The sequence below is a fragment of the Haliaeetus leucocephalus genome, unplaced genomic scaffold (assembly GCF_000737465.1).
Source record: "Haliaeetus leucocephalus isolate CR32 unplaced genomic scaffold, Haliaeetus_leucocephalus-4.0 Scaffold340, whole genome shotgun sequence".
NCBI classification, from domain to species: Eukaryota; Metazoa; Chordata; class Aves; order Accipitriformes; family Accipitridae; genus Haliaeetus; species Haliaeetus leucocephalus.
The window spans coordinates 2,435,604-2,506,684 of NW_010972776.1; the positions used below are offsets into that span (position 1 = coordinate 2,435,604).

General features: G+C 44.1%; 2 protein-coding genes across 2 annotated transcripts; both read left to right on the top strand.

The window, feature by feature from the left end:
* The first annotated feature begins 681 nt into the window (after positions 1-681).
* On the top strand, positions 682-29,038 carry LOC104834869 (sodium/hydrogen exchanger 2-like). Its single transcript, XM_010572533.1, has 12 exons — positions 682-847; positions 1,812-2,275; positions 2,662-2,912; positions 7,759-7,976; positions 11,538-11,734; positions 16,697-16,786; positions 18,698-18,768; positions 19,930-20,094; positions 20,794-20,896; positions 22,221-22,355; positions 26,799-26,865; positions 28,902-29,038. Exons 1-12 carry the CDS (start codon positions 682-684, stop codon positions 29,036-29,038), a joined length of 2,064 nt encoding a protein of 687 aa, XP_010570835.1.
* A 9,115-nt stretch (positions 29,039-38,153) lies between these two features.
* On the top strand, positions 38,154-53,966 carry LOC104834805 (transmembrane protein 182-like). Its single transcript, XM_010572411.1, has 5 exons — positions 38,154-38,306; positions 40,829-40,946; positions 43,014-43,112; positions 45,732-45,869; positions 53,737-53,966. Exons 1-5 carry the CDS (start codon positions 38,154-38,156, stop codon positions 53,964-53,966), a joined length of 738 nt encoding a protein of 245 aa, XP_010570713.1.
* Positions 53,967-71,081: the final 17,115 nt, after the last annotated feature.

The window sequence follows — 71,081 nt, forward strand, 5'->3', positions numbered from 1 at the left end:
GTTGCTGCCATGTGTTCTCGCTGTGGGGAGTGGAGAAATCCAGTGAAGTCCACTGTAAGATGGGTCCATTTCTGGATGGGGCTGTTTTGGGGGGGCTTTTTTTTTTTTTGTGGGACCTCTTCCATCCAAGCCTGGCTGCTCTAGCAGCAGCAAAGATTTTTTTTTTATGTTGTCGGGTTTTTTTTTTTTTCCCCCTCCAAGAAGGATTTCTGAGAGACTGGAAGCCAAAATACGGCAAGGGTTAGGACTAAAATGCAACTTGCCTCTTTCTCAAGCGTGCACAGGTAGGCGGTCAGTCCAAGTGCAGGCGAGGCATTTCTTCGAGGAAGCATCTGCAGGAGGAGCCTCTGCCTGTTCAGGCACGTGGTGCCAAAGGGTGCGATTCTCCAGCAGGGTCTCCCAGCTGGAAACGAATGGACCAGGGAGGAGAGTCAGGGTGAGGCGGAGCAGTCGCTCCTCTCCGCGTTGAGCCCAGCTCCGGCGTCTCCAGCAGCGTTTCCCGACCGGTCGCCCACACCGGCGGGTACCGCCAACGGCCGAATCCCGGCGGCAAACAGCTTCGGAGGGCTGATGGAGGGACAGAGACCAGGCTGCAAAGCTGCGGCTGCCGTCCTAGCTGGGTCCTTGCTCTCCTCCATCCTCCAAGCCGCCGGGGTCAGAGCCCTGCAGGGCTCCCCACCGATGCCGCCGCTGGAGGATGCGATCCCGGAGAACGTCAGCTGGGCTGCCGAGGAATCCCGGGGCAACGAGTCCTCAGAGCATGCGTTTTTCTCTCTGGATTATCAGCACGTCCAAGTCCCCTTCGAAATCACTCTCTGGATCATGCTTGCCTCCTTGGCCAAAATAGGTAAGGCATCTCGAGAGGGTGGGGAAGGACGGGGCTCTCTGTGGGGATGGTATGGGCAGGGGTGGCTTTTTTTCCTCCAGGAACTGTGATCACTCCTGTTAAATTACTGCTATAAAAGTTATTTTACAGCTTTTTTTTTTTTTTTTTCCTTAGAAGGGAGAAGTCTCTGAGATTCATTTAGATCAGAACTTCTTTCAGATGAAAATGGTCTTTTTGTTGTGCTGTTCTGCATATTATATGATGAGATCTCAACTCTATTAACATGCATGAAGAAATGATAACGATCACAGATTTTTTTTTTATTATTATTCCTATTCCAGTTTGGTTTGTTTCAATTACTTTCTTGCTTTTAACAACTCACCTAGAGTACTGGTAGTGGTTGTCAGCATTTCTCTCTAACATTGGGTGTTGCACAAGGCTGCCTTGATTGGTCTTTTTTCAATGTTACCTTAGGCTTTAAGTGTTAATGATTAAATGATATTAAAAGCGGCACCATTTATAATTAATGAGAATGCTTTTTCCGTGATTATTTTTTTGGATGTATGGAATCTGTATTGTGTTTAAAATTAGCAGTTGCTATTTACACTAGTGCCAAAGATGGCATGCTAATTAGATTACATCATAAATAATGCTAAATACCTTTTTATTTATGCAGTTTATTTCATTTTTCTATTTGCGTATTACCTAAAAATATGTCTTTAACCTTACGCTATGATGAACTGCAGTCTAAACCAACAGTAATTTTAGACAGTTTGGGTTTTTTTCAGTAATCTTTCAGATTTTCTAGCTAATTTCTTCTTGGGTGACCTCACTTTAATTGTGTGCACGCACTACTACTCCTCCAAAGCACAGCCTGCTGAAGGTGGGAGCATGGGGATCTTTGCTGGTGCTCTTCAGCCAGTTTGGGCTGATGAGATAATACTTTTGTTTTGTTTTTTTTTTTTTTCTATTCATCCTCTTCCAGGGTTTCATCTGTATAACAAGCTCCCTTCTGTCGTTCCCGAAAGCTGCTTATTGATATTTGTAGGACTCATCATGGGGGGAATCATCTACGGCTTAAATGACAAGTCACCGCCTGTTATGGACAGCGACATCTTTTTCCTCTACCTCCTGCCACCCATTGTCCTTGACGCGGGTTACTTCATGCCCAGCCGTCCCTTTTTTGAGAACATGGGCACTATCCTCCTCTACGCGGTGGTGGGGACGATATGGAACGTGTTTGGGATCGGTTTTTCCCTGTACGGGATCTGCCAGGTGAAAGCCTTTCGCCTGCAGGACGTGTCGTTGCTCCACAACCTCCTGTTCGGCAGCCTGATCGCTGCCGTGGATCCCGTGGCGGTGTTGGCGGTCTTCGAAGAGATCCACGTCAACGAAAAGCTCCACATTTTGGTCTTCGGTGAATCGCTCCTGAATGACGCGGTGACGGTGGTAAGGACTAGCGTGTTTTTTGTTTGTTTGTTTGTTTGTTTTTTTTTTGGCGTATTGAACGTTCAGAGGAAGGATGGGCTGGTGCCAAGAGGTGGGACGTGAGATCTGCAGAGGGAATAGGCGTCAACAGCCTCTTCTAGCAGAGGACTCCTGGTCCACTTCTCTGGCCTGAGGTCCTGAGCAGCTTTCAGGTGAACATCTCCAAGACTGTGTGTCTGGAGACAGAAATGCACGAGTGCCCTGGCAGGAGCCTGACCTCCAGAGAAGGACGCTGACCCCGCGCTGGCAGAAATGCCAGCAGCCTATTTTAGTGTCGTTGCTACATATGGCCGTGTCTGGTGAATATCTTGTTAAAGGCTGGTTTTCTCTTTCATATTTTCACCCAGGTGCTCTACAAGCTATTTCGTTCTTTCTGTGAAATGCCAACCATCAAAAGCGTGGATGTTTTTGCTGGAGTTGGAAAATTCTTTGTGGTTGGGCTAGGAGGAGTATTAGTAGGTCTGACTTTTGGGATGACTGCCGCCTTCACCACGCGATTCACCAAGGATATTCGCGTCATCGAACCGCTCTTTGTCTTCCTGTACAGCTACCTTTCCTACCTCACTGCTGAAATGTTTCACCTTTCGGGGATTGTGGCGTAAGTATGTCCCAGCATCTCATCTGATATTTACTGAAAAGTATCAGAAAAAGTTTTAAAGTAGGTTTGCTTAGTTGGAAGTCTGTGTTCAGCCGCAAACAACGAGTATAAAAGCCTGTGGAAGAGCCGAGAGGTGTAACCCTGTTTCACACATTACACATCGATGGTAATAGCTGCGAGTCACAAGCAATCCAGCTGACTACTGCTGGGCAAGCTTCCGACGGCTGATCCATTTATGTAGGTTATTGAGGAATGTTTACTTGAGCTCCATGGTTTTTGTTTGGAAACCCTGGATGTTCAAGCAGCGAGATGTCTAGTAGATTTGGCAGAGGCAGAAGAGGCTTTCTTGGCATATTTTGTTGTTTTCCATGTGTGGGCTATCAAAACCAACATTTGAAGAGCTCCAAGGAGTATTTAGTGGACTCCTCGGAAAGGTTTGGTCTCAGTTTACAGCACGTCTGTTCTAGCATCTTCCTCTTCCTCTGCCCACCTTACCGACCTGCTGGTTTTGGGTGGTGGCCCCCTGGGCGTGCTGGGACAGACCTTCTGGTGACAGAGCACAGCGCGTGATGGGGTGGCAGTTGGGAATCCCCTGCAGAGCTGAAGCCTGGAAATATTCCTACTGGTTGGGAGCGGAGGGCTCTAGTGGAAACCTCTGCTTTGGAGATTCTGACTTACAGCCAGAAGTTCAGACTCAGCTGACGAGTTTGGCTGGTCTCCTGAGTGAGGGTGTCATCCACCTCCTCTCCACCTCCAGTAACGCTGGAAATCTGCTGACCAATTTCAGCCAGAGGTGTCGGAGATCAAGATTTCAAAGGTACTAAAACCAAAACTGCTTGCAGTTTACTACAGCAATTCTACATAGTCAAAAAAAAAAAAAAAAAAAAAAAAAAAAATCTGTGAATGCAACCCAATCTGCTAAACAGCTCTGCAAATGTTTTTTAGTTAGATCTTTGAAGAACACTTTAGAGTCCTGGCAGGTTTTCTCTGTGAAGCTTTTGTACAACGAGGGCACAGCAACCTGGGGCAGACAGGGACTGCCCGGCTCCGGCAGCCGAGTCCCACGCTGCATCAGACGCCATCTCGCGTATCCCCATGCAGCTTTTCGGATCAGCGAAGTGAAACTATTTGTTTCTTTAAATTCAGTCCTTCACAAATAGTAACTCATAGATAACACAGTTAATTTATTTTTCTTTTTACTGGGTAGGTCTTTCGATAACATGAATAATTTGGGGCCAGATCCTTCAGTTTTAAGAGAGGTAATTGAGCTTCGTGCTTACCTCGTTGTGCATTTTCCTTGCAGAGCAGGTGCTGAGGAAAAAAAATAGATACAATAATCCTAATGGTCAAAGAAACCTCACCTTGGAAAGAAGAGACAGATGAAAAACAGAGTGATCCAGGCCTTTGGGTTTCTGTGGGCTGATATCTCTTGCATTTGGTTCTCCTACCTAAACTAAGTCAGCTGGTGCTGAGGAGCACAACCAACTATTTTATATTTTCCAAAAGACTACAAAGTGTGCTTAGACTGCATTGATAGCTACAGGGTAAACAACTGTAAATCTGATCATAATGAAGATAAACATAAAAAAAATTGTCAGGTACCAGCTAGACACAGGAGTATCTGGGAGATCTATTTTAAAACTAATGATACGTCTTTGGATATAAACCATTCCTATATCTTGCAGATTTTGTTTCCTCGAATGGTTAATAGGAGCAATATTCTAGCATTACTGAAAACAATTCTAGCTCTGGGAATAGGTAAGAGAAAGCCTATTTATAGGAGCGTAAGACAGAACAGTGAAATAAATAGGCTGCATAATCATCATAGAGCAGAAAACATTCAATCCTAATGGTGTCTACTTCTATCAATCACAATCTACTGTACCCATTATGGAACCCATTTTCTATTCTTTTGAATAATGCATTGTTTCTAAAGCAAAACAATTGCAAAGGCAGCTGATTCCTCCACTGCTGGTCTTATAATTGCCAAATTATAAATACCTCTTTTATATATCTTGATTTCAAACAATTCAGTCATTTGTGACCAGGGAATACTGTATTATAAGAAGCAGATCTTGGCAGTTTGTTTCCTTGAAAAATAATTTCATTGCCAAAAAAATCAATTCTACGTAGTAAAAAAAAAAAAAAAAAAAAATCTGTGCATGCAGCCCAATCTGCTAAACAGCTCTGCAAATGTTTTTTAGTTAGATTTTTTTTTTTTTGTCCCCTTTGCCCTAGTGGCAGTGTCTATCTTTGAAGCTGTGACAGGACAGGTCAAGTTTATTCCCTCTCTGTGAATCTGGTGTGAACCCATATCCACTCTCCAATAAGTGTTCCCAAACCATGGTTCTGGAAGTCTCTTGCCCATAAATACTTGTTGGATTTCTTAGTTCCTAGCTGGAACTATTTTACCCACTTTTTATTTATTGAGGCAGATACAGAAGAATTTATTATTTTCTTTTTAGCCCATGGTTCAATCCCTGTTGCTCCTTCTGGCTCAGTGCTTTATGCAAAGTGGGTCAGTCTAAAAAGGATAAATCAAAAAAGACCAGTTTCAGAATATTTTTAAGTATTGGTGCATTTTCTTAGGAGGTGAAAGATGTGAACTCAAACAACATTAGATGAAAAAGGGATTTGAATCTTGGTCTCGTGCTGCTGGATAAAGCAGGATCTCTTTCCCCAGGAAGAGTATCATGACTTTTCCGAGTCTGACCTTTCATATCCTGTGCCTTCACTACAAGTCCTCTCCCTGAAGCCCAGTTTTAATTTCAGACAAACCCAACCGTTTCTTCCTCCTTCAAAAAAAGCATGTTTTTTTTCATGGCAATGAGGAAAAACAAATAACAACTATTTTTAAGTGAAAGAAATAGAAATGTGTGTATTTCTTGGTTTTTTTTTTGTTTGAATGCAAAGCCCAGTAATCAGTAACTCTCAGTGGGTGGAAGTGCATATTCATTTGAAAAAGTATTTTTTTTTTCACTCTAATTTCTTATTTGTTGTTCCAACCAAATATCTGATAAGTATTTTCCCATAATAGTGTTGCCGATTTCCTTAGTGCTTTACATAGAGCAGAAATGAATGTAGGTGTTGTCCATTCCTTTGTGTCTCAGTCCAGCAGTAGATGCCGAGTTGTGGCAGGGAAGATGTGCTAGTGATTCCCTGGTGAGCCGGGAGGAAAGGAGCCTTACTCTGCTTTTGTTAGCAGCGGTGCAGGTTAGGAGCAGCAATGCAGTGGCCGACGGTGTCTTCCTGAAATAAATAAATAGCTGTGGAGGAGAGAATCGAGGTCTTTGGTTTCATACAGGTTGTAAAACCACAACCAGAGCAGAGTCAGCTCTGCCCAGCTGCAAACTGTCCTGTTTGCTGGGGCCGGGGGGCAACCTGGGTTTTTGTCCATTAAAGCCTAAATAATGCAAAGAATCTCCTTTGTGAAATTCTGGGGTTAAATATGATGTTTTCACTGCAAAGCAGTAGTTGCACGGCTGTTTTCTGAATAGCTCTTAGCTGAGAGGATACATTATGGATAATGTGCTGCGGAGGCCACCACCTCTCTTAAACACTTATTTGCATCTATATGGGTCATTTAAGTGTCCTGGTCACGGCTGGTGTTTAAAGTCAGTCTGCCAGACCCCGGTGTACCTCTGCAAGCCAAGGATCTACTTCTCTGTGGGCTTGTCTGTGTGTGATAAAGGTAAAGAGAGTTACCAATATGTCCCCTGTGAAAGGAATTTTTAATGCAATAAAACTCCATGTAGATGGCCTTACCAAATACCAACGGAATCAGATCTCGGAAACGTAAAGCCATTTTGCTCTTGTTGGTACAATATTTAGAACAAAAACTTTTCTGTCCAGGTTAAACTGTAAAAAATGGAGCTTTGACTTTTTGAGCACTCAATTGTTTTGACCTTCTAAGATTGCTGGCCTGAAAATGTATTGATTTGAAAAGCTGATGAATTAGACTAACCACATGTACCCTGTAACTTGAAGAACCAATTATCCATGAAAAATTGCAAGGCAGAAATTTTAGTGTTGCACACTTCTGAAGTGACCTTGGCTATGCAATACCTGAGGAGGTCAGATGTTCCAACCATAGCAACAGCGTTTCTTGGCTCATTGTGCAGCCTCATGAGTGTGCTTGAGCATTTTATTGTCTCTTGGTTGCATGGAGTCAATGGCTTCCAGGCTGTGCCCAAATAATATATAGTGCAAGTCCAGTCAGGCTTAGGAATATACAGTGTGAGGTACGTCGTATGGTTGAGTTTCTCCAACTTAAGATTAGCTTTGGTCCCTTGGGTGAAGTGCAGCATTTGGTCTGCTCTTAAACTACACCAATTCTGAGTCCTACAAGAATCTGCTGTAGTGACCAAATATCAGCCAAACTCACAGAACTCTTATTTACACATTTCTCAGCATGAGAAACAAGTCTCCCATTCCCTCAAATGTCTTTCTCTCATCCAGGCAAAATAGGTAATGTGGGCTCCTAAGCATGAAACTATTCAGCCCAGATGGTTGGAGTGTGGCAAAGTTAAAGAACTGAAAACAGTGTATTGTGATGGGAAGAGCTGAGTGTAGTTAATTATAGGTATTGCTGTGTGGCTATGATAAATGCAATAGAATGTGAGTTGTTTATCTGTTAAAAAGCAGATTCGGATAGTCTGGTCAACATATATGGTATCTTATTGTCCTGATGGTCCTCCTGGTATTATTGGACTGATGTAGGAAGTGAACCACTAGCCAGTGAGATGTCTGAAAACATCTAAGACTTGATGAAGCCTATTTTTTTATAAATGACAATGTCTTGATTTTGTGTGCTTAAGTAGAAAAAATTATTGTTTCATTTTCTCAGCATCATTGCTTGTGCCATGGGCATGAAACGTTACGTGGAGGCCAACATCTCTCTGAAGTCTCACACCACAGTCAAATACTTCATGAAGATGTGGAGCAGTGTTAGCGATACCCTCATCTTCATCTTTCTTGGAGTTTCCACCATTGGAGAAAATCATGAGTGGAACTGGCCATACATTTGCTTCACTGTCATTTTCTGTCTCATTTGGAGAGCACTAGGTATGATGAAATTATAGATTTTTTTTTTTAATATATATTATTATTATTTATGGGAGTGAACAACGTGATTCCATTAAATGAGAGAATGCTCCTGTCCCCACCATCATCCTTTCCTGCTCGCTCTCTATGTGTGGTTATCCCAGATGTGAACACAAGGACTGGTGCTTCCCTCCTCCATCACTTGCTCAATAGCAAGTTTTGCATTTTACTGCAGTTTCCTAGTCTCTGCACTCACCATAGACAGCACTGGTGCTAAATAGAAATTCTCACGACATCTATTTTATTGATACTTCTGCCTTAGTCTTTCCTTTGATTGCCATGATCTCCTCTTCCATTTCAGCATATCCTCACAATAGGAGGGAGACTGTAAGTACATAGCTTGGGATCAGAGCTGTGTAAAAGCATGGGGCCTCTGGCTGCATATTCTGAATTGCAGAGATTTAAGGGATTTAATTCATTCCAAGTTTGTGTGCAGCAGCATCCTTAAATGGGCAACTGGAGGAACCTTCAAAGAGCTGTGCCTGGAGATGCTGTTCTGCTTTACAGAAGAGCAGTAAGCTGGGTAGATAAGAATTGGGACCTAAAATGTGAGGATGCTTCTGCTCCTACTCAAGAACTTCAGCTAAGGACTAAGAATGACAGAATTACACAGAATCAGGGAATTGCTGAGGTTGGCAGGGACCTCTCGAGAACATCTGGTCCAAACCCCTGCTTAAGCAGGGTCATCTAGCAGGACTGTCCATATGGTTTATGATTATCTCCATGCACGGAGACTCTACAACCTCCCTGGGAACCCTACTGCAGTGTTTGACCAACCTCACAGTAAAAAAGTGACCAAGACTTAGTGATAACAAGAAGAGAGCTTTGCATGAAAATACTCTCCTGATAATTGCAGCTAAAGATAATCTTCTTGAGATCAGTCACGATGAAAACCACTGAGTCAAAGAAAGTAAACTCAAATTTGATAGACACTTCAAGAAATTGCTTAAATAGGATAGGCCATGATTAGCAAGACATAGCAGAATAGGTTTTATTAGCTGTTAATACATGCCAAGGTTTGTTTTAATAACTGTGCGCTATAAATGCACTTGGAAACATGCTTATTAGTTGTGCATACGTTCAAATGTTTTATTATGATTAAGTGGTTTTCCCTTAAATTATTTGCTCACATGAAAAGAAGTTCTGAGTGAGTTTATCTTTTTTTAGTTCAAAAATTCTTCATTGCAAGACGTAAGGAACATAATAACATTGCAGAAGCAATCTGAAAATCCTCTGGCTCTCCAAACACAGCTCTTCTGATTGCATTCTCAAATTATGCAGCGCATTATTAGAGAAGGGCTCAGTGCTGCAGCCGGGAAAGAAACCCCTCTTTATATTTCAAATCCCCCTTGAATTAAATAAGAACGCACAAACCAGGGCTGAAAAATCATCTTGCATATCTGATCCTGAATAGGGTGTCCCTTTTCTGCAGCACCTTCCTGGAGAGCCGTAGGTGTGCTGGGAGGATGGAAGTCAGGCAGGGTGCTGCATGAAGCTGGGCTGGGAAACTCCTGCCTTGGAGGTGGTGGTTGGGATTAAATCCTGACCTGCTCAGACCTGTCCGGCAGCTGTGGACGTGCTTGAGGCACTGATCCAGAAATGGGAGGTGCCCATAGAGTTTGCTTGCAGGAATTGGGGAATTTTGGGGTTGACAGCACTGGGGTTAGTATATAAGTTGTACCTTAGTCCTTTATTGGACCCTCGTAGTGCTCTTAAATGAGAAATGATTCTGCTGAAGCCTGGGGACTGGGATTGCTTTGCTATAAGAGGTCATCTAAAAAGCAAAATGCATTAACTGCATGACAACGCTAGTATTCTACTGTTATCCAAGCACTAGGGAGATTTCCTTCTGCTCTTTTTCAAGGTGTATCTCCAGAAGAAAATATATTCTGTTCAAAATGATTAGTTGTATGTCATCTCTTGGAGCAAACTGGTCTTGAATTAGTTTAGGGAATGCTAATAGTAATTTATGAGGAAGGATTAAATTAAGACAAAAGCCAGGATATCAGCTCAAGTAAATTTTCTTCCTTTAAATCATTGGTACTGCCTGAGCTTACAGTAGCTGAAGATGTGATCTGAGGTATGGTTTTGTTGTTTTTTGTTTTTGTTTTTGTTTTTTTAAAGTTACAAAGAACCTTGAAACCAAAGTACTTCTCATCTGCTGATCTGGGCAGCAGCTCCACAGTGCTCAGGGGACGGAGAAGGTGTTGCAAGGTTCAGTTAATTGAGTTCCCTATTCCTGAACATCCACAGCTTTTTGTTTTCTTCCAACTGGTCTGATGTGCAATCAAAGTTCAGATATTTTTAGTTGTATGTGTGTGAAGATGTTTGGTATGTACATTACAAGTGCACTATTTTTGACATTTATTTCTCTTACAAACACCCTTTAGAAAAGCAGTAGTGATGGACATCCAGCTAATTCCTAGCAAAAGTCAATGACAGTCTGTGTCATCAGTTCTCAAAATGGCCATTAATCTTCAGGAAATAAGTTGTTGATCGTATCTGTTGGTATTAAGATCACGGCTTACTGATTTAAGGCCTGACTTTTTGTACCTTTCCGCATCTGCTTATGTATTTGCAAATGACTATAAATTACATCAATTGCTGTGTCACCTTACGTAGTCTTAAATTCACACAGTATAAATCTTTGAGGGCAAGATTTGTGAAGAAACAACTTTAATGCCGGCAGAATGTACATCAAATATTTAGAGTGCCTTGGCTACTGCTTGGAAACTTTTGGACATCGGAGGGTAACTGGTGGCTAAATTATTGCTGATGGTTTGCCTTGAGAGTGTTTATAATCCAAGCAATTCAATCATTTGTTATCATCAATTAGAATAAATCAATTAATATTTCAATTCTCAGAATCTGGCTCTGTATCATTATACCGGTAGATGTAAAATTTCAGCTGGCACGTCACCATAGGATTGCCCTAAAAATTTTAATTAACTACCGTCAAAATAGATGTGCTAATACATCCTATGCTGCCAGTAGTTATTGTTTGTTCAGTATTTAGCTGATGCTTAACACAGAGTCATCAGGTAACAGGTACGGTCTGGGGAGCCGCAGTCATGGGAGTGGGATGACACTAAAACTCCCCTGCAGAGTTCAGAGTCCTTCTGAAGGAAACTCTGGTTTCCCAGCTGGACCGTGATAAGCACAAGGCTGAGTTAAAAACCAAGAGAATTCGATACAAGATGAGCTACCTAAAATTTTGTGGTTGTACAAACCCCCAGAACTGTGGCCAGTCGATGGTGTTTGTCATCCCCCAAATCAGAAATGTGTTGGGGATTAATTTTTATCTGGACAAATCAAATGCAATCCTGTTGGACCAGGCTGTGGAAGAAAAGCCATTCTCCAGTGGCATATTGGGAATATACTACTTCGGGCCCTGGCCGGTTCCTCGTGGTTGGTGTTTACCAGTTTAGTGATGTTTTACCGTAAAATATATCATAAGGTTATGAGTTTTATCTAATTGCTCTTTTTGTTTGATGTGCTCCCATCTTCTTTCCTGCTTTTCAGGGGTTCTCGTGCTGACTTTCTTTGTGAATAGATTTCACGTGAACACCATCACCAGCAAAGACCAATTCATTATAGCGTACGGGGGTCTCCGAGGGGCCATTTGTTTCTCTTTGGTGTTCTTGCTTCCTGACTTTCACAGAAAGAAGCTCTTCATTGCAGCAACAACTGTTGTCATCCTCTTCACCGTGTTCGTACAGGTAAAAACAATCTTGGTGTCACCAGCAGATGTCTGGAAGAAAAATCATGCTTATTATTTACAAGTACCCAGTACTAAACCATTCGATGGATACAAGGATTTACCATTCATTGAAACATTCTCTCCACTGAGTGGTTGGCATATAAAAATTTAAAATTATTATTGAAAGAGGCAGAAGGTGTGAGAATGTGTCACACGTTCGTGAGGTTGACTAGCAGTTGTTGACTTACAACATCTGCTGTAGCATTTCCCCTGATAACTTTGATCTGGTCCATCCATATTTGTGTAGCAGTGGTGAAAATTGTGAAGAATGATGCTGGCATAGGTTTCCTCTCTGAAGTAGTGCTTTTACGTGTTTTATGTGAGAGCAAAGCTGACACAAATCAGCCTCTACAACCAGTTTGCTGATTGAGCAAGGTAAGAAGCAGTTGTTATCGTAGGCCTTGTCATGAAAAGAAATGCTGCCTGAGCCATGCAGTAGTGAAGGTCAGTTTTCCTGATCCCCAAGGTGAGAAGACAGAAGATACTGGAGATACTCCAAACCTTCTGAACATGGGCAGCAAGAATTTTAAAAGAGGTTTATGGTTTGGTCATCTCAGTTTTGGTAGTTCACAAGTGGGACAATTTAAAGGGGCCTCATTTTGAAGGAGTGACGACTTACCATTTTCTGAGAATGAGTTCCATTTTATTGGGGCATCCAACAGCGGAAGCAACAACAGTCATTAGTTGTTTATCAAAATGTTTTGTATATATGCCTGAGATGTTTTCACATTCATGCAGCAAAGCAGCTGCAGTTATTTTATGATGACACAGCAGGAAGGGGATTGCTTTAACTCTTCCACCGGAAAAAAATTTTGGGTGTGTTACTTGTTATAAAAGCAAGGAAAATCAGAAGCAAATAAAAAAGTCATAGCACATTTTATTTATTTGCCTCTCATTTTTCTTTTGTAACTGATCCCTAAGCCCTGTTGCTACCTGCTTTTTTTTTTCTGCCCTAGTAATTCTTGGGCTGTTTCCTACCCAGTGGCGAAGCTTCTGCAAGCGAGTGCAACCTGCCCACATCACGGGGTGGCTGTGGATGTGTTAACCCCCCCACTGCCAGGGTAGGGGAGGGGGAGGGAGCTGGACCCTCACAGCACTGGTTGCTCTGAGATAATTGGGTTTATTGTTGAAAGCACAAATGTTTGGGGTTTTTGGTTTTTTAAAAATCTTTTTAAAGACTGATTTCTGCTGTGGGTGTTTTTTGCAAAGCCTGATCATCTAGAAAATAGGCTGTAGGAGCATCTGCCGCTTGAACTGCTTTTGGGGAGCCCATGGGAGCTACCACATCTGCCCCCACCTGCAGTTACATAGTGGGCAACTGGGAAGGACCCAGGCTAGCCAGCCTGCAGCTGGGACGGGGCACAGCTCGGTGCTGGTATTGCTCTCCTTACTTAACATGCTTTTATTTTTCACTGATTCTGAACGAGCAGCCCCCCGGGGGTATGATGGAGAAGGGTTTTTCTCTCCCTTAGGCACAGGCTGAGGAGTTTCTGGGCTCCAGGGTGCAGCGCAGCCCTGCTCGGGAGCAGGCAGGCAGGCAGCAGCTCCCAGCATTGCCCTGACATCTACTGGTAAAAGAGTTCTTGCAGCTTTCCGTGGGATGAAGAGTTTTGGCTATCTCTCCTTGCTCTTCTCTGCCCAGCAGCAAGTTTGTAAGGGCGAGGCTCCTTGGGGGGTTTTCTCTGCAGGCACCCCTTTTCCTTCACCTGGCAAACGGTGGCACGTTTGAAGGAGGTTGTGGTGGAAAAATTGGGGTTGTCTGGTCCTGAAGTGAGCGAGGCTGATGTCTGTGCCAAAAAAGTTCAGAGCAGGTCTCCTCTGAACCCATCCCTAGGGCAAGTGGGATGGGGGGGGCTGGGAAAGACGCCGTGCAGAAAAGGGATATTAATGCTCAACTCTCCTCTGTGCCCACTTGCTGAAGCAAGTGGGATGGGGGTCTGGGAAAGACACCATAAAGAAAAACTCTCCGGGAGCTCCTGCTCGAGGGCGTGAGGTCCGTGCGGAGCTGCTGAGCAAGGGCTGCCCACCTCCTGCCCTCGGATGGAGGGAGCAGAGCCGCTGCAGAGGCTGTGGGAGATGGTGGGTCACGGTGAGCATCACCCTGCAAGAGCAAGGTCCTTCCACTTGGCCTCCCTGACCCCCTCAGGTTGGGGGTGTTGGGCAAGGTGGAGGGCTGGGGTTGACTCTCCGCTTCCCCACGTCCGCCTAATCCACGTCACGAGCTGAAAAACTGGTCAACGAGTCCGACGTGCCGATGGGCTCGGAGCCGAGACCCGCGGGGCAGCTGGACTGGGGGCAGTTTTCAGCCTGAAAGGAGAGAGCAGGGGCCAGGGGTGGGGGGAGCGTACTTAGGTGGAGGTTGACAAGTTTTAAGATGCAAATGCGGGTCAGAAATTGAAAAGATACGGTCACTAGGCACGTCCGCTCATGCAGAGACGCTCTTGAGTCTCAGACAAAGGTTGTTCTAAGGCAGCAGCTCCATTCTGCCGAGGCTTCGGAAAATCCTTCCCAGGACCGGGAAAAGGGCTTTTGTGTAAACTCAAAGCTCAAATGGTGATGTCATCCCCATGCAAAAGGGTGAGAGTTAAACAGGGTCCCCCGTGGGTACGTGTCGGCAGGGCGACCCCTTGACCTTCAGCCATTCAGCGGGAACATAGCATCTATAAAAACAGACTTTGCTCAGGCTCCAGATACCTGCAGCATTGTGTAGCTGAGGCCACCACGAGAACGGGGCCGGAAAAAAAAGGAAACTTGCTGAAAAGCTGAACTGCAAAGATATTACTGTAGCTCAGCACAGAAAACATAGGTAAATAAAACAGAAGCAGGTATTAAGATGAATCTTCAGAAACCTGGCTTTGCAAAGGAGTCCTACAGCTTCTGAAGTCTGTGGCACTGCTGCCAGCCACATCGATGCATGCGGGATTGAAGAGTGACTGTCTTTAATATCCCAGCTTCTTGCATGGTGCATGTCACGTTGGGTGGAAAGGACAAGTGAAATATTGGCTACAAAACAGCTTCTGTGGATAGTGGATTCTTTTGTTGTTGTTGTTTTGTGCGATAAGTTTTCTTTATGTTGACAGTGATACCAATACAGGCTTCGTGGGGGGTGTCTGTGTTAAGATAGGACAGAAACTAGGGGAGAGAGGATTTGGGCTCTTTTAAGCTGGTAAAGGCCAGCAAGGCATCTTGTCAGAGCACAAACCTACTTCATTTTCTTGGAAATCCTGGCCATGCTGTCTGAAAAGCCTCATGCTGCACAGACTAATGACCAATGTGTAAGCAGTTGGGCTTGTCCATACATGGGTCTATCAGTGCAGTACACAACCCAGGAGACTCATCTATTTTGGTCTAACTCAGTTGCATAAGGCTCTTCCCACAACAAGCCTGGTTAATAATTTTGAGAAGGTCAACTGAGCAGTTGTCAAGTCCTCAGCTCTTCCAAGCAGGCCTGGATATGTGCCACGTAGACCAGAAAGTCCTCCAAGGAGCTGTGGGCTTGTCTGGAATGTCACAAAAAGCCCTCATTGTTCTGCCTTTCAGTGTGGTTTAAAAATGAAATACCATATTCTCCATTTGAAGTTCACTCTCTCAGTCTATTGGCCTCTGACCCCTTCCATGAAATTGTTAGCAAATATAATAATTGCGAAGAGGACTTTTATTTTTTTTTGTTTGCTGCCTACACTGACCCATTAACTACTGGATCGCTGGCGGTAGAAAAACTTTGTGTGAGCCATGATAAAGCCATCAGCATTGGGTGATGCGCTCCAGATGAGTTATCCCTGGTGGGTGGAGGAGCATCACAGGGGACTACAGGTGTGTTGTGAAATGACACGTGGGATTCCCACAATGCTCCCAAGGTCAGGAAGGGCCAAAAGAATCCAGGTGTTTCTAAATTTAGGATTCCTGGTCATAAAACTCCAAAATGCCACTTTAAAATGAAAACAAATGCAGCTGATTATCCAGTGAAGGCAAGAGACCAAACTGCATAGTCTCTACTTAATTTTTGTAATATCTGTTATTTCTGAATTTTTGAGTTTTATGTTATTTGCTCTGAATAGTGATGCATTTTTTTATTGCTATTAGTTATTAAAATGACACATTAATTGTTTCTGTAATTAAAAATGTGTTCAACTCTCCTCTGTGCCAGCATTTGTGACATTCAGAAGTCATAAACATCAACCACTCCATCATTTTTGCTCTAAACATGTCCTAGAAAAGTCATTTCATACCAAAGCCAGACTAAGAAATGCATCACAGCAGCATTTTAGAAGTTCTCTCATGAGGCTTAAAGGACATTAAAACTCTTCCCTTGACCCTTCCCACCAGGTGGATACTTTGATTAGTAAACTTAGCCACCGACTGGCCACCAAAGATCATTGGAGTAATGATCCGTGACATATAATACTCAAAAAGTTAGCAGACAAAAGCTGGCGGAGGCTGCATGCTGTGAAATCTCAAGGACTATCATCGTTTCAGGCATTTGAATTTTGAACGTTTCAAGCCCCTTTCCATCTGGTAGGCTACATGCAATAGTAAGCCACAGGCTTGACCTTGAAATTATTGGTTGGCGTTTTGTGGTCTTTGAGATGCCAGATGAGGAGAGCGGCCCTCTCTGCCTACCCCCAGCCTGAAGCCGGCATGTGACCTCCCTTTGACAGGCTACTACCACGAGCAAACAAAATATTTGGCTTACAGTTGGGAGAACAGAGTTTCTAGCGTTGTCGAAGCTTTGCAGATTTTATCATGCTAATAAAACCGAGCAGATGAGAGGGGCCTAGCTCAAGCAGCAGGTCTTGTTCTAGCAAAGAACAAGGTAGCTGTGGCTCCTACCCACGCTGGTGATTTTTGTTCCAGTGCCGGTACCACCTAGAACATTTGATGCAAAGAAAGGCTGATTTTTGTCTTTGTGGTTATGCTGCAGGGAATGACCATCCGTCCTCTCGTTGACTTGTTGGCTGTCAAGAGGAAAAGAGAGAGTGCTCCCACAGTGGGAGAGCAGATCCATATTCGGGTAAGTGATGCATCCATCAACACGCGGCCAGAGCTTTCCAATACACTTTGCCGATGCGGTGTTCCTCCAGGGACTCTACAGCCCTGCAATTGTACCTGAATCCTCTGCAGGTCAGTCCCTTTCCAGTTTTAAAGTGTTATGCGGCTTCCTAACCGTGGGTTATTATTTACGTTGGAATAGCACCCGTCACCACCGTTGGTTTGGATATTTTTGAAAAGAAAAAAAAAAAAATTTTAGAAAAGGGAGGGTAAGGTTAGCACTATATTGGAGGGAACCACTAGAAGTGCCCCATCCCTGGCAGTGTTCAAGGCCAGGTTGGATGGGGCTTGGAGCAACCTGGTCAGGTGGAAGGTGTCCCTGCCCAAGGCAGGGGGGTTGGAACTGGATAATCTTTAAGGTCCCTTCCAACCCAAACTGTTCCATGATTCTAAGTCCATAACCCAAAGGTGGAATTTAGTTCACCTTGCTCCTGCCATCCAAATATATGCTTTTCTAGTTATGGAGGACTTCTTCAGAGAGCGGGGCAGCTCCATGAGAAAGCAGGGTGTTCTGCGCACCTAGCTGAGGCTTTGTGTTTGCATCTGCATCCAATGTAAAATTATGTTTCTAAATCTAATTGTTTATGCCCAGTCATATTTCTGTGGGTATAAGTCCTCTGGGAATATTTTTGTCTTCTTTTTGGGTGGCTAGATATAAAGACATAGGTCTGAGGACATTTATAAAAACTGTTTGGCATCCTCACAATTAGGTTGTATTACAGGGCTTTGTCTAGGGTTAACAGAACAGTTTAATAGGCTGAAGAGTCTTTTCCTATCATCAATAGAGAGTATTTTCTTCTTTTGTTAGTGCGTGAATAGTAAATCATCCCTGGAAATGTATTTATTAGGAAACGTGAGCTGAAAATGGCTATGTACCAATTAAGTGAAGTAGAGAAAGTAACAATGCAGATAGTTGGAAATCAGGGACCCAGAAGCAGCTTTCTTCCTCAAATTTGTTTCTCCATCTGGATAGTCGGGACATTCTTGCTTGCAAAAGTGATGATTGGTGGTAGTGGTGGGGTGTGTGTGTGTGTCATTTGCTGGTCCTCACACCATACAGCTGCTCATAGCAATGCGAGGACTCTAAACCTGTACCAGGCTGCAGGGCCGAGTGAACCGCTCTGAAATTTTTCTGCCTCTGACCCCACAAAATTTTTTTTGAAAAATGAGAGCTGGAGGAAGCTTCAGGGACATTGGTACCTGAGTGCAGAGGGGCGTTGACCTGCAGGAGAGCAGAGCCCTCTCCCAGTTTAGAGGTGCCAGTAGGAGGGAAAACAATTTGGGAAATCACAGAGATTTAACTTCCAGGTGGAAAAATCAACCTGTCTGGAATTTTTAATACAATTTTAAGCAATAATAATGTTTTTGTATAAGGCACAATATGGCCAATGATTTCATTTCGTGTGGGAAGTGTCTGGGGGAAGGCAGTATTTATTATTCAAGTCAAAGCATCATTTGTACATTATCTACATCTATATCCTGAAGATACTGATCTCCTGAGACAAATTGGCCTCAAAACCCTCAATATGAGTATTTCCTGCTTTATCAAGGGCCAATATGCAGGACATGCAAGCCATCAGCCATCCTGTACATATCATAATGAGCAGATCCACGTCCCTCAGCGATTATTCTTTGCTTGCACAGACCTGAAAGCAAGCAGCCAAACCACTTATTGTACTCCAGAACCGAGGGATACTCGTGGATGCCTGGATGGGGAATTAGCCCGACATCCCCTCTTCTTGTTTACCGGTGCTGTGTACTGAGCTGAAAGCATCTCCTGTTTTGTCTGCTGGCTTTTGATGTTTGCTGACTGAGTTCATCACGTATGCAATACATGCAACCGGTATATAGCAAAATCCTCTCTTCTGTTTAGTTCTTGGATCATTTGCTGGCTGGCATTGAAGATATATCTGGACACTGGGGACAGTATTACTGGAAAGACAAGTAAGGATTTGCCGAAATACAACTGTGTACATGTGTAGAAAAAAATGAGGCTGGTTTCTATTCCCTAAGTTTCCACTGTGGGCAGCTGAGCCTTGTTCATCCTTGTGGCACCAAGGGGCAGCTTTTCCTTGTCCAAGGCGAGACCAGGTTCTCGGGGCGCTTCCCTGCTTGCAGGTCACCTATTGTACTTGAGCCTAAAAAGACTCCTTTCCCTTCTCCTGTTGTGTTTGTCCCTTCTTGGCCATCGAAATCTGCTGGAAATGAAAGGGCCATGCCGGCACGACACACGGCTCGTGTGGCTTTAGGCTGTCCCTGCCTGCAGCGGTGCTGCCCGTGCCCTCCTGCCCGTCTGGCCGTGTGGGAGCCGAGGACCCCAACCCAGTGTGTGCCCAAGTAACGGTACAAATATGAGCTTGCAGCACTCGGAGGGGCAACTGCTTGTCGTGGACTGACAAATTATAGAGGATCTCTACAGCTTTCCGTAGCAAAGTGCTCAATTTTCATTAAGTTCTGGTAGATTGTACACATAGATTTTTTTTTTTTAAATACAAATAACATAAAATATACCAATAGCAATCTCCCAGGTTTAATTCCTTGGCTGTGCAGATACAGGTGCAGCTACCTTCATGGTAAGGACTCCGATTAATGCAGCTGGCAGGGATTTTCTTAGGAATGCCAGTGCTTGGAAGTGCCACTAGAGGGTATGGGAATCGCTGCTGCTCAGGAGTGTCCTGGCTCCTCGCTAGCAGGTTGGTGAACAGTATTTGATACCAGCTAGATCTTTCCCAAACGTTGTGCTGCATTTGAGCAGAAAGCAAGAGGAAACGCCTCAAGAGGGAATCTGGAAGTGTTGAAAACTGTTGCATCCCTTGGGGCTACCGCATGTGCTTGTAGCACTTATAGTAGAGTTCATGACAAATCTGGTACTTTGGGGAGTTTTTATTGTATTTGGCAGAGTTTTAACATCTTAGCTCAGGTGCTGTAGTGCAGAAATAATTGAGGACTGACCTCTGGGACTGTTGGTTTCTAGAAAGAAGGTAATGGAATATAATGGAATATGGGGCAATCATGGACTATGAACCTGCTGGCTTGCTCAGGTCCATTTAGGTGCTGGGGAGAGGTGGGAGGAGGCTAAGCATGTCTTGTTTTGTTCTCAAACAGATTAGAATATTTCAACAGCAAATACCTGCAGAAGATCCTGCTTCGAGAATACGACCAGCCAAAATCGAGTATCGTGCTTCTCTATGAAAAGCTGGAGCGGAAACACGCCATCGAGCTGGCAGAAGCTGGGCAGCTGGGTCATGCTCCGTCTCATCCATCCTTGCTGTAAGTGCTCCCCTGTGGTCGTCCCCTTTCTGTCACTCCTCCCAACCCTCCCACCGGAGGGAACAGTTATGACAGGCTTTTGCAAACTTCTCTGCCTCCTTTGCTCTTCCCTGCCAGGCTATCCCAGGGGAAGGAACAACATAGCTTGGACAGATGCAAAGGAAACACTATTTAAAGATGAGTAGGCGGGTATTAAAAATGATCAGGTGGATGAGCAATCTACTGGCGTTGATGAACAAACAGTTTCTGATCTTGTACGTGGAGGCTCACCTGTATTCCTCCCAGAGTTACACAGAAACAGTGCTCTGAAAAAGAGGCTCTTGCACCCTTTTTTGATAGCTTTGCACCATTACGCATACTGAAGGAACAGACAGTGAGAACGAGCATCAGCTGAGACAGCAGGGTCAAATATTTGCAGGTCAGAATGGCTGTCTCATCTCTCGCCGATGGTTCCGCCCTGCCACAGCTCCCCACAGCTCTTTTATCTACCAGGGAGCACGCGGATGGCACAGCTCTGATGCAAATACCCAATGCCCCTTCTGCGGTGACCTCCACCTGCAAGGATTAGCTGTTGGTCACGTGTGGTGGTGGTATCCGAAAGGGCTGCCGTGAACACTGGGCTTCAGGGATGCACTGGCTGTGCTGCTGTGCATCTTCCAAAATAAGGCGTTCTCATTTTCTTTGCAGCAACAACGACAGGACTGTCAAAATAGACAAAAAATTGGAGGATGCTCTGAATCCGGATGTCCTGGAAAATATACAGGAAATATTGGCAAGGAACCTGTACCGAATAAGGAGAACGGTATAACTCTTCCCTCAATCCGTATTTTAGATGTCCAATAACAAAAGTTATCTCATTTATCCTAACAGCCTGAGCAGATGTTATGAATATTTACATAATTACTAATGATATCTCTTTGTGAGCAGAGAATAGTTGGCTGTGTGAAGCCAGATCCAGTTTCCAAGTCAGTGGCACATTTCTGTTTGCAGCATGACAGCTTTTGAAAGGTTCACCCAGTCAGCCTATAATTTCGTGAAGTATTTTAGGCATCAGTACCCAGAACCAGAAAGGAGAAAGGAGGAGCGCATGGATCTTCAGGCATCAGGTTAGCAGATCCAGCAGTTGCAGCAGCTCCTGGTTACCTGCAGGGCAGAGCAGGGATGGGGTTATCCCCATAGGAGAGAGCACAGTCAGTGAGCTGCAAGTAAGAATTACTCTGCCAAGGTTTTAAAGCCGCTCGGCAGTTTTGCCATGAAACTGGTACAACTGGTAAATAACATAGAAACCACTTGCTGTTTACAGAATAACTCATGAATAATCTGTCTGAAGCTTTACACAGCACCTAGGACTGTGCATTGTAGTTGCTGTTCACATGGTGGTACATGGAGCCTTATCCTTAAAACCCGCCTAAGCCTTTGTTTTATGGATTACGCATGAAATACCGAGTCCTTGGGGATGCGGCTGGTGTGGGCAGCTCAGCACAGAGGGATCATCCACCCCCTCCTGTCCCTCTGCTGAGCCAAGGGAAGCAAGCAGATAAGGCTGGGAGGAAACCTATAGAAATAGTGAACAGGATGAAGATGAAGACATACCTCCTGTCTGCACTTACTCCTGCCTAAATCCAGCCTCACCCCTTGTAGCGACAGAGTTATCCCAACTCCCACTGATGTTAGTGGGAGATTTAAGTTTGGTTGGTTTAAGGCTTCTGAAGGAGGATGTATGGTTCCTGCGGATTGCATGATTTATATACGAAGGTGAGGCTGGTATAAAATATTGGAGTGCTGGGCAGAGGCACTGAGGCTGAAGACGCCTCGAGCAGAGTAGTTGCGCTAGGTCGGTGTGTCACTGGACTAAGAGAGATGCATCTCCGTCTCGTCATTCAGTGATCGCTTGGGCAATTTTGCGTAAAGAAGCAGAGTTTGGAGTCCCCCTCTTCCTTTCTTGGCTCTTTCCCTCCATCCCCACCTCTCATCCTTGAGTGGATCAGTTTATTCCCACAACTAGGCAGGGTGGCTACAGGGGGGTGAAGGACCCTGGAAGATGTGGGCACTAGAGAAGGGATGTGGCTGCGGAGGGATGGACAGTCCCACCTCTAGCAGTGGTCGTCTTCTTCTGCAACGTGCAGGGGCCGGCGTACAACAGGCACACTCTTCCCGGCGAGTCCGAGCCCGTGGAGCACGCCAAGGAGATCCTGATCCTCCGGCACAAGAGCCTGCGGGTGGAAGTGAGCGGAGGCGACACGGCCAGCTCCAGGAAAGAGGTAAGAGGGAGCAGGGAAGGCTTGGACCTGCAGAGAACCGTGCACAGGCTGCTTTCCCTCTGCGGGTATAACAAGCGCTAGGACTAGTGCTGTTTATTGCTGGTGGTATTTCCTTTTAAAGACAAATCTCGTTGCCTTAAATTAAAAAAAAAAAAGTGTGTCTCAATCCTAAATTGCATTCCAGTGAGTAGGAAATACCGAGGGGAAAAAAAAAAAAACCCACCCAACCAAACTCCTGACAAACAAACGAGCCATCTTGCGTGCAGTGCCGTTCGGTGCTTTGTGAACACAGGCTTCCATCCATGCTAGGAAAGTTATTTACTGAGCAAATGTTATTAATAGGGCTTCAGCCTGTAGATCCAGAGGTCTGGTTTTCCCATGTTTTCTTTTCTGGGAGATTTCATCGAAGGAGGGAATTTGGTTCCCCCATTGTCAGCTGTCCAGATGGACTGTAAATATTTGAAACTGTTCAGTGGTTTTTTTCCCCCCAACTCTTTTTGCAGGGACAGAAACATTACTGTGAGCTTTGTTATTTATTCTGGAGGCGAGTTCTTTTTTTTTAAAAGCGGCTATGGTTCTGGGCAGACTTGAAGAAATTAAAATAGAGGGAAGTGTTGCGTACTGGATTCCTGGGAGAACCACTTTGAGTCCAAATTTACTGCTGGCACAGCTCTGTGTCAGTTCCTGTTCTGAATTAGAGGAGAAACAAGGTAAATACTATGTCTGTGCTGGTGAAGACTTTTGCTGACTTCTTTGGAAAGCAGTGAGAGAAGCTGGACCAACATTTCCCTGTGGAAAGACAAAATGGTCCAGGAACGGTGCATGAGGAGCAGGCTTGGTCTTTTCAGTTTCCCCCATCCTCTGTAACTCTTACTCTAGAGGAAAAGCAATTAACCCTCTGCCCCTGTATTTTGCTCCAAACCCCCCCAGGGTAGCAGCAGTAATTGCTGAGCCGTCCCTAAATTTTACCCACTTCTCTGAATCTTAGGTTTGGATGGTTCGAGCTTGAGCACTGTCCAAGTGCAAACTGTGGTCTTTAATCTGGCCGGCAAGGCGCAATAGCTGAAGAGAACAGAATGACCTTTTAAAAAAGAAATAATTTATCCTCTTTATTTAGATAGTAATTTTCCACGACAGCGCAAGAACTCGGGACTGCCGCAGGCTTTCTTCCACTCTGATTTCTTTGTTCAAATGCCAGTCATTGAAGAGCCCACCGAGAACGGCAGTAACGCACCAAATGCCGCCGCTTCTCAGCCCTTCATTCACAGAAAGGTGTTCTGGCTCTTGCAAACAACTTAAAAGATTTAATTTGATCATTTACATGCTGATTGGTACTTACAATTCAAAATAGATAGGCAAGAACATGGCATGTTCCTGTAGAACATTTGGTATAATTAAACTTCAAAAGAACAACATCAAACTAGGGCTGATTTTGAGCACGACGTTACATACTTTAAGGACATTTGATTGTTAACCCTTGCGCTCCTGCTTCGCCCTTCGTTGCTGCTCCCATTAGGTACTGCGGTGCATTTGGTAGGAAATTTAGCACCTTTGGGAAGGCCGTTTCTCCTGTTACCTTGAATGCTTACAGCTGGCCTTTCAGAGAACAGAATATTTTTGGGGGGAATTGCAAAAGCAGTAGAATTCACTCCGCCTCTATAGTGACTCCTGGATGGGGGCTAATGCCCTATGGGGGTGGCGAACGCTCCTATGGATTATGCAAAATGCCAATTTGATGCTGAATACTGCTGTCTCATAGAAGTCATTTGCTGGTGCTAGTCACACCTCTTTACGGCAGCTACTTTCGCTTTGTGCCAGTCTAAGGGAAGCAGATGTAAATACAGAAAGGTGATTCCAGTGACATCTGTAAGGGTGACTCTAAGCCCAAGAAGCATCCCTCTGCACCCAAAAGGAAAAGCCAAGCATCTTTTGTGTGATCAGAGGCTTACCTGCTAATGTTTTTGAAGAGCTGCCTCATTTTACTGTGAATAGAAATAAGACTATACCCAAAAGTGATGGGATAATGTTCTAAAAGAGCCCTGGAATATTAACACGAGGTGGGAGGGTGGGTGAATGCTGTTACTTCACGCTGTAGGAGGACAGATTGCAGAATTTGTCAGCAGAAAGAAGGAACACTGTGCTAAAAAGTAGATTTCAGCCCATTAAAAGCAGCTTAATATTTTAAATTTTGGGGAAAAAATTAAGCTGCTCAGATTTACTTTCATGCCAAGTTGACAAGCAAGTGGCATTTTCCTGTTTAAAAAAAGCAACGAATGAAAAAATGTAGCTAGTTAGCGTTTGAGATTTTTCTAGTTGTCAGATACTCCATCTTTTGTAGTCCCAAAGGGAAGGGTTTGGCCTTCCAGGTTTTGAGTCAGCAAGAAAAAACTAGATGCTCTTATGCCACTCATTTTTCTATTCTGCGTTTCACCACGAGATGGAAGCATTACAACTGTGTTTGCAAACCCAACAGGAAACCAAGAAACTGCGAAACAAACTTCAAGCAAAGGGCCGCTGAAACCCCTCTGGTGCTGGTGAAACGCCTGCACGTCTTCTATTGCCAGTCTATTTGAAAAAAGCTTTGGCGGTACATTCAATCAGTTAGCTGTTGCGAGCTGAGTGAATAATTAAGAAATCCCTTTGGTTCAGTAGAAACACTGCTTTTTCTGCTTGCTGGCTGGCTGCATATATGTTTTTCTTTTTTTAGTGAAGTTGGTTAGTCCTTTGCTATTAAAATATGAAGCTGTTGTAGCTCAGTTAGATTCATCTCATAATTTATTAGGTGCTGGCTGGTCTTTTCCCCCTGTATCGGTCACCACAGAATAAGGTATGGATGGAAGAGCATCTTCCTATAGGTCTGGGGCTCCACCAGGCTGGGGAAGACCCAAGAGCAAAGTTCATCTCACCTGATGGACAACCCATCTCCTTCCACAGTCGGTGCGGAGAAACCGGTGCCCTCGCCAGGACAGGCACCGGTCCGTGACCGACCCCAGGCTTCGGCCGGGGCGAATCACTTCTTCTCTCTAACCTGGGTGGCTTTAGGTGCCTTGGGGTTCTACTGCACTTGAGGTCTCTGCCTTTGCTTTTACAGTTGTGCTGCGTTAGACGCCCCTGCCAAGGAGGGGTTGCAGAGTGAGTAGGGAAGGCAGAGAAAAAAGGTAAGAAAAGAACAGTCCTCATCCCTCCCGAGCCAACGGTGCAGGTTAAATGATTTACACCAGGCAGAAAAAACCTTGGCAGGCCTACGAGGTGACTTCAGATCTGAATCGTAGCCCAGGGGATTAACTCCAAGACTATCTCTTTCCAGCAGAAAGTTCGCCTTCCTCCGCCTAAGGACAAAATTCCTTCCGAAGGCTGCTGCTTCCTGGAGCTGTGCATCACGCTGGCTCTGAACGCTGTCCGGATTTTGGGCTTGCCTTATTTTAGGCAAAGATCCAACACAGAGTACGCTGGCAGGGCGGTTTCTGAGACCCAGAATAGCTTTTATTTACCACCGAGCACCCAGAAAATCCTTGCACCTGTAGCCAGGCAACTTCGTCCTCTTTTCTTCTGCCAAAACACGAGTACACTCCCCCAGAAGGAGCTTATTTGGAGCTGCCTGTAAGCCATGTGCGTAAATGACATACTGCCTTTGGTAATTATGTCGGAGCCCTTTCATGGAGTATGCTCTGAGAATCGTTAAATGCCCCTGGGAATGGCTTTCCAGGGAGCCGGGCGCTGCTGCTGGAGCTGGGAAGGCATTGTTATTAAAATGGTCAATAAAAGTGCGAACAAGGGATGGAGGGCATCGGTCCTCGTTAGGGGAGGGAGGAGAACGAACCGAAACAAAACAGAAAACTAGGCTGGGAGGTGTCCAGAGTTATTTTGGCAGTCTGGGTTTCTGGATCGAGGTGCCAAATCACAGCTGCGTAAGAGACTTATTCCCAGTTTACAGAAGCACCGAACAATTCAGGCAGCATTGTGCTACCTGATTTTTTTTTTTCCTCTTTTTTTTTTTTTTTTTTCCTGAAGGGTGGAGATTAGCACTGGAGTGAAAGGACAGGGAGCTCGTTAGTGCAAGCTCGTTACCTGCCTCCTTGGCCTGCAGCCAAGGTGGGGAAGAGCCAAGGTGAGAAATGTCCATGTGCTGGGGACCGGCTTTGCCTCTGCCCCGTCCTCCCCGCTCCGGGGCTGCTCCTTCCCATCCTACCTGCCAAATCACTCCTGGAGAGCTCAGACCTCTTCCACCAACTCGAAACAAACCAGCGTCTGTAAATATTTCCTGCCATCTATTCGGTCTATTTTTAGCAGTAGTTCTTTTTGTTTTTCTTGGCAAAAGTAAAACAAATGGAAACAGAGTCCTTGGGGATTGCAAATGGCTTGTTTATGAAGCAGGAGTGTCATTAACAGACTCGCTAGCGGTTTTCATAAATGCATTAAAGTACTTTTCTTCCTTAATCACAGAAGGATGACTCCTACTCAGCGCGGGGCGTCTCCGGCCCACAGCCCAAGCTGTGCCGTTCCTTCACCGGTAAGCTGGGGACCTGGTGGCTGCCGGTGGGGATTTCTCACCTCCCTTCCTCACCCTGCCCCATCCCATGGGATGACCCAGCAGGTGACAGGGGAAGGATGTGCTGAGGTCCACGGCGTGTCCGTTGCGGGGCTGGGATTTGGGAGAGAGCCATGGCGAAGCCTCCTGCCCTCCCTCCCTCGCCGCGGGAAGCTTTGGGGTGCGTGTCGCAGGCAGGGCGGCAGGGATGTCGCTCCAACCCCGGGGGACAACGTGGGGTTCCTCAGATGAGCATCGTGACCGAGAAAGCAGACCCGAAAGCCTTCCCAGCCCCATCCCAGCCCGACCTGAGAGGAGATTCAGTGTGTGGTGGGATGCACGGCTGGTGGTGAAGGTGCTCCAGGCAGTACCTGGGGGCAGGTGCTGGGAACCATCGCAGTGAGATCCTCGTCCAGGCGTTTGACCTCCGTGTTACCCGTGTGCTGCAAGGGGTGTGTGAATTTACCTAGAGTTCTCTTGCCTCCCGTATCCAGCCAGGCAAGGGTTTGAAACTGGTACCGTTCTCCGTATTCCACCAAGCACTAAGTTGTTTGGCAGCAATTGCAGCTCATTCTGCCTACGGTGGTGCTAATGCATAGACTAAAAACTTATAAAAATGAATGATACTTCAAAACATGAAGTTTGTGCCCAAATGCTTTCCAAAAATTAAGTTCTATTTTTTTTTTGCTTGCTAAGTATTATTAAAATGCATTTTGAGAGGCCCATTAGCAGCACTGTCTGTTTTGAATATCTGTTAGAGAAAGATCAGTGTCTCAAGACCTCATGTTTTTCTAAGCCCAAGCTCAGTTTTTAGATAACTGAAAGCTTAGTTTTCACACTTAAAAAGAAAGGTTTAATATCAATGAAGCCTCACACAAAGTATAGCTGATCAAAACTGTAGACAGAGTCATTTCAGCCTCTGAACCACATGAGATGTTCAGTGCGAAACTTTACAATACTTGGCACAACACCTTTTAGCACAATCATGTCTGTAAAAGTGATGCTTGAAAAGATTCAGTGTTTGTTGAAAAAAAAGAAAAAATAATGTTGCCTCGCAATATGGGCTGAGATAGGTTAAGGGGCTGGGTCTAACATTAATGTACAGAATATTTCTTCATTACATATGTACTAGAAAAATATTTAAGAAGCAAGAAAATTTCTTTTCAATCTTTTTGTGTCCTTCTATTTCTAATGTTTTCTTCCTTTGTAATTTTCTTTAAATAGTTAACTGAAAACTTGCTAAATAAAGAGCTGTAGAACAGCTGGCACTTTCTCTGCACAAAAGTATCTTAGTACAGGTTTGCAAGAGTAGATGGAAGGAACACAATCGTGTGGCATTCGTGTGTTCACAACATGGACATCTGCTAGGGATGTAGCTATTTTAATCCACAGTTTATTAGAAATAGTTTAAAAAACCTAAGAAACCTAAAAAGTTTAAACTATGTTCTTCCTGAGGAAAAATGTAAGTGTAAGCAGAGCAAAGTGATAAAATCAGTATTTTTGGAAGGTTGGGTTTTTCTTTGCCCCAGGGAAAATGTGAGGACAACAGCCCCTGACATACCCTGGCGACAGGGCTGAAGGAGACTGTAACCCTTCCATCGTGATTGCATGTACATCCCCCCAGAAAAATCACTTTATGTGGCAACGTGACATTATAGGTGCTCCAGCAGGACACCTGCATCTTGAAAAGCTGTTTTAAAGTAGTCACTGATAGGAATTTTTGTTCTGTGGAGTTGATGGTGGGGACTGACAAAAGAAGGATGATATTCATCCAGATAAGTAACATATTTCAAAGTACAAAATAGGGTTTAAATTGTCTTTTTTTTTTTTCTTTTTCTTCCATTGAAACACTCATCTTTTTGTCTTCTGTTTTATCATTGAAAAGTGATCCTTGCAGTGGAATAGCTCAACTCCAATGAGCAAATGGCCACCTCGGTAGCTCTCGGTATTTCTTCATTCCTGTTGACCCACAAAGGAGAACATTTCTCATACAAGTTGGTGTTTTTCTTTTCCCACAGTGGGGAATGCAGAAAAGGTTCGGGAAGTGGAACGGAACCGGTCGAAGTCTGTGTGTGTCATCCCACCACCGCAGCCCAGCGGTACGGCCTGGGGTGAGAAGAAAGACACAGAGAAAGAGCTGACTTTGGAGATGTAAAAGCACAAGTGATGCTGCTGGCTTCCCATCGGGGATATGACTCTGTTGCATGGATGGGTACTATACATGTAGATAATGTATATAAGATGCATACCCAAAAGGACAGCATGGACAGGGCAAAATATTCTGAGTGGTTTGCATCGAAATGTGTGCTCTTATTGCACAATGCTGGTTTTTAATGGGAACCAAGGGAAAAGATGCACAGCTGAGCACCTGCAATGCAAGGTAATATCTGAGAGAGAATTTCTAAGAAATGTCTAGGAAAAATTTGTTCACTCTGGGAAAATTGCTGAAACTCTCTATGACTGCAAGAAAGGGTGTTTTAATAAGGTGAGATATTAGATCTTCTCATTAATCAGCAGGGTAGACTAAACAGCAGGGAACATTTAGATTATATATTAGGAAAAACTTTATAATCTCAAAAAGGGTTTTATTAGGCGATGGAACAAGCCACCAGGAAAGACAGCAGAAACAGCGTAAGATCTCTTCTGCTCCTGAGGAACTGATGGGTCCTGACTATGAACATTAATCACGTGAAGTCCCAAGTTAAAGCATATAGTTAAATAAGGTGTTGTGTCTTACCAGAGGGTCTGTCCCACACCTAGACACAGTTCTTCTAATGAAAACTTATTGCAGCTGTGTTAAAAGGGGAAAATAGATTCTCACTGTTTTTTTTTAAATTTTTTTAAGGAATGGTTCACCCCAAAAAATAAAACGGAGACGCTCCAAACCCAGTGGCAATACCAGATGAGGGTGTCAGCCCTTAAATAGATGGGCAAGCCTTGCGCTGTGGCTGGTTGTTTGCAGCAAGCCCGCAAAGATTCTCTAAGCTGATCTCTGCTGCCGTAGCCGAGAGGTGCAGGGTCAGAGGAGGTTTGAGCGCGTCTCCTTAGAAGATGTGGCAGAGAGAGGGACCCAAAAGGCCCCAGGAGACCACTGCCTGCTACACTGGGGCCTTTCGCTTTAACTTAAAGACTTAAAATTGCGTGTGTTTGCTTTGTAATGACACGGAGGTCTCATTTTCATTTGAACAAACTCCTTTACAGTGTCCTGATATAAGCTGATGTAGTCCGTTTTGACTTGAAGGCCACTCTTCACTGCCCCATCACTGGAAATTCACCTCACTGCAAATGAAAATTGGACCTTTTAGCCTTATATGTGTATTTTAAGTGTGTATATACATATATGTACATATTTATTAATTTTAGTATAAGTCCATCGTCGTCATCAGTTACTTTATCAAAATTTTGGTTTGTCTCTTACTTTAACCCATCTTGCGTGGGAGTCCTGGATTTGTCTACGCTTTGTTTAGAAAACTGCCCATCTTTGAATATGTTGTAAAACACAACATACATGAATATGTTGTAATGTACTACGTTTCTCTTTCAATTAAATATGCTGTGTTATGAGGTCGTCTAAGAGTTATGACCTCCTTGCATCTGCAACACGCTCACGGTGACGTCAGCAGTAGCTGGTGACACGTGGAGGTGCCTCTCCGGGTGTCATCGGTCCAGCACAGCAAGCCTGCTCTTTTTTGGGAGATCCGCTTTGAACAGCGGCACATTCAGCTCTGCCCCATGCAACCCTTGCTCAGTGATCGCAAGGTCCCGAGCAAGGCAAGTGATTGTAACAAGTGAGAAAAATGGTCTGTTTATTGGCGTAAGCAATTGCATACAAGTGAGAGGGAAAAAAAACCCCCACCTGAATCTGAAGGTCCTTGGCTATCTGGAGTTGAAATGTCTGCTGTTTAGCTGCATTTTAACGTCCATGGTGTTTAAAATTTCTCCTTAAGTTCTGCACAGTAAGTAGCTATAGAAAGATTTACTAAGACGAGTCCTTTTTATTCTGTAGCTGGAGAGCAAAAAGGAAAATAAATCAAGTTGCTTGCCAAGGAGTTTTTAACCAATTTTTTTAAAATTTTTTTTTAAATCAAGGATAGAAACTTTGTGAATCCCTTGGCCAATTCTTGCTTAGTGGTTTGGTTTTTTGTTTGTTTTTGCTTTTGTCCAAAATATCTGGATGTCTGTACCATCTTTGTCTTGTACAGCATCCTTCATGCTTCTGGGCATTGGGTACTTAAATAATGATCTTTTTTCTGTTTGAGTTTCCCATCGTCTAAAATGAGTTCTCTGCAATATCGTTATGTGCTGCCAAGGACCTTATCAAACAGTGGCTGTTTTGACATGTGTAGATTTCTTTGTAATACTGTAGCAGGCAACAGAAATGGTTAGAAAAATCAGGACACTTCCAGAAAATTGAAGTGAAATTTTATCTGATGTGGAGAAAATTAGAAACCGTTTTGCTTGCATTTTTTTTCGAAATTGTACATTTTCATCTCACTTTAGCACGACGAGACATTTTGATGCCAGGGTCTCCCAGCTTCTAGCAATTCCAGATGTGGCTCGGCTCCAGGTGTGCGGCTCGGTGGCTCGAGGCTGCTCCAGCCAGCCCCGCATCCCTGTGCACATGCACTGCCGGATCCTGCACGGATCCCAGCCCTTTAATCCCTTTCAACCTTGCTTTGCAGTGCTGGGACCATAAATACCTCTCTGCTGTATTAACAATTTGCTTGAGCTGCAGAGAAGACAATATTCTGTGCAGTACATATTTTCCCAATGAGTCACTCTGCCCCAAATTTAACCTTGTAGATACTATGGATTTTTTCTTAAAGTTTCTTTACAAAATATAATAGCACAGCTAAAGCTTTCATGAAGTATTTTCCAGTTGCTTAGTGGCCAAGCCCTCTGACTAGTATGTATTTCAGCCCAGAATACCTTTGATAATCTTTGCCAGTATCCAGTGTTGGTGGTCTTAAAATTCTACAACCGAGTGGAAAACTGTTAAATGCTCAGGCTTCAGAGCATGCCTAATTAATTCTTTCCAGGGTTTTAGTCCTTTAAAAAGTGTTAAAAACATGGATTCGGTGTATCATTGAATATTGCATGGTTCTGTGGAAATAAATTGCATCAGTTTGATTCCTTTAGTAGTTCAGAGAGTTATTGCTCTGTGCTTACTCTGGAAGTTTACAGGAGTCTTTTGAAAGTTAAGGTTAAAATAGGCAAAAGTCACTAATGATGGGCAGTAGCTCAATGGCAAAGTGAGAGCCCAAAAACTACATCAGAAAGGTCTGGGCACATAGCTCAAGCAGCCGCATTTAAAAATCAGGCTGTAAATCTCCCTTGCACTCGCAACTCCAAAAAGCATTTGTGTTCAGCACGTGGACTTCTTTTTATTTTTATTTTGACCAGAAAATCACACTTGTGTTTATTTTATTTCACAACTGCTTCAGGAGATTATAATGGCTTAATCCTGGAAAGTACCGGCAACACTTAAGAAGCAGGTGAGGCAAATCTGAGCTTTTTTCTCTCCTGACATCAAGTACTGGGCGGTATTCAACCTTATAAGAAACATTAAGGATCTTTCAACATCCAGGCTTATGGGCTTCTTCCAAGAGACATGTAGACGGGAGAGATGAAAGAGGAGCATGGGATGGAGATGAACTGGTGATTATAATTTTAATGCAGAATTAAAGGGGCAAATGCCAATATGGATATCTATTCCTCTCCCTTCCCTGTGCAGTTCATACTGTGGGGTTGCTCTTTGCAAAACCGTCCAGGGATGTTGGTGGCATTTCCAAGGCAAAGTTGGTAGCACTTGTCGTGGTCCGGATGGCTTTGCTCTCCTTCTTGGTTTCTTCTTGTTCTGAGATTTGTGGACACAATGATAAAGGCAAAGACCCAAGAGAGATATTCACCCCATCTACCTAAGGAAACACTACGTGGAACATCTTGTGGAGCATGAGAGATCGTCAGGGTAAGCTCCAGGTATGCAGATTGCCAAAGAGACTCAGAAAAGTCTCTGAAGGCAGCCCTGAATCACATCTGTTTATAAAATTGCAAGAAATCTGCTGCTTTCAGCATGAGAGAGTGAAAATATGTTGACCTATCTACATAATATATAATTTTTCTGTAAGCATGGATCAAAGCACGAAAAATAATGATAGCTCAGACCATGCTGATGGAGTCTCTGATCAGTCAAAAGGTAAAACACTAATTCTGTGAAAAATCTGAGCTGACTAGCCACAGGTCCTTGCTAAAGTATATATGTTTTGGAGATTCACAATTTCACTTTAAAAGCTAAGGGGGGAAAAAAAAATCGTCAGGGTTAATTAGGAAAAAAAGGTCACTAAAATGCCTAGGATACAACGTCCCTTTCCTTACACATAGGTCCTAGGGCTGTCTGTGGTGGTACCCTTGTTCGACCTCTCTAGATAAGAGGAGCCTGAAGGCAGCTCCCCGCTGGCACCAGAAGAGGTAAGGGGGGAAAGGGAAGGTCGTTTTCCTTGATAATTGGTGTCTGTCTTCTGCACGGGTCATGGTGGTGGTCAGTTAATACACCTTTAGCGTAGCGCTCCAGAGATCCCAGCGCAAGCTGCAAAGGACAACCACCAGCGTTACTGGTTTCTGTAGGCTTAGACGGTGTGGCAGGCTGTTACTTTTTTGTTGGTTGGTTTGTTTTTTTTAGGATGGGGGTTCTAAACCTGTAGCTATGGTGCTCCAGGGGTGTTATATTAACTAAGGCACCGGCTAGCAATGAGAGGAGGCTGTAGACTGGTTTGGGACGATTTCTCCCCTCCATGGTTTCCCCCCCCAAATACCTGCCTTTGGGCTGGGGAGACAGGCAGAGGAGCTTCTGGTCTGCCCAGCGCCTATATATAGGGCAGCCTGTTTGACATGCAAAGAATTGCTTTGTAGGAGGACACAAGTGTGGTCCTAATAGTTGTTCAGGCCAACCGAGAGCTCCATCACCCTCTGGAGGTGCCTCCTGGACCTCGTGCTGAGGGGTGGGATGGACCGGGCAGAGCATCTGTGGGACCTGGGGCCAGTGTTGGGGCCAGGGCTTGCTGTTCCTGGCTGGGAAATAATTTATTTCCTTCTCTAAATTGAAGACTATCTCTGCTGGTAGAGTAAAATCAGGGCTCCTTGAGCCCTGGGTGAGGCTGTGAGGGATGGAGAGTGAAATCCCGTTATGTTAGGGAAATTGAAAATCTACTATTGATTCCAGGATTTATTCTACAGTATTTTTGTAAAATAAAAGCCCTTTTATTCCTGTTTTCTCCCCCTATCCTACATGTTGTAAATGCACAAAGTGTTATGGAGCTCATGCTGGGCAGATACTGGGCCGTCCTTATGGCCCCACTGTGCTTTCTTTATGGTCTCCCAATATCAAGTGCTGGATGTTGGATGTTAATAGTGCGGCCCCAGGTCTGCAGTCTGATCCCCAACACTCTACACGTTCCCACACAGAGTTCAGATGCAAAGGCAACATCATAAAGCAGCCCAGGAAATGATAAGATGAAAAAATATGGATGAGTTTATCACAATTTAAAAAATATTTTATTAGAAATTTTACATCAATTTACATATTTACATATTTACTATCATTCTTTGATAGACATCAAAAGGTGTTTTTCCCTCCAAAGCAGAACTTTTTCTTTGAAAATTTTGAAATTAAACACTCAAAATTAAGAAATGCCCTTCTTAAAATTTTTCCAGAGGTGCTCACTCACCCCAGCCCTTCCTCAAAAAAGATTTGGTTTTTAAACCCCACGTTTTCTGATTAGTTCATCAGAAAATTCCCAGCCCTTTCTCACTGTGGAGGAAGAGAGGGGGGCTGGAATGATTTATTGGTGGCTTTCTTGCCATTTCTTCTTTCTTTTTTCCTTTTCTTTTCTTCTAGTATATGTGTGTCCTGTCTATTAACAAGGCTGTCTGTTGCATTGTATAAAATCTATATGAACAAAACGCTTGTACAAAAGAAAACCAAAAAACTAATTTAGACTTTGAAATCAGAATGTGTCTGAATCTTATAATTAATAAAGATGTTTTTTATTTCTGAGGAGTAAAGGAACTATTACTCTTATGACAAAAACATTCCTATTATAAAAATTTTAATTTTATCTACTTTTTTTTCCCAAGCACAAGGGAAATAGTGAAGCAAGGGGGGTGCAGAAGTTAGGTGAACCCTGGCTGAGCGAGTTTGCTCCTCTGGTAGCCCCCACAACCTGCTGGTGTGAGAAGCCAGCACCGTCTGGGCTGGCTGGTTGCAATGGGGTTGATGTCTAATGAAAGAAAATAATCAAGCTGAATGGAAGGAAACAGAAGGGGGCTGTAGTCCCATCACATGCATTAACTGTCCCCAGTAAGCCTGGGTGCTCCCATCGTGTGCTGCTGGAGCAGCTGCCCTGGCCACAGACTCATTGTCCATCATGTCCAGGAATTTTTCAGATCCTAATGGTGGTGGGCACGTGCGTGGGGGTGTGCCAAGGAGAAGGGAAAGCTCATGGCATGGAGAAGCGTTTTGACCTTGCAAACTCAATTCCTATTCCACAGCCTAAGAATTTGGAAAATGTTTGGCTGGGCACATAACAGCCGGTGAGGAGCCAAGGCTGGGCACCAGCAATGCTCTGCCTCAGCCACGCAGGCGTTTTTGTGCCAATGGGACTGAGAATTGCTGAGGACACCTTCCAAATGGCAAACAGCGCTAACTTGTGAATACGCATTAGCATAAATACAGCAATGCCAGATACAGCTGACTAAAAAGCACACACATAAATGTGGAAGCGTGCATTAATCCCTTTTTTTAAAATATACAAGTGCCCACTTTGCATTTTAATTTTATGCAATTGCAATGCAATCTGCAAAAAAAGTCCTCACTTCTGGTGTGCAAACCCTTGTCTTCACCGAGCTCCTTCAAGCATTGCCAAAGCTCCTCCGTCAGTCGTATTCAGCTTTGAGATGTAGATTACAAGAGTGGATGGCAACCGATTTTCCTTGTTACTTCAGACAGGTTTAACCAGTATTACGTGTTAGTTAAATGGCAACTGATTGAAATTACACATATTGAAGATTATTTAGGTGATAGATACGTTGCACTTTGTATTTAATTAATAATTTTACGTTCGATACGAAGAAGTCGTCTCATTTCAGTAATCATTGCCTGCTAGGTAACCAGATGACTGCAAGATGGGTATGTTATTGCAGTTCAAAACTATGGAAAAAGAGTGGATGGGCTGGGAGGGGTTTAATATGTGTAGGAATGGGATGAGTGGAGGTGTAGCGAGGGTTGACCACAAGCACCTCCGTGCAAACCCATTGCAGGAGCAGGGATTGCTTCCAGTGGAGATGGCAGCTAAACACGGGAGAGTGAGTTAGTGGCTGAGGAGGGATGGTGCACGTTTATTCATGCAGAATTACAGGGCTGAGGAGGGCTCGTTTCCCAGGCGGCACTGCCAAGGCAGCGCGGGAGGAGCGGAGCTGCTCGTTGCTCCCCCACGGGCACGCCAAGGGGTTTCGGTGGGAGGCTGTATTGTGTCAGAATGATTTCTCTTCTCCCTTAGCTGACTAAAGAGGTTGCTTGGAAGAAAAGAGATGGTTAAGCAGGCTGGAGACGTGGTGTATATTTTCACCTCCCTGAAAACGACCTTTGTAGTGCAGCTCTCCCATCAGGTGCACATCCACCGCTCTGTGTCTGAAGGCCACGCAATGACGTCTCTACCTGCCGAGAGCAGCGTTCAGCCCTGCCGCGGGGACTCCCATCTCGTTACACTAACATCAGAAGGCGTTCTTCCATTTTAGCGACCAACCAAGATGTAAACCTAACCTTTGAGACAACCTGCTGGCCCTGTAAGAACAATGCGGAGGATAGAATAAATTATTATAATTTACAGTCTATTGTGCTCATAGAAGAAGAGTGAGCATATTCATCAGCCCATATGCCTCAACAGTTGGCTAGAAGGGTAGTCAAAATTTTACCCAACCCTCTCCAGTTTCCCTAACCAGTGTGCAGTTTCTCTGAGATACCCATATGTTCACAGTTAACTTTAACTATTAAATTGATTTGGAATTTAATTTGGCAACAAAAAAATCCCATAGGATAAGGAAGTCAACAGCTTCATCTATTCCCCTTTTTAGAACAGGTCATGACTTAGGCTAAGGTTAGAAAGTCAGAACTTGAAATTTTTGCTGTAATTCAAATTTCCTCCCCCAGCCTCCTGGCATGTCACAAGAATATAGTTACTGCCCTACAGAAATTATAATTTTCCTAGTCTGGCATCCCATTCCTGGCAGTGATCTACAGCAGATGCTCCAGCAGAAGACAAAAACATTACCAACCAAATGGCAATGAAATTCCATGCGGGAATGTCCTCGTCCCCATGAGACACTTCTTCCACAGCAGGCTCGGGCAGTGGGAGGGGTATGGATGCTATATAGTCTGCTCTTCTGTGGTAGGAGCGAGAACATCTTTCTACAGCTGCATAGCAAGACATTCTAGGTATATTGGTACGTACACCTGATTTTAATGCTCCTTGCCTAGTTAGATGGCGACCTGCCTGATTTGAACGTGTTTGCACGGGTTGATTGCATCACTTCTGATAGCACCAAGAAATTTAAGATATCACCAATGTTTTAATGTTACTGCTTGGATCTCTGGGGTTACTTTGTGTGAAAGCTGCATTAGTGTTTTGTTCAGAGGGAGCAGGAGCTGAAGGAGACGCATATTCCACAAGTGCCACTTCTATACCACACGTGCGAGGACACGGCTAAAGGTACCTGACAGCCATGGCTGTGGAAACTGCAGACTCCGTGACACGGTAAAGATCTTCCAGTTCAGATCTGCTCAAGCCACGCACAGCCTCTCTGCTAATCTCGTGCACAAACGGGGTTTTAAAAACTCTCCAGTGTCCTGGGCAGTTCTGCATCGTTATGGTTAATGGTTATTCATGACCTACAGCCGCTGCCCGACTGGTTGAGGCTAAGGGCTCTCTGCAGCGCTCCTCTGAAATGCACAGCCATGTGTTTATTTGGAAATCTTCCTGCTCTGTCTCAATAGCTATTTGTCATGTTCCTTAATGCCACAGCTGTTTGGTTACGCCAGGTCATCTGCTTTTATTAGTCCTGTTCCCACCACCCACTGAAACTCACACCAGCCAGGAGCAGATTATTATCCGTGTCCCAAAATAGCACTTCTCTCCTCTCCCTCTTCCAGTGATCCTGGAAACTTCAGTGGTTTTCTTTTTTTCTGATTTCCAATCCTGCTGCCTACCTGCTGCCCCATGAAGGCTGGAGTAGCCGCCCTCACGGCCGGGGTCCTCGGTGGCACCGGCGTGTTGCTCTTTCTCATCGCTTTCGGGACGGATTACTGGCTTCTAGCTATGGAGACCTGCGGCGTCTTCGAGAGTGGGAATAGCACTCTGCGGACCGGGGAGGTAAACTCTGACATCTCGTCTTACTTCGGAAGAATCGTCTAATTTAAATAATTTAAAATTTGAATCATTGAAAGTGGCCTGCTAATGTAAAATGTCAGCCTGAGCTAACTTTAAAATCCAAGCCAGCTTTTCCATAGTATCTAGCATTTTGACTGGAGTAAAGTGCGTCTAGGAAACATTAAGACAGCATCTCTGTAATCTGGCAGATATGAACATTAGGGAATGAAAAGCAAAAATGTAAGAGCTTTACTTGTTGACAGCATTTGCCTCTAAAGACAAAAGATATATCCTGATATTTGCCATTAAAAGATTTCTCCCTCTGTAGTTTCTTCATTTAAAAATAGTTCGTATGTGTAGGACTTGGCAATCTTTTACATCTGAAGTGATATGACTACGGCACAGACAGAAAACAAAAGCGAACATCGATGTAGAACAGAGTAGACAAGAGTGCCTGCCCATCTAACAAGAAAAGGCCTATATATTTTAAAATTAAGACTTTTATAGGATTTTAGTTAGCTGGAAATGTAATTTTCAAAGGACAATTTGGTATTTTAGTGCTAACTGCTGGTATCACTTGTTTATAGATTCTTTCGAAAGTTTGATTTTAGCTGCACTTGCTATTGTCTAACTCTTCAATGAGCTAACAACCAGATCAGTTCCTTGAGCCACCCACTCTTCAAAAATGTTTTTGTGCCGATCAATGTGTGGTTTCAATTACAAAATGACAGGAAGATCCTTGTTGTGTGCAGACTTTTTGTTACTTTAAAGTTCAATCCAATTAGGTTTGATTTTTTTCTGGTGTGGTGAGTCACACTGGGTAAGCATCATGATGCCAGCAAGAAATATTTTCTTTCATTTCAGAATCCCATAATCAAATGTAGGACACTGTTCGCTTGAGTCATGTTTCCAAATGACATTCTCTGTTGAAAAGAAAAAATTATGATAGAAAAACTGCTTGGCAGAAGACACTGCCTTTACTGTTTAAAGCAGCGCAGTAAAGCTCCGGAGATGGCAGAGAGTCACGGACAGAGGACTGCCGCTCGTTTTTTGTGCGCTTGGGAAATGGCAATGTTAATTGTTTCAGATTTTCGTTTTTGCTGTTGTCTTTTAAAGTGGAGAGACTAGATGTTGCACTGCACAACATGAATAAGCATCTCAAACATTTAAGATACACTCTTGGCCAAATGCTAGTGTGCCTGTCACTAAGGCAGAGCGACTTCAAAAGCACCAGGCAGAAATAGGAACTGCTCTTACTCTTTCCTCTAAGCTATTTTATTTCTATTTCAGACACTGTTTCTATTATTTCTATTTCAGTTACCGGTTGTGTACAATGGGCTGTGTTTTTACCTTCTCTGCCCTTTCTTAAACTGGCAAATCCTGTCCCTTACAGATAAGGATGGTCTTGAGTATCTGCCAAGCAGCGATTAAATGTGCCGTAGATGCACTAAGTCAGCAGCCATCCGGCTGATGAAGTTTGAGGGCTGCCTGTTACCACTGTCATAGTTAGTATTTTACCCTGAAAGTAAAAGGAGAATCAGGCCAGAGTTCTGGAAAGCGGTCATAACCTGATGCATAAAAACTTTGAGGCAAGGGAAATATCCTTTAGCACCTCCCCGTTGGGACCCATCTCCTTTCTCTAGTTCACAGGACTGTACGGAGTTTCTCCGTCCTCCACAAAACGTAATTTTGTAGCAGTCACGTTTCCTTTACCAAACTGTATGTGCTAAAGATAAAATTGATTTTGGCTATAGTTTTAATAAGTTTTTTGGTAAATAGTCCATGACTCAGCTTTGCAATATCCTCCCTTCTGGAGAGACCTAAACCTTGTGCTGGCAGGTCTGGTCTGGGGGTTGAAACAGACTCACAAAAAAGGAAAAATTGCCAACATCCCTATCACCATCTATGAGAAGACTGGTGTGGGCAGAATAATGTGTGTCTTGGGTAAGTTTAGCATAACTTCTACCAGGCTCAATAGATAGAAAGGAGGAAACCTTTGGGCTGGTGATTGGAAGAGGCTTACTGGGAGCATTAGAGTTGGGCTGTCTTCTGGGGTTAAGCCAGACCTTACATGGGTCCTGCAGACCAGCAAAGACATCTGAACTGTTGCATTGGGTCATACCTAAAATTGCTTACCTGGTAATCAGCCTGCTTCTTACTGGTTACAACAGCATCAACATTTACTGAAGGAAACTGTTTAAGAAGTAGAATATACCCAGAATGCTCTGCTCCCGGACATACCCATCCAGCTCTAGCAACCAGTGGTTTAAAGATATTAGAAAAAGAAGAAACTGTTCTGTGAAGGTCTGCAGGGCAATTTGTTATCAGCACTTTTTGTAGCTGTGATACGGCAGAAAGCCAAGGACAGCAGCTGCCTCTGTGTTCCCCAACCCCTCCAAAACCAACTCGAACGACAACAAATGAAAACCCCAACAAAAAATGAAAGCAACAACTGTCTAAGCAAACAATACACGCTTTCCACCATGGTCATCCCTGTATCAGCTTGGGCTTTCATTCCTCCGCAGGCTGAAATGCCGACAGAGGTCAGGAAGGAGATCCTCACTTTCCACCATGAGGGCTTCTTCTGGAGGTGCTGGTTCTTTGGCGAGGGCCACCGAGAGACCATCTGGACCTTCTGGTACAGTGAGTACGATGCCACCACACCATATCCACAGCACTGACTCACGATTGAATTGCAAACAAGCACAAGAAGGGCTCTCAGAGATGGAGACAGTTGTCTTTATTTTTTTTTTTCATTCTCATTGTCTCTCAGTCAAAAGCAAATTTGGCTTCTGTGCTGTTTTGTTTTGACTTGGATTTTGCTCTCAGAGGGTTGTTGACAGAAATGTAGGAACCACTTCATGCCATTTATCACCTACAAAGTCTAATGGAGTGGTGGCTTCCACCAGCAAGGACAACTCTCCTCCCCATACCTCTTGATGTTTGTGGTCAGCTAAGGTCTGCTAAATTTGAGCCCATGCCTTTCCTGGCCATTAGCATCACTCTTCTTTCACTGTCTTAAGCCATCAGGGTGCTGAGCATTCCCACCTCCCACTGATTTCAGAGTGGCAAAGGCTGGACACGCATGCCTGTGGTCTCACTGGGTGCTCAGGACCTCTAGCAGTGGGCAGTGGTGGACCCTGGAGAGCCATAACTATGTGTGTTTATGCTCTTAAGCACACCAGGCCTTTATTTTAAGATCTTGCCTGGTTTGCTTTTTAAGGTCATTGAAATTGCACGTGTGAATAAACAGAGATGGATGCAAAATAATTTTTTTTCTGAAAGCTCATTCACTCTTCAGAAAAAAATTGAAGGAGAAAGTGAAACCTGTTCTGAGACACCAGTTGGTGCTGACTGGTGGCTCACGTGCGGTGAAGTGTGGGGTCTTGGCCCAGTGAACCAGGTGCTCCCACCAGAAAGAGCAAAGGAGTGAAACCATCCCACAACACGCCCGACACCAGCCCTGCCGGTGGCCGAGACAGCAACCAGCTCTCCTACATTAATGCACAGTGGGTAATTAGAGGACAGCCTTTCCCTGGGATACCACAGCCCTAGAGAAGCACCGGGGGTAAAAAAAAAAAAAAAAAAAAAAAAAAAAAAATTAAAATAAGTTTTGCAAAGGTTTTAAACACTGCAAAAGCCCTGACCCTGTGCTCGCTGGTGCTTCGGTCTGCTCAAGGATGCTGATGTGCCTGTGGAGAGGTGTGATCGCCTCATAGGGCATTTAGCTGCAAATAATGCAGGTTCCCACCATAAATTTACTCCGCAGTGATTAAAATTTCAGATGGCTTTGCTGTCCTCCAGCACCTGACCTGTGTTTCCTGTAAAGTCTTGCAGGAACGGTTACTGCTACCATTCAACTGAACAATGTGAGATTTTTCACACAGGAATTTTTTGATAAAAAAGGACAGGCTTGAGAGAGGGAGTTTGCTATCTAATTACATTATATGGAAATACATGATATAATACAATGTTACCTGAAGTAAAATAACTCTTTCAGATAACTGGCAAATTTGTATTACTTCTTTAGGTATTTATTATAATAGGATTGATCATGGCAAATTAATTTGCTGCTCTCATGGATGTAATAATTAATTCAATAGGTATTCCATAGTCAATTTAGCATGAACTAATGTCCACCTATTATAAAGTGGTCCTTTGAGCTGGGGAACATATTTAAATAAGTGGCCAACCATTAATTAATTCATTTAACATTCATTCTATTACCGTTAATCACGATAAGCCTCAGTGGTATTAATATTGATGGGGCACTTCCATTCTAATTGTGCTTTCCCTTCTCACAAACTGGCGGTCTTGTAAGGTAGCTTGTCTGGTACCCAAATATCTTTGCCCCTTCCAGGCGGTCTGACACATTTTCTGGAGGAAAGCAGCAATGGGAATATTTACACCGATTTCAGTTGCTCCATCTTTCCTGATTTATGTTCACCTCAGACTCAGGTTATGAAAAGAAGATGTACAGGTAGCAGTCTCAGATCCCGTTATATCTCCCCTCCTTCACCATTCTTTTTCTTTTACTTTTTTCTTTCTAACCAGGATTTACTATCCTTCTTTACTCCCAGCCTTCTGATTTCAGTGAGGGTTTGTAGCTTTTGCAGCTTTTGCAGAATAGTACCTTGCCATCTGAATACCGTAACTGTGATTTTGCAAAAAATAGAAGCAAACAGGGATTCTTTTGTTGTTCTCTTTCAGCCAGCCAAGCCCACCCCAAGTTCTGCATGCACGGCTACCTCTTTCCCATGCCCATCGCTCTTGGACCTTTCCCCCATCCTTCCTACGACACAACCGCAGGTGGGTTTCTTCCCTCCTCCCCCAGCAGCTCCTCTCCCCAGCGGTCGGGCAGAGATTTATGATGTGTGTCGGTGCTGCGGTTCTCCCGTTGTAAATGCACGTGGCCAAGCACGACCAAGACTTTTGGAAAGCTCCTTTACAAAATGGCCTTGCTTAGTTGGCTGCCCCAAGCTGTGAGCACACGGAGATGTTCTCCCACGTCTTCTCTCCTCCAGAGCCAGCCATGAGCTGTGCACCCTCCCGCTGGGTGCTCAGCACCTATTCCTATGAGCAAGGGAGGATGCTAAATCCACTCTCTCCCACCTCCTCGCTCGCTGGGAGGAGTTGGAGGCAAAGGGCTTCAGCCCCATGGCCAAATCCAGACCCTGCGGGCAAGCAAGTAAAAATAATTTCTCCTGGGCTGTAGGCTTGTGGCAGCTCAGTGCTGACTCGTTCCCAGAGTCTGGCTTCCTGGGAGAGCTCTGGTGTTGATTTGTTGCAAGACAAAATAAACAAGCACTGGAAAATCAGTTAAAGACCAAATTGTTAGAAGATCCACGTAAGTGACTGGCTTATTTTTAATACACGGAATACGACACAGTTGGAGAGCTCTCCTTTCAACTGGTTCCCTTTTTATTTATGTTTCTCTGTATTTTCAGAGTTCTTTAATGAATCAGCTGCTGTTAGGAATTTTAATTTGCTAAATTGGTGGCAGCAGCTAGAATTAATTCAATGATCTTTTTTGAAATGAATTGATTTCTTTAAATAGTGTGCATCACTCTGCCTTGCCTCCGGGGATCCGGGGCAGGCATACTGCACAAACAAACATCTTGACCTTTTCCTTAGCCTTTAGCAGTACCTTTTTTATTTTTATTTTTTTTTTAATGAGAAATTAATTAAAAAAAAAAATTGTCAGTAGGAGCATGTGAGGGAGAGCAGCTAGTTTCTTTTGCTCTGCTGTGCAGGATTCCTGCCTCAGGGAACATGCTGTAGTGTAAAATGGATACGAGGGACCTGTCAACGGTAGAAGGAGGAGCCCGTTGCAGGCTGCGTGCAGCAAGCACACGGGTTAAGCGGTGGGATTTTTTTCTGCTTAGGAGAGACAGGCGTGACGTCTAGTTTCTGAATGATCTTGCTGATAAACACGCTATTTTTTCCGTACTAAATAAAGGGCGCTGGAGGCATCTGTCCCTGCCTGTCAGCCCTTGCTATGAAACCCTCTTCAGCTGCCTCTCAGAAATGCCCCTTGGGATGGATCCCGGGAAGGTGGGGATGGATCCCGGGAAAGTGTCAGTGAGGGGCTCGGTGCAGGGGCTGCACCCTGGGGTGCCGCGGGGCTCTGCCTGGAGGGTCCTGGCACCCACCCCGCTATGATCCCCGGGGAGGTGAAGATGTCTCAGCACCCACATTTAGGGCAGTGGGAGCATCAGGCTCCTCTGCTGCACCAACCCCGCGTTTGGACATCTGCAGAGAGCAGACGCTTCTGTCGTTAATGCTCGTTTTATTTCAAACCAGTCCATCTTCATATGCAAATGATGACAAAACAGGAGGCTGTCCAAGAAGAGGGGTCCTCCAGCTATTACTTGCTCCAGAGATAATTCTGCCTTATCTGCATCCTCTTAGGCTCCCTGAGAGAAACGGGTGATGGGAGGTTAAACATGAAAATGAATTCTGTGGTTTTGGAGAGTTCAAGATACTTATCTCTCCCTAAGTGGCTCTCCTGACAAAATGGTTTCAAATGAGTAAAACGCATCTTTTCTGTATCATTTTTCTTTCAAGTGTGAATCATTTCAGCGTTACCCACTTGCTCATGCTCGGCTTAAATCTCTCTAACTAGCGCTTCAGAAAAACAACAGGCAGAGTGAGATGCAGTGGCCCGAGGGGATCAGATAAATCAGGGGAACGGGAAGCCGGGTATCAGAGGGTCTCTGCCTGAAGACCACCACCTTTGGCCAAGGTTTATGGCCGTGACTGGAGGAGACTTGGCTACTGGGAGACTGAAATTAGTGGGCTACGTCCCATCCCCTGCGACGCGATGGATGCAAACTTGCTCGGCTCTGGCTGGCGTGGTTGCATGAAGTCACAGCAAACCCCCCAAATTCAGAGGATGAGGAGGCAGCTGTTCTCTTACTTGGAGTCAAGCAAGGCCATTAATGGGGGAAACTGTGAGCTCCCGTTTTCCCTGCAGTCCTGCTAACAAAACCCGTCTTTATTTTAAACCGGGAACCTGGCACCTTCCGTAAGCGTTAATTAAAATGGAACAAAGATCTCTCCTAATGTTGCAATTTTCTTCCCTTTCTTGCCAAGCTCTTCCATCCCCCCCAGGCACCGCTAAGCACGGTGTCCTTTACTCTCCCCCCCCCTTTTGTGGCGTGCTTCCCTGGCAAACCCTTCCAACCCCTTGTCCTCGTTCCAATCCCATTATGTAGGGCATGACATTCAACCTGAACTTGCACCAGTTCCAGGCACATCGCACCCATGCCGCGGCAGGGCGTTAGCAAAGCACGAGCTCCAGCTCTGCCTAGCGCAAGCAGCCTTACAGGTTATTGCTTTTACTATTGCTGGGAGTTAAGCCTGCGCTGAAGAAAACCCCTTTTCCTCTCCTTTCCCCTGACTTTGCTCTTTTTTTTGGCCGCGCAGTGTACAGAGGATTCTGGACGGCATTCATCCTGCTGGCCGTCGCCGCCGGGCTGGTGGGGGGGCTGCTGCTGGTGTGCGGCGTGCCCTTCGTCAGCCCCCGATCCTACAAAGTCGGAGGCGGATTCCTCCTCGCCTCGGGTAAGCGGCGGTAACGGGATACGGCCGGGGCAGGAATGGGATACGGCCGTGCTCTGCTTCGTGCGTGCAGGGGAAGGGGAGGCAACCAGGGATGAGGCACCGGGGGGAGATGGGGGCTCTGGTGGGAGCTGCGCTGGCTTGGGGTAAATGATTTCCCTCTTCCCCCACTGGAAGGAAACCTCTGTGCTCAGTCAAGCTTTAGCAAGACAGTCCTTAGTCCTAGAGAGGCTGGCATTTGGGAAAAATACTTTTTTTTGTTGTTCTACTTTTCTACGCAACCCAGGGGAACAGAGCCCTTTAGTAAAGTCCGTAGCCGCGTTAACCCTGGGCAGCGATCAGCCACGCTCCGTTCCCCTACGTCAGTCTTTGCGTTTGGGCCTCTCCTGTCTCTGCTGTTAACATCTGGTAGAGCTGGAAACCCACTGAGCAATGAAAGGCATACCCAGCCATTCAAAATGGGAGGGCTGGCTTAATAAAATCTGAAAAGATAAAGCGGTGGCACAGCAGGAAAATGAATTAAAAATAGGCATTTATTCATTATTCCTACTGCCATTACAAATGATTCCACTGAATTATCACTTGGGCTTTTTCCTTTTCTGCATTTGAGAAGGAATAACTGGCTTAACTAGTAGAAATACTTGATTTATAACAGTGACTCGAACTCAGAAAAAAGCTTTTTTGCGACTCAAGCAGCTAAAGGCTGGAGCTCAGCTGAGCCATGCCAAGTGAAGGACTTCATTATGAAGTCAGGACTTTCTCTGAAAAACCACTGCTTAACTATGGATCCTGCACCAGGTCCTGCTTCCTCATACATGGCATGAATCAAACACGAGCCAGGGTCTTTGCTCCCAGTTTGGGCTCTGAATGTGTCCAGTTTTAGGGGGGCTGAAAACATTTATGAAAATATTTTAGAAGAAAGGTCCCAACATTGACCTTGGAGGAACTCCACCTAAACTACTTCCAATCTCACTGTGCCTGCTATCATTACCTTTTATTCTTACCCCCCCCTTATTTAGCTTCCTATCCATTTTACAGCTCCTTTCCCAATTTCTGTCTCCTCCAGATGTAGTAATAATTAACCACGTGACACCAGCTGAGCTGCTTGTTAAAATGAAGCTAGATGACATCTATCTATTTGTCTAAAAAAGTCTGGAAGCCACTAAATCAACTTGGCCCTACCTGCCTCTGCTAATTCGCTTGGCATTTTGTCCAATTTTCCGTTTGTCTTCAGGTCTTCAGTTATTGAAGTGAGGGCGGCAAGCCTGTCGGTATCTGCTTTTCTGTGTCTTAAGTAGTGTAATAGATGTTTAATATTTCTAAGGGCAAATTTCATGTGGTTTTACACACATGATTTTCATTTGGGAATGCAAGACCGCTTGCTATCAGACCTCCATCAGGTACCAATGCCTTCTACTGAGTAGTGTCGGCCACTTGGCATGCGTGTGCATTGAAGTCATCTCTTCTTGTGAGACCAGTGCCGAATATTTGAATCCTCTTAGATGTGACACTCTGGCTACCTCAGTTAAAGCCCTTTCTCTTCAAAACACTCAACTTTCAGCCCAAATGGAAAACCTGAGATCAGTCACCTTGTGATGCTGGCCAGATAAGTAAAATATCACACAGAAAAGGATGTCGAGTAATATTGAATCACCGTATTCATTTTTTTTTTCATTGTTTTTGCACTTTATTTGACTACTTCTTGATTAAAAAGCTGGGGCATAGAATGTGACACTTTTTAGAAGAGCTGATTATGCATCACCTAAACCTCTTGGCATTAGACAAAGATGCTGCTATTTAAATTGAAGTTTGTATTAATGCAGTTTCAATCTGAACAGCAATCATTGTTATTAACTGTCATTAGGAGGAACGAGTTCAGCTGGAAGAGACTTCCTGCCATATTTTCAACCTAACTGATAGCTAGGAGAATGCAATAGTATTTCAGCATTTTCAGCAAAGTTTGCTTAGAGTTTCAGCTAATCCTTTTTTTTGGGGGTATCCTGAGCTCAGACCCCTGGATCCTGCTTGACACTGGCTTCCTGATGGATTTGGGTTGCATCCTACCACGGTTATTTTCTCGCTATCACTTCTAAAAATATTCTGCATAATTGCACTAAGCAGTAGGAACAATAGATTTAACACAGCTTCAACTCCCTCGCCGTCCCTTTCCTTCAGATAGTGGGATGTGGAGGGACGACACAGGAGAAAGCGCGTCTTGTCTTCTAATCATGGCCTGAGGGTCAGTGTTAATTAACCTCCCTTGCAGAAATGATCTCTCCTTGAGGAAGTGCGAAAACACTGGCAATTTGTAGAGCGGGAACGTGGTCTGGCAGTCAGATGGGGAGACGGGGCACCACGGCTGCAAGATGCCCCGGCCTCCCAGGGCATCCTTTATATCCAACTTTATTCTGTCCATAAACTCCCTCTGCCCCTTTCGGTAGCAGCCCGCGCTGAGGTCCTGAATCACACAGAGCCGTGGTTAATCATTGCAAAATGATGCAACATTTGCCACTGAAAGGCTCTAAAGGTATTATCGGTGTAAATCCACACCCAAGCGCGTTTATGGATAACCAGCCTGACGCAATCTTGAGGAGTTACCTGTGCCCCTCTGTCGCCGGGGGGAATTCAGCGCCTAAGGGTGAAGATTGTTATCGCTCGATTAGATCCCTTTGGGTTTCCTCTCCAAGATGCCTTTTATTTACTGTACTTCCAAGAGAACAAACCTGACTGCCAGCTACCATAACAAATGTAGTGCTCGGTGGGTGGCATTTCTGAGAGCCCTCTCAAAGGACCGGAGCCATCCCCCTTGATTTCGTCTGCTGGGCAACTCGAGAAATACAGCCCGAGCCCATCTGACATTTGCTGCTGCTTGCATTTGCACATCTACTGCCCCAGCTGAGCAGTTATCCTCACCAGCCTGCTCCCAAACCCCCCAAATTGCATGAGCAAATAGCCAGCGTGCTTTCGTTCGAACATTTGCCATCTCAGACTTAGCTCCAGTGCTTGCGAGGGGGAGGCAGATACTGCCTGGTGACTAATTGTCCCTTTGTTTCAACAGTCAGATGACAATATGATTAATTATCACTACAATGTCACGGAGAGGGCTGGGTGAATGCTGCACTGCAGCTTCTGGAAACTGAATTGCTGGGACAACCTTGCTTGTGCTCCTTGGTTTTCTGTACTTGTGCTCCTTGGTTTTCTGTACTTGTGCTCCTTGGTTTTCTGTACTTGTGCTCCTCGGTTTTCCGTCTTTCCTTTGGGCATTTTACAGACCAAGCTTAGAAGTGAGCACATGCTTCATCCAGACACTAGGGCAATTACTGAGCTTGCTGTGCTGCCCTAATACATTTGGACCAGCCTCATAGCTGTAGGCTTAAGGGAAAAAAGCGACCTGAGCTCTACCTGGTGCCTTGCTCAGGGGTGAGGAGGCTGCTCTGGAAGGAACACACAGGCAAAGCGTGAGCGTATGGTGAGTTTTCAAAGCAAGTCATAAGGATGGGTGTCCCAGGTAATGTTAAGCAACCTAAAGAGGAGCTTGTTATCAGCTCACCTTACACTGGAAAGCACAGATACATGATGAAGTATACATGATGAAGAAGTGTACAGGCTACACTTCTTCCAGGCGCTGTGGTCCCGGTGCTGTTTCTCCGGCATCCCCACTTGTGTGGCACGCACGGGTGTGCTCACACTGTCCTGCAGCCGCAGGATCCCTATGGCCGTGGGCCATTTCCAGCCGGCAAAGGCAGCACAAAGCTTCTCCTGTGTGTTCAGAGCCATGTCGTGGTCCTGGGAGAGGAGCACAGCGTGTGCTCAGACCAACCTGGTCTTCAGTGTGAGCTGACTGTGTTAAAAAAGAGGCAGCTTTGCCAGTCCTATGAGTTAAAGTGCTGAATTTTGTGCTCAGATTCCTCTTCCCAAATCAAGCATCTCCATTTTGGCAATCTCAGACTCCTCGCATGCAGTAATGGCTGACGGTTATGGGAGGGCAGCTGAAGGTCACCCCTCCCTTTCCTCATTATTAACATCCTTAAGAGGCAACTAGTGAGAAAGGTGAACGAGTCAAAGTTCATTAGTCTCGTAATTAGCAGATTACACAAAAGTTCAGTAGCTTCCACAGAATAAGAGTTAAAGATTGAGTTCACTCACCTGTCCCCACAATTAGCAGCTGTAAAGGTGTCACAAGGATATAAAGTGAGAGAAAGAAAAAGAATTTACTCACAAGGAAGGTGCAGCCCTCCTGGGAGGGGGAGATGGAGTGCCAGGGTTCATCGTCCTGCAGTTAGCAGCATACGAAGGAGAAAGATTTAATACCCCACTTCAATTTTCTTGCAATTAGCCCCTCCCCAGAAGATGCCGTTGACCTCATCAGCATTGAGATGGAGTTTTGCAGTTAATTTTTTCCATACCATCCTAATGAACAGAGGCAAAGAGGAAAGGGAGAGAAAGGAGGAGATCGCTTGGCTAATTTTCCAGTGGTAGAAACCACAGGGATCTTGAGAAGAGCATGGGGATGGTCTGGTTTGATGAGATCTTCACTTACACTTACCCAAACTCAACACACGTCCTGTGTCTCAAGTGCATGTGCCAACACCAGGCTCATTTCTTGGGCAGAAAACTAAATTTTTTTTCAGTTTTTCATTTTGCTGCTCAAGGCAGGAATAAATCTGTCTCTGTACATAAAAAGCCATTTGGGGCTGGCAGGAAACAAAGATGTCTTTCGACTGTGGCTAACACTAAAAGCCCCAAAAAGGAGGTCGTAAAGTGAGACCTGTTCAAAAGATGAAAAATCCAAAAGAAATTAACATTTTAAAACAAAAATGCAAAACATTTACTTTGGTAATATGGGAGTGAAAGATCCTGATATTCTCATTATGAAAAGTCTACTAATGTCTAAAAGCATGACAAATTTTAGGTAGTTTCATGAATACTTGTGATGCTCGTTCCAAGTAAGCATTTTTTTGCTGAACAGTTTTCAGTGAGCTGCCCTTCCTGCGCTGCCACCGTCCTTCTTTGGCTGCACCTGCCCTTTTGATTTTCTTTTCTCGCTGAGGAGATGGTGTAAATCCCAGGGACTCCTCACCACTCAGCTGTAATTATTCCAGGGAAGAAGGCTGCTTACTTTACATTTTCTTGTCATTTTCCCAGAGTGTGAAAATGTTCTTAATTTAGATGCTGTGGCCGTGCCATCACCTCCAGTACCTGTTTAATAAATCCTTCCATACCGAGACCTGGCGCTTCTCCCGGGGCGAGGGGAAGGACCGTTTCCCCACCCTTAGCTCCCGGCCAGCTCGGGGACGGTGCCACCCGCTCACGGGGCTTCCCCGCACCCTCCTCAGTAAGAACTGGTAGGTTTTAATCTGATTTCTTCACTAAATGAGCCTTAGGCCATCTAAATTGTCCTGGGACAATTCAATGCAAAACCCTTGGTTATTTAAAGAAAAGTAGAAGAATTCAAAAGTACACTAACGTACCCGTGTCCTCTGTCCCGCCGGGGCTACATTTTTTTATTTGCATCTCTTACGGTAGGTATTATAAGTTAATGAGATAGAAATTGATCTTTAAAAGAGCACTTTTCAAGGTTCAGTTGCTATCTAATTAATTTAATTTTAAATTACATCAGTAATAAAGACTTAATTGCCTTCTTATCAATATATTGTATTTTGTAAAGGACATGTGACTATTTAAACATGCAATCGTTTTCTTATAGTAGAATAATTGGTATTTTAAGCATACAACTATCATATTAAGTGTAAAATATTTATTTGTGCACTTAATTTCAAGTGGTATCAAAATCTGAATGAACATGCAAATGTTACAACAGCTGCTGTTTAACTCCTAGCCTGCCTCTCCAGCAAACAGAAGAACTTTCCGATGTAAGGGAGAACAGTTTGAAATAACAGCACGTGGTGATGTAAAGTCTATTCATATGGGTACACCAATTTTTGGTTATTAAGAAAAATTCAATTTGCAGTCTTAGGGTATAGGAGGCAGTTTAATAGACATGACAGCTTAGGATGGGTACCTTCAACTTCTATATAACACATAGCGAAGACTTTGAACCCTCTATACCTTCACATAAGTCTCATTTTTGGCTACAAGATGTGAAGCGGAGGTTTGTAGCAGCAGATGTGCTTATATCCATGATGAGCTGAAACACAGTTAAAAACTGACTTGTTTTCTCTGACCGAGGTTTCAGTAACCACCATTGCTAAGCAGATATATCAATGTCAAGCTTTACCCGCTTCCATGGGAGCTGGATTTTGTAGTGTATAAGCTGCCAGGAAGAATAATTAAATATAGTACAAACTACCTTTGATTTAAAAATTGCAAGGGGATAAATTAAATCCAGCAGAAGGCACAACACATCCACAGAACTGTGTGGTAACTTGTCAACTAAATTAATAGCGAACTCTTCACTTCTACTATAAAAATATTATAATCCGTGATGTATTTCTTTCATATATGTGTGTGTATGTGCATACATCTATATGCTATACAGCACCATTTAAAAATAGCAAGCTTCTAGCTGTGAAGTAGCAAGATCAGATATTACTGAAGTGCTTTCAGATCTGTCATCGCACCGCCACTATTTAATTTTAATACATGTTGACTTGAAAATGCACTGTATATATCCTTTAATGTGACGCAGTAAATAATATTGGGGCCACACTAGTTTTTTGTCAACTGCTTCAGAAGGGGGGGAGGGCTAGACCTCCAGCCTCTGACCACCACCGCTTAGTGAATTATGGGGAAAGGAGGTTCCTATTACGGCACCGAAACCCCCAAACCCGCCAGGGGCTGCGCCAGGTCCGGGAGGTGTCTGTTCGCCACATGCTCTTCAGATGTGACCGAGCTCTTCCCGCAAACGCTGACCTTCGATGGGTACGCATCTGGAAATAGGAGATGGGAAAATCCCACGGGAGATCTGCTATTGGGGTCGCAGGCATCCTGTGAGGCTCGGAGGAGAGCGGACCCTCTCTAAGCGAGACGCTGACCTTGCACTTGCTGCTCAGGCTTGAGCGTGGCCTCAGCCCTCCTCCCGTCTGGCTCCGGGGGAGCGCAAAGGGGGTCTCATTTGCCAATAAAAAGTCTTTCTAGCCTCGTGGTATAAGCTGTTTACTAGTCTTTTTATTATTCTGTTATTTAGTAGCCCAGCTGAGATTACCATCTCATGGCTGCATGCCTTTTCCACTCTATTATGTGTTATTTCTCTGCAAAATAGGATCATCTATAATCCTTGCCATGTGTTTTAATACTCGGTTGCAGAACTCAGTTTAAGGAAGGGTAACACAAGACGTGAAGGGGAACTGCCACAAGCTGCAGCAGCCTCTCGGCGTCTGCATGGGCTCTGCTTGTGCAGATTTTGATGCTGGCTAACGCTTACCATCAGCAGGACTGATCCCTGTATCTTTGCATTTCTGGTGGAAATTGGATCTGACGCTACTTGGAAGGGTAGATAGAAAAAAAGTAAAAAGTACGTCGTAGTCTTCCCTTCTCGCTCATCTCAGACAAATTAAAAATAAAAAAGGCAAACCAACCTCATGCCGATCCCTGCTGTGAACATCAGCCGTGGTCGTGATGGCTTCTCCGTGGCCAGCTGTAGGAGAGCCCTGGGTAGTGCCGGCGGTCGCAGCACGAGGTGTCAGCGTGGCTGGGCAGGAGCTGGTCGCGGTGGTGGGGGTCTCTCCCACGGCAAGTGGGCTTGGCTTTCAGGGGAACCTGCAATGTCATGAATAATAATTCTGCAACGCTAAGCTTTGATGCAAAGGACCGGCAAGAATAAATGGAAATCTGTTGCGATCTTTTCTTGGCAAGCTGATGGGACATGTTTCGTGTGCGGAGAATAACTCATCTTTGTCTCTCTTTCCAGGAGGCTTATTTCTCCTGCTCATATTTCTCTTCGTGATCTGGAAGGAGTTTGCCGCTGATTTTCAGAAGTACATCCTTCTGGAGAGAAGCGAGAAGTGCCTGGACGACGTACCCGTCCATGTGCATTACGGGTGGTCGTTCATGTTCGCCGCAGCGGGGGTGCCCCTTGTTTTACTTTCTGGACTCCTCTTCTACCTGATCGGCAGAGACATCATGAAGTCCCTGGAGTAAGACAAATTTGGAGAAGGCCTTTGAGAAAATTGGTGATGCTCCTTGTAATGAAACATACACAAGTTTTGAGGACTAGATCATTTTTGTAGCTATAATTGTCAGCATAGGTGCATGATTACACTCACTCTTACATGGAGGCAGGGATGGAGAAATGAGCATCCAACCTCTGTCAGTCCAAACCCAGCCCCAGCTGAACATCCAGCTTCAGCATTTCCACACTTTGGAGAAATTTAGACGCGTCTATGGGTTTTGCATCAGTTTTCTCTGCAGCCCAAGGAAGAGCCTTCGCTGTGAAAAGCAGCTCCCCCGGCTGTCAGCAGAGCCCCGCATCCATATTCAGCAGAGCTGGAGTTTTACGGCGTTCCCAGCATCCTTGTTTCTTGTAAAAGGTAATCGAATCTGGCTGTGATGGTGTACGCTATAATGTCTATTTCTGAAAAGCAATTAAGGATGATTTTTTTTTTTTTTAGCTTGCTCTAATTGACGTCAAAGGACAACCACTTTAATGGGATGTCGGGAAACACGAGAAACTTTTTTTTCATTAAAAGCCCTGATTCTGAACATGCAAATGTACCTGGACTTAACCTAACTTTCAATAAGTGAATAAACCAATTTATGTGGCTGAAATTAATTCTGAATTAATTAGTATTTCTTTACAGCACCACATTACTCTGCATTTAATATTTGCCCCGGACGCAGTGTTGTGGGGATTCTCGAGCCAAAAACTAAAAGACGGTCAGAGTTGGGGGACAGGGAGGGGAACAATAGCGCTATTATTTTTTATTTTGTTTGTTACGGTAGACCATGGGACCCTGTTGTATTCTATACACATAGCACACAAAAAGACAAATTATATACCGTTTAGATACTTTTAAATTCTTGCAATTGCTCAGGTGTATGTTGTCTGACAGATTACAGCGGTCCCACTAAGAGTAATGCATGCTAATTTTATACCAAACTATCAAGGCACAGGAGGTGAAGTAATTTATACCGTATATGCGGAGGTTTGTAAAGACACTTGAGAAATGACAAAGATTTGATCTTGTCATGTTTTTTGGGCTGGATATTGATGCTTTGAAGTAGTTTGTTGGGCCCTTGCTTGCTGAAGTCATTTGCATAGATTTTCAATCAAACTTCCTAAAAATGCACAGTTTTCTCATGAATGTCATAGTTTGTGCTAAACTTATATCTTCCAAGCTTTATGTCATGCTATTGACTCAGTGTAGTTAATTAATAATGTAATGTAAATCTCTTCTAGAAAGCAGTGAAGACTGTTGGCAGTATAAAAATGTTTGTTAATGCTCTTCCTAAAATATTATTGAAGTCTGGCATTTCTTTCCTTTTGGAGCAAGTTCTAATTATTCTTTTACAAGATTCATGGCATACATAGAGTGAGAAATTGTAATTCCCACATGTAAAGATTAGTTCTTTCATACGACTAACAGGCTTGGTCTACAGTTCTTAAGCAAAATTCAGACTCTTTTCCCTTAATAGAAATTTTGTTTGAATAGAATTGGTATATACAGGTAAAAATCATGGGTTTTCCCAGTGAACAGATGTTTCATGACATTTACAAATACAAAGATATTTCAGTATTTTATTTGGCCATTCTAAACTGTTTTTTTTTTTCCCCTGCAATATCTCCTTGGGTTATGCCTGTGTCTCATCAGTTCTTCAAGTGATAATTTCTCACTATAAATTCCCTTTGAATAATTTTTGTCATTTAATTATCTATTCAGTGTAGAGATGAACACTTATGGTCACAAAGAATAAAAGTATATAATCCAGGAGCAGAAGAGGTCAAGATTTACAGTCATTTGCCTTTCACTGATCCCATAAAACAATCCAAGCATGCAGAAATGATGATCCCATAAGAGACACCAGGGCAGAAGAATGAGAATGCAGCAAGAAATCCATCAGACTTATTGATATCTGTGAAGCTGAGGATCCCTGAAGTTGTGAATATAGAAGTGAGTTTTATATTATAGAATGAAATATTTATTAACTTTCTCCATCTGTTCTTTAAAAAATTTAGTTTAATGTCATCAAGGCATTTATGGAATACATTTAGCTTAATCATGCATTCATGCCTTAGGGAGTAAACCATCCCTGGAGACTTGCTCATTCTAGATCAACTCTAGAACAAGCAATAGTTTAAAACTCCATCACTCTTTTGAAAAACACATGACTTTTTGAATCATTCTTGAACGGAATTTTTTTTTTTTTTTAAAAATGTCTCTGGTATTGAGCATACTCTCTCCAATAGTCATCTGGTATTGAGCATACTCTGATAGGCACAACAATAAGGATATTGAGAATGAGATTATAGATGAGCATAACTAAAGTAATTAGCTCCTCTATTAAAATGCAGTGTTTGCAGCCAGCACAAGTGGTAACCAAACACATCATTTTGGGTGGACTAAAGAGTCTAATTCCTTTGCTCTCAAGTTTCTTGTGGCAACTATAACTCAAGGAGACAAAATGTTGTGTGAGAATCATCATTTCTGAAGGAGAAATTTCAAAAACCAAACTAATGGACTCAGTGGTAGGGTTTGAAATTGCGGAAACCACGGTCTCTTTCATCTGTTGAATGTGAAGAAGTTTGATGAAAGGATATTATAGAGTAGTGACAAGGACCTAATTCTGATCCAGGTTTTGTTATTATAAATCATGAGTAATTCCAAAGACTGCAATAGACCCTTATAACTGTTAAACATCTGTAAGTCAGATCAGAACCGGGACTAATAAATACATTCAAAAATGCATAATTAAAACAGTGATTTCACATCACTCTGATGAATTTTAGTCAAGGATTTCTTCAAGGATGCTTTTCTCGCATTAGCATTTGACGTTAGTAAGCAATGAATAATTCCATTTTTTCTTTCCAACATCTGGGACACTTCCTGCTTTATTTGCTACTTACTGAACACTCTGCAGGAAATATTAATGAATCTTGGGTGTTAAAATACAGGCCCTGTGGATCATGCTCAGGAGGCAGTGTTACATAGTAGAGGCTATATGTCTTGAGATTAAGAAGCTTAATTTTGGTGAAGTAAGATATTGGGAGACTCGCCAAACCTGTGGGAGATCGGGGATTTGAGGAGGTTACCCAAAAGCCAAGCCCCTGCAGCTCCTTTGTTCAGCTGTTCCTTCATACCAGGGAGACAACAATTAACGAATTAAAAAGTTCTTCCCCTTGGTCAGATCAACTTTTTTACCGGTGATTCAGAAAACTAGCACCCAAGGATGCCCTGAGGCTGGGAAGGTGCCGGATGATGGGCAGCAACCCCAAGCAGATGAGAGACCAGGAGCCCAGCACGCCGTGAGACCATCGCTGCCGTGCCCAGCTGCTTTCTCACACCCCCAGGAGTCTGGAGGTTTTTCTTTTTCTTGGTAAATTATATGGTAAAATTCCATGTTCGGAGAGGTCTGCTGGCTCTTCAGAGCAACCTGCAGAGGAGAGCTGGGCTGAGCACCAGAGGCAGGAGAGCTTCCCAAGGAAGAAAGAAATGTCCTTCTGTATTAGTGTGAAGTGACCTTGGTGGTCCAACTTCTGACCAGGAGGGCCAAAGCACCCTTTGCTATGGAAAACAGGTTAATTGGAACAACCAAAATTCATTCTGGCTAGGTGTATAACAGCCCCTCTGGGATTGTTTGCTTTGACCCAGCAGGACTTACAAAACTTTCCACTTTTTGTCCGGGAAAATTCATCTTCTCTGGAGTGGCAGTGTTTTCACCTTGGTTAGACACACTTCTACTGCCTTGGAGGGCTCGTATAACAGAATGTAGAAGTCTGCAGAATAAGTATTTCTATCTGAGCTGCTTCCTACATCAACTGGGCATCACCGGTGCTTGGGGACCACTCGTCCTTGCAGCCAGCCCATGCAACGCAATGGAAGAGTGACGCGCTCAGACTTTACATCCCTATGGAAGATAACCAAGGAAGATTCCCATGGCCCCTGTCCTGCAGGCTTCCATCAGGCAGCCCAGCCCTCGTCTTGCTGAGTCAGCACCTTCTGAGTGCCTCTCGTCACTCATCCTGAGCGAACGCTGCCTGGGAGAGGGCACAGATGCGGTGCGGCAAATTAAGACACAAACAAAATTAAAATAAATAAGAAAATATAAGCTAGCTCCGTGCTTTGTGCACTGGGCTGTACATTACCGCAGGATTAAGTCATATCAGCCAGAGTACATTTTACAAGAGTGCAGAGCACCTCAATCCTATAATCAATAAGCTGTACATGCTGCAGCACAAAGAGCTCTTATCTGGAATACCACTTTGAATTTAGTGAATTTATTTAATCCCTGATGCCTGCAGAGCATCAGTCCTGTCTTCTGGGTTAATTTATTTATTCCGGTGATCTATTTTTAGTCTTTCAAGTACTTGACATTTGAGAAGCAGAATTTTCTTCCCCACTTCCTAAAAAACATCTGAATTGGAAAAACTTTATTTACAGAAATGTATTTTTTTCCTAATTCATTCCCCACTCTTTCTCTTGGGAGCCAAAGCCCTGTTATCAATACTAATAACCGTACACTGAATAGATTGGGGAAGGCTCCTTTTCACCCTGCTTGGCAAAGCCTAGTTCTAAATCAATGCTGGACATTCAGCAGTCTTCTCTCTTTCTTCTCAACTTTTTTTCCCCCCTATCAATATTCTCCCCTCCTCTTAAAAAAAGAAAAGGTCCCCTATTTTAGAGGTATATCCAAGATGCTGTGCTGCATTTAGTTTGGGAATCATCATGAGTGCGGGTGATGCTCTTACTTTCTGCAGCTTGATATTTCCAGGTATGATCAGATGAACCCTTGGCTGAAGCCAAAAGACCCAGGGTTTAAACAGTATGACTACGTAAATGCTTATTGTTAAAAAAGAAATAACAGACAAAAAAAAAAAATAGTCTACAGCCACTGCTATGACGGTGTAGTAGTGATTATTATCAGAGCTGTAAAGAATGCACTCTAATTAACCCAACCGGTAGGTACTAAACATTTGGTTATGGAAGAGTAAGTTGAAGCTTTATAAGCTTCAGGGTCTGCAAAGAAGAAAAAAGTCTCGTCTGACCTTGGCTGACTAGATTAATGATGGCTTCATAAAAGCTAGAAAAAATAAAAATAAAGTAGCATAAAGGGCAATTGTGTGAAAAACACAGGGTTAATTCTGGTTTTCCCTATCCAGTTTCCAGTATTTCCCTGTGTGGCTTACATTAAAAAAAGGAACAAATGCTGAGCAGAAAGAACCACTCCTAGAATAGGGACATTACCCTGGCAAAATATATTACATGTCCTCAGAAATATTTTTGTAGAGTCACAGAATGTAATTGTTTTTCCATTTCAGATGTTGTAAGAAATCTTTCCTACTTTTCTTCTATTTAAAAACCAGTCCGTGGGAGAAGTTGTTCACCAAGTGATTCAGAAATGCTGCTCAAATAGCATAGGCTGAACTGGTTGCTTTAAAGTCTGAAGCTTTTATTACTGGTTAAACCTTCTCGGTTACAGGCTGAAGTAATTGCAGTGCATGGTGAATAAAATACGGCTCATTCTGAAATTGAGGCATCAATTTTGAATCTGTCCCTGCCAAAAAAGTAGGGAAATGTAACAATTTAGACAAATCAGCCACTGAATGAGTCCTACTGCTTGCTGAGGTGGAGCCTTCCCATCAGATCATTTCATACGCAGGGGGAGATGCTGCCTCTCCATCCACACACCTCGCTTCCAGAATCAAGGTCGTTACGTCACGTGTCAAATAATTAGCTCCAAAATCCAACCATTAATCAAATTTATTGCCTTGCTCTTGCATCACATCCCCAAAATAAATGCAGGGCAGTTATGTCAGCTGCTTTGCAGCTCACAGACAGGGCAGGCATCCACAGCCACTTTGCTCCTGGTGTTTTCGTGCTTTCTTGGTGGCGTTATTTGCTCTAAGCTTTGAAAAAGTGAATTCTGATGCTGAGAGAGGGGAGAGCGAGTGAGTCCTGTAGGCACAACTAAATGAACTGTTTCGGTCTCTCTGAAGGTCAGCAGATAGTTTCAACTGGATCTTCAGGACGATGCTGAAGCGACCGAGGCTCGGGCAAAAAGCAGCTTATGGATGCTCTCAGCAAGGCAGACAGCGGTTTTTCCCTGTAATTTTGTTCCACAAGTCAAGAACCCTTCTACATCTTTCCATACACATTGTGAAAATCCATGTTATACTAACACAAACACACGCACGCACACTTCACACATTAAATATCTATAAAATGACTGGCTTTCTCTGCAGAGAGGCTCTGCCTGTGCCACAAACACTTCAAAGGCTTCAAAGCAGAGGTGCCTGCAGCAAGGGCTGAAGCTGAGAGCAGAAGTGCCAGTTTCAGCTGACACCGGAGGTTTCAGGATCTTAGGGCATGAAACATTTTTCACTCATTTTAAATTAATTTAATTGGAAAAAAAATTGAAGGCGAACTAACTTGAGCCATTTTTGAAGGTGTGGCGTTCTTTTTTTTTTTGAACTGGAAAATTCTATTTTGAGATTAAACCTGCCTTTAAGTAGATATTTTTAAAAGCAAATATCTTCAGTGTTTAAGAAGGGACTGCAGAGACCTACTCTTTGCAGCCATTTTGGAGAGGAGTTTTTTCTTTCTTTTGCACTGTTACTCCTGCGGCGTTTCAGCTCCAGGGCGGGCAGCGGCTCCAGGCTTTCGTTCTGGTGCCCCTTCTCTGAGTTAATGCATTGGTTCTGCAGGCAAAAAATAGACATTTTTTAGCATTACACAAGCCAAAAGACTCTCTGCTGGATGGATGAATTTGTTGTACATCACAGATAGGAGATGAGGGCTGATGTAAATGCAGTTTTATACTAGGATGCAGCACCCTCCTGCACTCCATGCTGCCCATGTAAGGGTGATACGCAGGGAGGAAATTCTGCCTTTTTTTTTTTTTTTTTTTTTTTTCACCCTTTTTTTTCTAATGAAAGTGCTGAAAGAGTAGAAATACCTTTGTTTTGACAGTCATGGCATGGGAATCTTCTTAAATATCTGCCTACTCATCTGCTGACTCAGAGGTAACCCCTACACCATAAACATTTCAGTGAAGAATACACAGGGTTTGGGAGTGCTTTCTTTTGTTTTTTTTTCAGGTTGCTGGACGCCCAGGGGAAGGATGTGAGTGACCTTGGGTGTTGGATGCTTCGTAGTGGGACAGGTAAAGATCTCCCTAGGACACACGGCTGCACGAGGAGCTCAGCCAGGGCAATCCCTGCGAAGGAGAGACCACAGCCGTTTCCCTGGACTAGCCAAAAGTAGCTCTTACAAGAAGGAGATGAGCTATGCAATCTTAAAGCCATCGTTTAAGTAAAAATATAGCCATTAATGTAAGAATAAGAAGAATTAAAATGTTGTGAGAACGAGTGTGTGAGCATCATGGGGTGCAGCCCCTCCCTGACCTGGTCCAAGGCTGCATCCCGCGGTGCCCAGCGCAGGGAAATGTGGACCCGGAGCATGACTTTCCTGATTTTCTTAGCCTGACCGGCAGCCACATTATCTGTGATTCTGTATGTCCTCCGTAATGCTGTGTACGCTGCCTTTTAGGCCAAACCCTTGGTTAGGGAAAATCGGTGGAGCTTCACGACTGCATTGATTTAATTGATCGAGAGAGTCGGGCTCTGCCTAGCATCTCATCTCCACTCCCAAGCAATATTAATCAGTGCAAAAGATAACAGTGCGTTCTCTAGTTGCAGAAGGAATAAAAAGATTTCTTCCCGAGGACTCCAAAGAGTGCCCTCGGAAAAGAAAATTTATGACAGTGTATTTTCTCTTTCTAGCCCTGGGTTTGCCAGCGGGCGCCAAGCTCAGCCTGTGAAGGTCCCTCTGGACCAGCTCGCCTGCAGCGCTGCGAGGAGGCTGCCGGAGTTCAAGCAGGTACAGCCAGACTGCCACAGGTTTGGGATTTTATCCGCCGACTTTTATTATTTTTATCCAGAAATACTATGGAAAAAAATCACAGATGGGTCTCCAGCCAAGGCAGTAATCGAAATTAGTAGCAAACACATAAAATCTTATAGTTAGTGGATTTTGGGTTTTGCTTTAACAAAACTTACTTGAGTGCTTCCTGGTGTGCCATGATGACATTCTCTATTAAAAATGGCTATCCATGATAAATGGACCCATAAAGGCAGGGGAAGGCCTCGTTCGGGCAGGCAGGGCTGCTGCAGCAAGCCTTCCTAAACACCTCGACCTCCTCACCCTCCTGCAGCAGCTCGCCAACCCAGAGCCACAGTCCTCTCCAAACTGTTTTACCAAAGGATCGGTGTTTCCATCTCATTAATGGGTGATGCACAGATGGGTTCGGTCTTCTGAAATCAAATCAGACTAAAGAGTCTTCTCTCGCTCCCTCCTTGCTGAGGTATCAGTGTACTCCTAGTTTATGCTAGCAATAAATCATTATCTTGGAGCTGCCTAATCCTGGCTTATCTGCCTTGGCTTGAGAGAAGCCAGGAGGGCACGTACAGTCTCGGCTCCACCTTTTGCATTCACCCTTTTGAGGGTGAGTAAATATACAAGGAGCTTTCATCTTCCTACGTCTTGAACACACACAACCGAAGCAGTGCTGGGGCTGGTCAAGGGCAATTTGGCCATCGCCCTCCCATGGGGACGGCAGTGATGAGGAGCTGCCTTCGGGATGGAGAGTTTGGGAACAGCCTCGACGGGAACAGGGCTTGTGCTTTTGCCTGAATGTGGCTCTGCCCTAAATTAAATGCAAAAGTAAAACTCAGGGCAAAAGCTGAATCACTCGTTTAATTTAGCGGTGAAATCATAAGCGAAGCACTACAGTACCTGGTGAAGGGTGCAGTGATTTCTAATTATGGATTATACAGCTAATCAGTACCAATCAACATTTTATGATCTTGACTTAATATTTAATATAATGTTAATTATAATTGCTTTTGCCACAAACTGTGTCAAATACTAGGTGTGATTTCCAGTCCCGGCATGCCTCGCAGCACTGGGTGGGCTCTGGGATAGCTGCTGTAGGAGGGAGCATCTCTCCCCCAAATCCCACCCAGCAGCACAAGCCCACCTCCCCGCTCGCCCTCCTGCTCGGTCTGCCTTGAGTTGTGACGCTAATTAAGTGGTGGTGAGTCTCAGCATTATTAGAATGGAGTTTTTATCTCACATAAGTACCTTCTAGCTACAAACAGGGGAAGTTCATTTAATTAAAAATAATTTTAGTGTAAGTTAATGTGAGCACAGTTCAATTACTCTGAAATAGGTTTAATTTTTTTTTTCTTTTTTTCTTTCAAAGTCTAACAAAAGGCTGCAGAAAAAAATCCAGATAATCCAGATGATACATTCAGGCCATTTCTGTGTGTTTAGACCCCGACATTTGCCTGCTCTGATTCCCGCCCCTTTGCCCCCAAAACGCTGGGCATGAAGGTTGGGAGCTCTGGCATCACAGAAGCTGGAAGGTTTCGGTCAATGAAAACATAATATTTTAAAGCTTTTTTTTTTTTTTTTTCCCTGCACTGCTTTTTTTCCCATCCTTTTATGACCTAGAAAGATACAGAGCTCCTGCCATCCCCAATGACCATTTACTTCTTTATGAATTTCAGCTTCCCTGGGAGAGTCGTCTCAGGAGGGGCACTGCTTGCTCAAAGCGTGTCCAAAATTTTGCAGCAAGGGACTTTTAGGCAAAACACATCACCTCCAGAAATCCCTTCTGACTCTGAACCTTCCACTGCCATGCTGGGTAAATCAGAATTGCTTCTGAAATTCAGTTTCTGATTAAAACAGAACAAGGAAAACTGAGTGGGACATTTTATAGGAGGCAGTGCTCGGGCACAGGGACATTGATTTTAAAAAGAGGGGCTGTTTTTCTTGCATATTACTTAATCAAAGGTTTTAGTGTACTTTAAACTCCTCCTCTTTTGACACGGAGCTCATCGGATATATAAAACTGAAGGTCTGCAAGAGTGAAATCCCCTAACAGCCAAAGCGACCCACCACTAGCATCTCATTACAGAGAAAATTAATGCAGGCGAGCGAAACTCTCCTATATCATTACAGATCTCAGCCCGGGGTACGTACCACAGCTAGGAGGAGATGCTGCTGCGAGCTCAGGCTCTGACATAAGCTCTCCTCTCTCCCGTATTATGGTCAACCTTAAAGTCAAGCACCAGGAGATATATTTGGGGCTGAATGCCATGCCTTGCTTTGCCAGAAGGCTGGCGCTCCCAGAGCAGCTGCTGAGCATCGTGAGGGTCATTAGGGGACAGCAAGAGCCAAGACGACGGGTACGTTTTGATGCAGTCCTTTTTTTCAGCCTCAATGTTTTTTCTTACCCTTCTCTCATTCTGTTACATACAGTCTGCCATGCCGGTGCAGTCTCCTTCAAGCCTATACTTCACCTCTTTACTAGCAAGGCTGAGTGAATAAGTTGAAGCGAATAATCCCTCTTGTGAATTTCACCTCTTTTTCAGTATACAATTGCCTTTGATGGATTCATTATTCCCAATTATTTGCTGAATAGCTTTAGTAAATAATTCTCTGGCTGTAGATGGATGGCGAGTATTTTGCTGTAATTATTTAATGGTCAAAATTTAAGCTCTGCTGGGTAAGTATAACGGCTCACATGAGCTGTGTTGATGCTTTTTCCTTGCTCTGCTCTCTAAGCAGATGTGTGGCATTGGCTCATGGGGGGACCAAGCTCCAGGCTGGCAGCAGACTCAGGCAGACAGTCCTCTGGTTTGGTTGGGGTTTTTTGTTTTTTTTCAGGCTTTTTTCTGGTCGTTTGAGGCTTAAAAACTTCACTTAGGATTTGCTTTCAAGGCAGGACCCAGGGCTGGGTGCTGGCAGCATCCTCCCTCTGCTCAGGAGTGCATCTGCCAGTGGCACGGTGGCCAAAATGTCACTACAAGCAAGTGCAGAATCATGTAACGATAGCAAGGCTAGATTCATGCCACTGTTCCCGTGATTGTTTATTGATCATCCTCAGGGTTTCACCCAGCTCTATCTGTTACTCGGTAAAAGAGGTTTCTGTCCTTAAGTGCCTTCATGCCTTTTCAAAGTCCTTTTGCCAGCTCTAACCTGAAATCCGTGCATGATAATAGCAAAAGTCCTCAGCTCCGCTGCGCACAGACCACCTAAGACCCTCTTCGCAGGCCTGACAGGTTTTGATCTAATTGAAACTGTATTTTAAAAAAACTAAAACGTAAAACCAAAGCAAATCCAGAATGTTTAATGAAATAATTAACATCAGTTAGGAGATTTTTTAGTACCCTAAATGCTCTGTAAAAATACCAGAAGTACGTTGCTGCTCCAGACACCTAATTTAACTAACCTGCATATTCCCCAAATGCATTTCCAGCTGGGCTTGGGCTCTGGTCCTCCACCTCGTCGTGTCCTGGGGTCTCCCCCAGGGTTGAGTTGAGGTCTCCTCTGGGGATTCCGTCCCTTTGCAATTAATAACATATCACAGGAGATAGGAGACAAGGTCCTTATAGCCAATATCTAAGCCCATTGACTTTCAAATGCAATCTTGGGGTTTTTTTCTATACAAATCTATTGTGTTGCATCCTTGTTTACTTTCTCACAGCCCCCATTAGCTTAAGTTAATATTACCATAAAGGAAATTAATTCCACCCACACACACATGTGGACCCCCCCCCCCCATCAGAGTAACTTAACATCACTCACGTGCTAATGTAAAGTAATTATACCACCATAATACCTCTGGTACCACTACATCAGGGACTGATAGGTAAAGTCCTTTCATCCATTAAAGATCTTATAACCTCTCATTACATATGTAGTTACATATGAAGTCCTATTCCCAGAAAAGGTTAATTAAAGCCTGTAATTCCGGTATGAGCCGAACGCGGCAGGGGTCAGGCAGGAATTTCTCCTGTGCACAGCCCCTTACACTTTACTTAAATAAAATTAACCTCCCAGAAGGACTCAGAAGCCCAACCGCTCCTTTTGAAAGGGGTTATTTCTCAAACCTCCACCCTCCGTCCTTCTGTTTGTATAGCAGAGACCTAAAATACCCGTGTAAAACCCTGTTCAAGACCCGGAGCCTACCCTGGTGACCTGCAGGGACATGTCACGGAGGGTGACATTTTTGCACTCCTATGTGTAAATAACTCCTGAGGCTGACTGGGCAATTTAGGGAGAGAGGGTCTTTTCTCCCCTAAGGAGTATAAGCTAAGAGTATCCGAATCCGGCCATCCCTTTTTAAAAGCAGATGGGGTGGATGTCCCACCACGCGCCTCTTCAACCCCAGCCGGCGGAGCCCTGCGCAGCCATCACTGGGCTCTTCAGCTGGCGGTCGGAGTCTATCTGAGCACTTTGGAGGGGCTCACCTATTTGCTGAAAACATGCAATCAGTGGAAAGGGCTAACGAATGTCAGGTGCAAACCGCTGAGCGCCTGCTTTAACGTAGCCTCCCTCAAATAACACTGCTGTGAGGAAGGTGGACTTGTACACCAACCGTAACCCAGACGTGGAAGCCGTTTCGGTGGGAAGGGTGCCACTTTATTTATTTATGCAGCATGAGAAATGAAGGGGAACGTTCTAATAAACAAGAGAGTCCTCAGAAATATCTATACACAGAGGCACACGTGCACACGTATTTAATAGAAAATAGCGGAGCCGGAGGAGACCACCAACCTTGAAGCTTGGTTTTTGCCATCTCTCCTGCGCGCTGGTGGTGAAGGGAATGTGCAGCGCCTGTGATAAACGCGGCGGTGCGGTATGCCATCAGTGCTACCTAAAAGCAAATGAAACTGGCATAAATAATTGTGCTGTAGAAAGCCTTTCTGTTGCACCTTGCCTATCACTGACAATTTACATATCTTAGGAAAACCTTTGTCAGCTTCTGTCATTTCTGCACTATTATGTGCCTTTCTGGATAATTACCAGTTAATGTGAAAAAGCAGATGGAAAAAACCTTGAAATTTCTGATAGAGAATCCTCAAACCTCTCCCCTTATCTGTGCACAGCAGCTTCCTGATTTCAAAAGAAGTTTGAAAACCTTTGTTAAAAATGTCCCTGATTCCCAGTTTGAATGAACCAAATGACATTCAGCTAAAATTATTCAGCTTTTTCCACAATTAAATTCCATTATCGTGAACTGCCAAAGTAAAATGGAAGGTCTCTTAACTAATGTGTCGGTTGTTTGCTTGTATTTTTCGTGGTGCGTATTGTATAAAGCTGTGTGAAGTAGAAGGAGGATAAACAATAACTGTAATTTTGCATCAATGAGTGGGGCATTTTTAGACCCTTCATTATGGGAACGCACTGGGGTTGGTGGGTTTTCTCTCTTCCTTTTCTTCCCTTTTTTTTTTTTTAATTCCTTTTCCTGCAAAAACCCCACTGAGACTGATTGGATATTTCACCAAACTTAAGGAGCAGTGACGGTTTGGTTTTTAGCACCAGAAATGATTTCTTTATGCAGTCTCTGCATACCATGAACGCTCAGCATCGGGCAAGCACACACGCTTCTCCTCTGCCTCTAATGAAGAGGCAGTGTAGCAGCACACAGGGGAAATAATTTCATTTAAAAAATACCGTTCCCACAAGCGGGGGGGAATTGTCCTCATGTTTTCTCAGTTTCTTTTTCCATCATTCTTCTTGAAGATTTAAAACGAAGCTGCTCACGAGAAAGGCAGCGCAGTTTGCTTGTGTGCAGGGTGGAATAGAGCAGAATTAACCCCTAAAGCCACGGGGCAGCTGAACCTGCTGGGGCAGCCCGACCAAGCAGCTCCCATGCCTGTGGAGAAGTTATTTCTGCGAGCTTCCATTCAAAAAAAAAGGAGGAAACTTTCTGAACACCGATGGCAGGGATTCGTGGTGGCGTTTTCTGTACAAAATGCATTTAACAGGTTGGTGGGCTCGGGCTGAGTTTTGCTCTTTGCAAAGCCTCGTTCAAAGGCTGTAGGTAATATCCCCATGCAGACGCACTCTGCAATCATATGCTACTCTATTTTTCTAAGCACTGCAGACTTCTGGCTTTCGTAGTCCCTTTGGACAAATGCATGTTTGCTGAGCCCTGCCTGCCCCGGCGCTCAAAACTGAGGAGGAGGCGTGCCGGGATTGCGAGGGGACAGACGAAAACAAGGAGATGTCAACCTGGCAGGGCAATGGTGCTGGACGGGGTAAGAGAAGTGGGACAACAAAGAGCCCTAAGGACAGTTGCGTTCCTGGTGGGATACCTGGTCTCCCACGTGTCGGTGGCATTTCACTGGGAACACAGAAGAGCGTATCCCTCTAGCACAGGCAGGTTTGCATTCACACCGATCCCCCAGCAGAGGAATCACTCCTTTGCTATCATGAAAAGAAAACCACATAAATAGTCTAATGTGAACCCCGTTTCTCTTCAGTTATTTAAACACACACCAAAGTCTCTTTCAAAAAAAAGTAACTCCATATTGGGCGATCTGAGCAAAAACTGTTCTCAGACCGAACAGATTTCAGATTTCAGTTTGCCTTTACCTCGTGGTTACTCACCGGAGGCAGAGGTTTGCACAGTTGAAGCTAAGAGTGCTTATGCCAGATGAAGAAAAGACTATCTCCTTTAGAGAGTACAGAGAATGAAAGCAAAGACGTGTTAGTGAGGGTCACTATAATGGGAGATAAAGTAACTCGGTATCAAGATGTTGTATCAGAGCTCTATAGACAAAGGCCATATAGCTGTCTGGCTGTCCTCCTGGTTTATGATGACGGTGCTTCTCTTCCTGACTGGCATTTAGCATTTACGTCCCCATAGAATGACATTTCAGATACTGACTAAAATAATTGTCTTTTATGGTGGAGAAAGTTTGTTCTTCAAAGTAAAAAAGATTAAAAAAAATGCTGTTGCAAACAGTCATGAAAAACAGATGAATAAAAACAACAAAAAAGATTTTAATTCCATTATTTTCAATTAGCTCTTTAATTTGATTTAAGTCATTTGCACTTGTTGCTTGTTTTACATCTCTTATTGTCCAGCATTTTATTTCACACATCTAACAGTATTAAATCAAACTGTTTTCTAGTCTTTGCCTTCTTTGAAGCCTCTTGAAAGTCTAAAGCAGACTTAAAAACCCAGATATTAAAAGCGAACTTTCATCTCTCTGCAGGTTATTTGTAATCAGACCTTTCTCATCAAGGGCTTGTTTCATATGTGTTTGGGATCTGGGAATTACTAAAACTGCCAATCCATCTTGTTAAAAATATAGCCCTGGCTTGAGTGTTTTGAAACTTCACGCTTGAATTAATCAGCTGGCATAGGAGACCTGGTGCTCCTGGTTGTAGGTACTTACACATAGTGACAATGCAGTAAGTCTACATGGGCTTTTATTTACATGATATCATACTTCATGTTGTAAACTCCTATTTATTCACTGCTTGGTTCTGAATGGCTGGTGGCTCGTGCTGCGGACTGGGATATAACATGATCTATTATTAAAGGGGCAATATTGCTTCCCCGTTGCAAATTAACGAATCTCGCTGTGTATTTTTGAGAAAGCAATCACAGTTCCACAGCTGAGCTACTTTCTCATCTCAACTGGAAGGTAACTAGCATGTTGTGCCAAGGAAGAGCTTTTATAAATCTCCAGGTTAGCATCTCAGTGGCTTCTTTAAAAAAAGGTACAGTCCGGTCTGATGCCAGTTATCACTTAGACCTTTTATTTTCTTCAGGTCTTCTTTTGCCATTCATTTTCGCCATCTTTCACCATATATCCTACTCACTTTTCTCAGCTACGTGTTTATTATCTTGTTCGTATTTGCATATTCTCACCTACTGCTCACAACGGCATGACTTTTTTTCAGAGATGGTGTTTATTGAGATTTTGACTGATTAATGCTTTCCTTAAACCTCTGATCCTCACAGTAATGCCAACCCTTGTCTCTTAACCTCTCGTTGTCCCTTAAAGACTTCTAAAAGTTTTGGGTTTTTTTACCAGTGTTCCCATTTCTCGTCCCAACATACTCAGCGAAGGATGAAAAAGTTCATCCTCCCATTTTCAGTTTCTGTGCGGTTTTGTGGTACGTTATTTTATCTGTAGCACAAAGCAGACCTGACAATAAGTGTCGCCTCTGGCCTCAAATAGCTCTTATGCGTTTTCCTTGCTGTGACATTGCCCGTTCACCACCCTGAGCACCACAGCCTGCCCACTGATCTGGTCAGGATCGGTGCGGTCCCTTACCTGCCCATCACCTGCGGCTCGGGGGCTGCCGAGCATCAGCCCCAAGCGGGAAGGGCAGCTCTCGCCGAGCACTGGGGCTTGGCTGAGCTCTCCAGCAAACAGAGCATTAAGTATTTTTCAACTTGAGCTATTTTGTGTCCTAAATTCACACCTAAACTATTATTTGAGCATCATGATAAATGACTCGGGAGTTTTTGTAACTGAAAAGAAAGGAGTGGGAGGGAAAAGAGACCACATTTTACAATGGTTGATCTTGAAATTTCTGCTGGATGCTGGTGGCAAAAGCTGCTATACCCATTTCCCACTATTTTACCCAGATATATTATGACAGCAGGTGTTTGTGCACCGTAGTGCCTGGCCCACAACCCTACGTGATGCTGGGTGTGACTGATTTCTGCACGTGCAGCAGCAGTTTGCCTGAGATCGTTCTTTTTCTTCCTGGCCCTACAGTGGCATGTGATTTAGAGGGAAAAAAAGCAAAAGTATTTAGGACTTGCTGAGAAGGGAAGTCTTATCTTTTTAAGCTCAATTGTTCCTTGCAAATTATGCATCTGGATTTTTTGCACCTGCAGCTGAAAAACTCAGAGGTGCAGGTACTCACTATTTGATCATTGTTTTTCTAATAAAAACACACATTTTGTAGGTTGTAGAAAGGAAGTTAATTCTAAAAAAGTGAATATAGGAGAGTTAAGCGAAGCTGAGAATTTTCTGAAAGAAAGTTTGTCATTGCGAGTGCCTGCATGTTCCCACTCAAATAACACATGCTGAGATTTACCTTAAATAACTATCGATAATAATGCTTTTACTCTGAGTCAGGTCAGGAGCCGGAACTTTGGGAAGAAGAAGCAGCAGCAAAGCTTCAACAGTATCAGTGACAAGCTCAGAAAGTGCTGAGTTACTTTTTCTCTTTCAGAATTAAAAGGCTTCTCAGAAGACTCTTCATTCACATACAG

What these genes read in the sequence shown, in the direction of transcription:
- LOC104834869 (XM_010572533.1), top strand. Translation starts at nt 682, where the DNA reads ATGCCGCCGCTGGAGGATGCGATCCCGGAGAACGTCAGCTGGGCTGCC. An exon ending in CCGTCTCATCCATCCTTGCT is followed by an intron (nt 20,095 to 20,793) that starts GTAAGTGCTCCC and finishes CAACAACGACAG; the next exon opens with GACTGTCAAAATAGACAAAA. An exon ending in TGTACCGAATAAGGAGAACG is followed by an intron (nt 20,897 to 22,220) that starts GTATAACTCTTC and finishes TGCAACGTGCAG; the next exon opens with GGGCCGGCGTACAACAGGCA.
- LOC104834805 (XM_010572411.1), top strand. Translation starts at nt 38,154, where the DNA reads ATGAAGGCTGGAGTAGCCGCCCTCACGGCCGGGGTCCTCGGTGGCACC. An exon ending in TTCCTACGACACAACCGCAG is followed by an intron (nt 43,113 to 45,731) that starts GTGGGTTTCTTC and finishes TTGGCCGCGCAG; the next exon opens with TGTACAGAGGATTCTGGACG. An exon ending in CGGATTCCTCCTCGCCTCGG is followed by an intron (nt 45,870 to 53,736) that starts GTAAGCGGCGGT and finishes CTCTCTTTCCAG; the next exon opens with GAGGCTTATTTCTCCTGCTC.